The sequence below is a fragment of the Adiantum capillus-veneris genome, chromosome 2, assembly GCF_014529385.1.
Source record: "Adiantum capillus-veneris isolate H3 chromosome 2, ASM1452938v2, whole genome shotgun sequence".
NCBI lineage: Eukaryota > Viridiplantae > Streptophyta > Polypodiopsida > Polypodiales > Pteridaceae > Adiantum > Adiantum capillus-veneris.
In genome coordinates, this window is record NC_140932.1 from 53,107,025 (window position 1) to 53,179,113 (window position 72,089).

Sequence of the window (72,089 nt, forward strand, 5' to 3'; positions counted from 1 at the left end):
TCTCTCTCTCTCTCTCTCTCTCAGTGCAGCCGTTTTTTGACCTAGTAGACAGCAGTCCACTCTTTTGATCATAACTTCTTCATCCGAACTCCGATTTGGGTGATCTATAGCCTCAATCGAAGAGCACAAAGTCCTCTACGCATTGATGTAAAGACAGAAATTTATAGAGTTATGGAAGGCGTTTCTGTAGCAGCATTTCCGAAGTGAACAGGTTCAACAAAATTGATTCTCATCTCCTATTTTACATACAATGTCTTCCGGCACTCGCAAGGGTTCTTCTTCTTCAACAAGGTCCACAACCATTGTGGAAAATGATCCAAAATCTCCTAAGTGTGGAGATAGCAACACAACCACCCAACCAACGACATCGGAAACCATGATCATGGCGTACTTGGTATCATTGCAAGAGACCGTAAACAAACAAGGCAAAGACTTACGAGCACTTGCAATGGAGAATGGCACACTAAGGGTACTTGTGGTTGAGAATGAGAATCTCAAGAGGACACTTGAGATGCAAACAACACGTTTGATGCAACTTGAAGAGGAAGTCAAGGAATGTAAACGCTCTCTTGTGGACTTGAATGCTTTGAAGGAGCGGATGAGCAAAGTAGAGCATGACCATGTATTGAAAGAGGAGAAATTTGACACTATGAGCCGGGATGTATGCGACATGAAAAATGTATGCACAAACAAGTCTTGGGCTGATGTATGTGGTTGCAATGTGGTTTCTAATTCCTCACTCATGCAAGCTATGGTTCAAACAAAGAATGTTGAGAATGTAGATGTGGAGGAGTTGAAGGAACGGGAGCGACGTTCCAAGAACATTGTTATTCGTGGAATTCCCGAAGAGAAGTTAGAGACACCTCCTTCTCTTGCCATTGTTATTGAAGATTTCTTCAAAACCCACTTTGGCATGTCCGGAGTTATGGTCTATGGAGCGCATAGAGTGGGGAAGCAAGGAGCTCCTCGCTCGGGAGAACGGCCAATTGTATGCACCATGCCGGATGAGACCAAGTGAAAGATTATCCTTGATAATAGTTGGATCTATTTGAGGAATACAAAATGTTTTGTATGTGAAGATCGCACTATTAAGCAACAAAATATGCGTCGCAAGGCATATGAGGAAAAGAATAATAAAAACAAGGAAATCTCTCATGAAGAAAATGTGCCCAAGGAGGAGGCAAGTCTCTCAAGCAAATAGGGATGCGTGACCTATGAGACCGAGTTACAATTGAAAATATGCTTTTGGAATTGTAATGGATACCCATGGAATGCGGGGGTTGGCATTGATGAACTAACAAGCAAAGCCGATGTTGTACTTCTTGTTGAAACTTGGGAGCATGATACACAAAGGATTAACGGCTTGGAGGATTACAATGTACATTCATTGATGTGGTCAAAGAATCTCAAGCAACGAAGAGGACAAGGAGGGTTAGCATGTATGGTTAAGAAAGGATTGGAAGATTTTGTATCAATTGTGAAAGATGACAAGTACAAACGTTATGTATGGCTGAAAATTATGACACCAAAAAGAGCACCCATTTTTGTAGCCGGTTGCTACATTCCTCATCATGATTCTCTCTTTTATGCTTGCATGGATAGAGATCAACCATTTTCTGATTTGGAAGAGCACATTGCTTATTTCAAAGGTGAAGGTGATGTTATTGTATTTGGGGATATGAATGCTCGCACAAAAACATTGCAACATGATACTCAACAATTTGATATGCCATACATTTCAAGGGAGTTGGAGGAAGTTCACTTGTATGATCGTACTTCAATGGATGAGAAAGAGCCGGATCACTATGGAAAGTTACTTTTACACATGTGTAATAGCACGGGTATGCTCATTGCCAATGGTGTATCTTTGTGGAGTGGAACCAATGGATTTACATGTAGAAGACATAATGGGGATAGTGTGATTGACTATATGCTACTCTCTGAAGCCATCATGTATCGCATAAAGAGTTTTATGTTTGGTCAATGGACCCCGGAATCCGACCATCGCACCTTATGTATTGACCTTTCATGTGGAGAAGCAACTAAGCATGATAATCTCAGCCAAAGGAAAGAGAAGTTATCACTATGTATGGATTTCAAACGGGCACCAATGTACATTGAAATGGTTGAGCAAAAATTATGGATGACAAAGCTTCAATGTGATGCACCATTGGAAACTAAATGGGAAGCTTTCAAGAAAGCTATTTGTTCTTGTGCGGAAGAATGCTTTGCCATAAAGCATCTCCATGGTATCAACAAAGATAGATCACGCAAAAGGTGGTTTGATAAAGAATGTCAAGATGCTCGAAAGTCCTTGATAAAGCTTGATGCAACTATGGACAAAGACAACTATCAAAGTCATTTGCATACATACAAGGCATTGATTCAAAAGAAGATAAGAAGATGGGAAGTAAAGCAACAAGAATTTCAAGTCCAAGAAAAGGCACATGCATGTGGAAGATTTTGGAGAAACTTGAGAGGCAAGCGGGTTGAGAATTTTGGTAACTTGAGTCTAGTGGATATGTACACACATTCTAGGCAATTATATGAGCAAGAAAATACTGAAAAAATGCCATTTTATGGTTCACTCCCATGTATGCCGTCTTTTTTTACTATTGAGGATGTATGCGGTGGGCTTGAAAAGTTGGCCACTCGCAAAGCGGGAGATCTTCAAGGTATCAAGCCGGAGATGATCAAATGGACGGGAGATTTTACCCATGAGTGGATGTGTGATATGTTCAACCTTGCACTTCAACATGGTATGCCTTATGATTGGAGTACTAATTGGGTTAAGCCTTTGCATAAAGGAGGGGATGTAAAGAATGTAAGCAACTACCGGACTATAATGATTGGGTCTCTTATGGAAAAGTTATTTGGGTGCATAATGGAGATGAAATTGAGTGATTGGGCTGAAGAGAATGACAAGCGTACAAAGGGACAAGCGGGTTTTCGTCGATGCCATAGCACCATTGATCATCTTGTCACTCTTCGTGTTCTCATGGAGGAAAGTCGGTTGAAAGACAAGCGATTGTATTGTTGTTTTGTGGACTTTAAGAAAGCCTTTGATATGATTCCACGTAACAATTTGTGGAGAAGGATGGAAGAAGTCCAAGTGCCAAGTGAGTTTATGCTTGCGGTTTCTCGAATCTATGAGAAGGTGATTTGTCAATTGCGCATGGGAAGAGAAATTTCAGAAATTTTTGTAAGCACTATTGGGGTTAAACAAGGATGTCCATTGTCACCAACTCTCTTTGGTTTATGCATCGATCAATTGGAACAAATGGTACTTGACTTTATGCAAGAAGAAGGCATTGAAGAGGTCACTATTTGCAATGCGGTAATCATGCTTTTGTTGTATGCAGATGATGTAGTGCTTCTAGCACACACTTTAGAAGATGCACAAAAGCTTATGGTTGTCCTTGAGAAATTTTGCTTGCATAGTGGGCTGATTGTAAATGAATCCAAAACAAAGGTTATGCTTGTGAAAACCAACCATAAGGAGAAGCCATGCATTGTGTACAACAACGAGACACTTGAAGTTGTTGAGAGCTTTAAGTACCTTGGCCTTGAGGTTCCATCCAATCACAAGTGGCATGAATGTGCTATGCGTCGTTTGGAAGCGGGAAAGAGAGCATATTATGCATTTGAGAACATGTGTAATGCGGGAAACATCAAGTGTTGGGTTCTCAAGAAGTATCTTTTTGATGCATTGGTGACACCGGTTCTTCTTTATGGAGTTGAAGTGTGGGGTGGGAGCATCTCAAAGTCTACTTGGAAAGAGTTTGAGAATGTCCAAAAGCGTTTTCTTACAAACTTTCTCCAAGTTAAGACACAAACACCATATATGCTCCTACTTCTTGAGTCGGGATCTCTTCCAATTGAGGTTATGGGCATGGAAAGGGTTGTGGAGTACATGATAAAGATGCGTCAAAACCCCTCACATCGAATTCCTACAATTGCATGGGAAGCAAGCAAAAAAGTTCAAAAGACGCATAAAAGCAAGATCTTGAGCACGGGATGGATGCAAGACATAAAGAAGTGGTTTGGGAGATGGGATGCATTACACTTGCTACATGATGCTTCAATTGACTCTCAAGTGAATGAAGCTTTTCTACAACGCCAATGTATTACGGCTTGGGAGAAATCCGGTGGGTCACGCTTCATACATTACACCACCTATATTGCCCCCAACTACAAAACCATGTTCTTCGCTGAGAGAGGAAACCGTACTTACACTTACATGCTTGAGCCTATTCCCTTGTCCGCGATACGCACTATCGCAGCAATTCGGCTTAGCTCCCATTTCCTTCGATGCGAGATAGGGCGTTGGGGCAATGGAGAAGAGTCAAATCGACTGTGCACATTATGCTCACTGCAAGTTCGAGAGTCTGAGTACCACACACTACTAGAGTGCTCAGCTTTTGATCACATCCGAACTTGCTTCTCTCACATTTTCAGCCATAACTTAGACCTACACACTTTCCTCTCCCAGCCAAAGTGTGGGCTCTCCATTGCGACTCTCATCACTACAATTTTGGAGCATCGAGAGTCACTCATCAGCCGTACACTTACTACATCACATGTAACTTTGGTCCCATAGGTCATATTTGACCTCCGAGGACGATAATAAAATCTATCTCTCTCTCTCTCTCTCTCTCTCTCTCTCTCTCTCTCTCTCTCTCTCTCTCTCTCTCTCTCTCTCTCTCTTTCCCCCGGTGTAGGAACCCGCCATGCATAACAATATTTTCTCGCTCTCTATCTCTCTACAACCACACACACACACACCCTTACTCTCTCACCCACACACCCCTCACCCCTTCATCTCTCCCTGGCCCGCTGCTCATCTCCACCCCCCCATCCCGTTGACCTTCCCCCCCTTTCCCTCGCTCTTTGTCGGCCATGAGCTAGCCCTCTCTCTCTCTCTCTCTCTCTCTCTCTCTCTCTCTCTCTCTCTCTCTCTCTCTCTCTCTCTCTCTCTCTCTCTCTCTCTCTCTCTCTCTCTCTCTCTCTCTCTCTCTCTCTCTCTCTCTCTCTCTCTCTCTCTCTCTCTCTCTCTCTCTCTCTGGCTCCCGGTTCAAGCACACGCGGGCGCAGTTCGTAGGACCTCTTTTTTTCCCTCTTATTCACACCACACACACACACACCCCCTCACACACTCCCCTCCCCTCGCGAGCACCATCTCACTCTCTCTCTCTATCGCGCGCTCTCGGCCCATACATACACACCCACTACACACACACGACACACACTCACACACCCTCTCTCAGACCCTCGCCATTCCCCCTCACCCACACACTCACGCCATCTCCCATTCTCGTCCTCCCTCTCTCTGCGCGGCAAGAAACCAAAAAAAAGAAAATATATATATATATATATAAATAACTATATACTCCCTCGTTCCCACGCACACTCATTCACACTCACACACACCCGCTCCATACATACACACACAATCCCGAGCAATGCGCACACACACTCAGAGCGCTTTTCATAAAATTAAAAAAACACACACTCACTTAACCCCACATACATACACCCATACATATACGCAATCACAAGCACATACACATACATACCCAAGTACAGGGCACACGCACCCGCACATATTCAGAAAAAAACACAGCACGCATGTACGTACTCACCAAAAACTTAAAATAAACGAATAATCGACATCGACGCCAAAGAAAAGGATGGCCAAGTAGCACGCCGCCGACACCGAAACAGGAAAAGACGTCAAGGCATGCCCCACCAGCCAACCCCGAAAGTGACGAATGCGCTACAACGACGCACTAGTAGATAGGCCGCCGTTCACCGGCATCGCATCCACGACGTCCTCTTCAATAAAATCCGTAGGTTGTCATCATTTTTCCCAGTTTTAAACCAAATTTTGTAAATTCCCAATTTGTAAATTATCACCTCTCTCTAGGTGATGGCCACAAAGGCCCACCTAGGAGTTTTCCTTTATAATATTCCCCAAGACAAAGCAAGGGTCAACCATCCAAGACCCACCGCCTTGATTTGTCTCCCCTTATTAGATCCCCTAATCTAATCAGATTACCCTAATTTAAAGCAGCCAGCACCTATAAAAAGGCACTGAGAGGTCACTATCTAGGGGGATTGATTTGGGAGATTGACAAGAGATTGGGGGGGGTGGGGGGGGGAAATTTCATCATAGGTCAACACTTGGTAGTATTTTGGTGGGAGGGATTGGCAACATTTGCATCATGAGAGAGGGACGTAGTGCAGCGATTTTCTTTGGAAACTTGCCTTATGTAAAGAAGCTATGTCTACATCTCGACTCCAATGGTGGACACACACACACACTCATGCTAGCAAGGTCTCCGTGTCAGTGAGTCATCTCTAGAGAACGCACTAGTAGGCTCACTATCTCTCCCTCTATCTCTCTATCACCATGATTGCCACCTCGCAGGAAATAAGGTTGTTGTAAATATTGCAAGAAAATAGTTTTCCCTCACACCCCGAGGGTTTTCATCACCTGTCATATTCTCTCTCTGCTCTCTCTCTTCTCTCTCTCTCTCTCTCTCTCTCTCTCTCTCTCTCTCTCTCTCTCTCTCTCTCTCTATGTGTGTGTGTGTGTGTGTGTGTGTGTGTGTGTGTGTGTGTGTGTGTGTGTGTGTGTGTGTAGAGTCCGTGATATTTCCAATCATCGTTGTCTGCGTCCTAGTCGCTCAAAGCTAGGTGGTGCCCCCTGTTCGCTTCACCGTGGCCGGCTCATGGCGTGCATCGGCTCCTAGCATTTTCGAGGCCGTCGGAGTCCGTGTCGCACTTTGTGCTCTTCATTTGGTGCCCCCACTAAGGAGGGCTTCTCGGAAACCTCCAGTTTACAATGCTGAGAACAACGCGCATCATCAATCATGGACAAATGGCTGAAAGAATTCTCTAACTGGAGAACAGAGGAGGAGGAGACTAAAGAAGCACTGACCGCCTTCATTGAAGTGTTGCTCCCAAAATACACCGTCATAAACATCCAAGAGGTAAGCTCCCCATCTCGTGTTGCTCATTCTAACCACAAATTGAGCGCATCACGAGGGAAGTCTATGAAGTGCCATCACTGCTGTCAACAAAAGCACATTGTCAATGAGTGCCAGCAAAACGAAGGTAGCGAAGGGGCTGAAATCATCTACATCGACATTCACCGCAAAGAGGTCGTCCATATCAAGGGAGGAAAGAAAACGGTAAGGCCTCTCTTTCCTAAGGAAACTGCAAGCAAAGGTATAACCTCTACTCAAAAGTGGCCAAAAGGGGCTGCTTGAGCCAAAGGTAAGGAAGGGATAAACCGGTCTGGAAACACATGACCCCAAAGGAAGAAGCATCTGGCCACACGAGTGCTTCAAGTTCGAAAAGCTGGGTCATACCCAGTTTGCCAAAAAGAAGGTCATCCGAGGCTAAGCGGCGAAAGGTCGCCAATCGATTCGCACAGCGCATGCAAGTACTCCCAGTCCATTTCAACAATCCTGAAGCAGAAGTGGTAAGAAGGTTTCCATGACCTAAGGAGGAGTGGTTCGGCTACTGCTCTCGTTGTTTTGGAGGATGGGTAGAGGGTCTTCCTCCTCTCCCCTACAGCTCATCCTGAAGAAGCTCTCCACCACGGATGAAACCCATTGGGCTGGAGATGAGTTACAGCTGAATGGAGTGGAGTTCATGCAACGCGTCAACTACGCTAATTACCTATAGCTGCTACTAGCTAAAAGGCTAGGAGTAGTCAAACGCATCGCCATCACCCCGTACATGCTTAGCGACGAAGGAAAAGTGGAGCCTATGAAAGGAGATGACCTCCTGTGGATGTGCCGAATCATCAACACCGGCACCGTAAGAGTATAAGTAAGTGTTCCACCCTCTGTGCATGATGGAAAACGGGCCAACAGCGTTCCCGTTTAGATTTCTGCAGCACATGCATGTGAATATTTATGTAGATAGGAAAATCTTCTACCAACAGAAGATTGTGTATCTGTTTGGTGCTGCGGTGCTAGGAGAAATCCTTAGCTCCCCAAACCCTATCATTCTCCCCATATTGGATTACCACCACTCCTTCAATGTTTCCATCTTTATTATGTTTTAATCTATCCACCCAACTCTGTAAAAAAGCTGCTATGAGCCGCTAATGTCATTAATGTTATAAAAAAAACGTTTGTAATTTCCCCAGTAATCATGGCAAGTGTAGCATTTCCAACATTGAAAGGAAAGAAGGGGAGGATTTGGTAACAGATTTCCTAGATGACTTTGAAGTAGCATGTGTAGTAAGCAACAAAGATACAGATGAATTCTAGGTTAGAATCTTTAAGCATCTTATGAAGCTAGAAGCTAGGTCATGGTACAACGCACTTCCACAAGCAACTAAGGATGACTTGGACCCCTTAAAAACTGCTTTTAAGAGGCCCTTTGGGGGAGGTACCACTTCAGAGAAGCTATGGGACAAGTTGAGAGACTTGAAGTAGGAGGTCTTTTAGAATATTCCACCTATGAGTCCAAATTTGTGGATTTGTGGGAAGGTGGGTTGAGTCACTGGCAAGAGGGGAAGCTGAACCCGATTTCCTCAAAAAGGACCGGTTCACGCATGGCTTATGGCCGCTTCTCAAGGAGAAGGTGAAGGGTAGATTCCCGGCTACGTATGAGTTAGCCGTCGATATTTCTCACCTTAAGGACAAGAAGCTGCTGATGAAAGCCAAAGAAATCGAGTCAACAGAAGTAGGAACATTGCATCGACCAACAACCATGAAAACCACCATTCCTCCACCACCACCGGCTCCTAGGGTAACAAATGACCAACAAGACATGTTGGCCCATATTACTGACCAACTGCAGAATTTGTATGTCCACTTGATACAACAAGGAAGGAATCAAGAAAGAGGTCAAGACCCGGGAAGAACACGACGACAAAACAGGGAGTATCACTGCTACAACTGCGAAGAAGATGGTCACGGTATGTACTACTGTTCCAAACCGCAACAAAACTATAATAGAGGAGGTAGGAGGAACCAACTGTCACCCACTAGAGAGACCACCGCCGCCCAGACCACCAATCCGCCCATCAGTCGTGCAACCACATCTAGCCCCACCAGTTCAATTCCTACATCCACCGATGCAACCACTGCCACAATCACCACTTACACTCATCCTATGCCCACCACCAATTGGTACCCGCACACCAAGTGTCATTGGTCTTGCAAAAGAGGTCAAGATAAAGATAGCAGAAGAAGGATCAAGTGAGAAGTCTGTTCAAAGGACTGAAGCAGTGGAACAAGAGGTTAAAGAATCAAAAGATGTTATCCCAATGAGCGAGGTAAGTCAAGAAAATTGTGTTGCAAATGCTAGTACATCTCTAACCTTGGATGAAGTAGACACCAAAGCCATCAATCGCCAGCATTGGGCAATAAGGGTAAGAAGGTGTAAAGTGTTGATCAGGCCTCGTCAAAGTAAGAGGAATGCAAAGAGCATGGAAGACACAAGAGAAGAGGAAGACCAGCCTACTAGCAAGGCATTGCAGAAGATGGACAACGTATCAAGCAAAGGGGAGGGCTTTGAAAATAGAAGCATGTGCTCCATAATGGACCAAGAACAATGTAGCAAGCTGAAGCAATCTTGCATCAAGGAAGTTCACCAGGGGACTATGACGAAGAGGTAAGTATGAATGAAGGTTTGGAGCTGGATATTATTCCAGAGGCTTGGCAGTCGAGCAAGACTTAATTTTGTAGTGTCATAGACTTAGAGATGGGTAATGCCTCTAGTCTACTGAAAGGTGTTATAAACTTGGAGATGGATAATGCCTCCAGTTTATGTGAGGATGTTCAGAGTAAGTTTGATGATCAATATGCTGCCAACCTTTTAAGGGTGTTCCATAATCCTCCACAACACAGCATTGTGTTTGAATGGGATGCATCAGACTTATGGTTATGGTTAACCGCTAGAACATATAGAGGTAAGATCAGCATGGAGATAAGAGTTAAGGAGCCATGGATAGATAAAAGGCTGATAGAATGCAAGAATGAAGGACTCCTCCCCAATTTGGTGCAATTTTTTACAAATAGTGCATCCTCTCTTTGGAGAGAGGTAAGTGGATTACGCTTGTATTTAAGCCGCAAGGTATGTGGCTTACTATCAACATCAAAAAAGATAGCTGACATGTTTAAGTACACCCAAGGGGAGCATGATATGCTTGATGTTTTTTCCAGTTGTGGAAGTAAGCAAGAGTTTGAAGACAACTAGAGCTCACCACACCAACAAGGCGGCCATATATGGTGGATTCTTGGCACATTCTTTGGAATCATAATTTTTAGTTATGCCTTTACAAGAGTCAAGATGCTCATTTCTCCTCTCGCTATTGGTGGTTACAAATTTGGTCCTATTTGGCATGCAAATTTTATTGTTCGGACGCTGCAGATAATGATCCTATTCTTCACTTGGGATCCAGGAGGACACTGGCACAAAGTTCTGGAAGCCATGGGCTTCCCATTTAATCAATCGCTCGACACTATTCCAAGGAACAGGCTATCACCCGGACCTGTTGCAGATTCATGAATATCCCATAAATCTCACCAATGGCCAAATGGAATGGCTAGTTCAGAAGGCAACTCGATATCGGCTCCTACAGATCAGCTGAAGAAGAAATCAAAGTCAGGGCTAGAGACATGCCTCTAGCCAAAAGGGGAGGGCTAATGATAGCTGATTTTAAGAAATCAAGGAAAAAAAGAAAAAAATATTAAATTTTCTCTGTCCTAAGCCTTGGCGACACCGTCGGAGGGCTCGGCAATGCCCTGGTCAACCTCACGGCCCTAGCTTTTACTGGCATGGCCATGTCACATGGCCCCCTCACTTGGCCAGCCTTATCACCCTCATGGCCTCGCTCATCAACCCCATTCTGCAAAAACTCTCTCTCTCTCTCACTTACCCTGGTTCTGCATTTCCTGGCCCAATGGGCACGTAAAAAACACTGCCATTGTCTATATTCCACGAGCGGGCCGCCATGCATGGACAAGAGTTCTCTCTCTCTCTCTTGCATTATTTATACACACACACTTCCATATTTTTTTTAATCCTCTCTCTCTTACCTCCTCTTTCTTCCATTGGCGGGCCGCCATACCTCACCCCTCCCTCTTCCTTCTCGTCCACACTCCTTGGACCTCACTTTCCTCTACCTCTCTTGCCCTCTTGGTTTCTTCCCACCGGCGGGCCGCCGTTCTCTCTCTTTTCCTCACTATCTCTCTCTCTCAGTATCCCTTCCACCATTGATTTGCTCACTCTCTCTCCCTCCGAGTAAGCGGCCCCGCAGGCATGGAATAGAATAAAACTCTCCCTCTCTCTCTTAATTCACCCCCACATACCCTCTTTCTCTTTCCCCCCCTCCCACTCTCTCTCTCTCTCTCTCTCTCTCTCTCTCTCTCTCTCTCTCTCTCTCTCTCTCTCTCTCTCTCTCTCTCTCTCTCCCCCCCCCCGGTGTAGGAACCCACCATGCATAACAATATTTTCTCTCTCTCTCTCTCTCTACAACCACACACACACCCCCTTACTCTCTCACCCACACACCCCTCACCCCTTCAGTCTCTCCCTGGCCCGCTGCTCATCGCCACCCCCCCATCCCGTTGACCTTACCCCCCCCCCCTTCCCTCGCTCTCTGTCTGCCATGAGCTTGCCCAAGCTCTCTCTCTCTCTCTCTCTCTCTCTCTCTCTCTCTCTCTCTCTCTCTCTCTCTCTCTCTCTCTCTCTCTCTCTCTCTCTCTCTCTCTCTCTCTCTCTCTCTCTCTCTCTCTCTCTCTCTCTCTTGCTCGCTCCCGGTTCAAGCCCACGCAGGTGCAGTTCACAGGACCGCTTTTTCTCCCTCTTATTCTCACCACACACACACACACACACACGGGTCACACACTCTGTTGGACGGATACGCCGCGATGGACATCAGCACAGCGAGAACTCACCTAACAAGATTTGTCAGCTAAGGACGAAGCTCGACCCGCAGGCGCATGGAAGCAAGCATAGGGTGTCAACCTACACTCTACCGACTCCTAACTAATTCTTACAGAGGTCTCTACCCAATGTCTAAACTATAGCCTTCAAGAGTACATAGAAGGAAACTTCTTACAACGCTTTCTAGAGCCAAATTTAAAGAATGAGGATGCAAGAGAGCTACACAAGACAAGCACACACCACACAGAGATGGAAAGCTTCTTCTTCTTCTCACAGAAAAGAGAGTACAAAATGACTAAGTGCTAAAACTGAAAAGTAGCACATATGTACATGCGGTCACTAAGTGTGAACTCACTAGAAGCATACTAGGCTGGCACTATCAGGGCAGAGATCCTCCGTGTTGGTCACCTAACGCGCCAGTGAGTAAATGCCATAAGCGGCCAAGACCCGTAGTGGATGCCAACTCAAGATGTAGAGCTCGACATCTCAACACTCCCCCTCTAGCTCTGCATGTCGCAGAGTCCAAGCATAGTCCGAAAACGTCGAAGCTTCTCAGCTCCGAGGGCCTTGGTAAAGATATCCTCTATCTGCTCCTCTGTGCTGACGTAGACTAAGTCAATGTCGCCCGCCAACACTCGCTCTCGAACGTAGTGGTAATGGACCTCTATGTGCTTGGTCCTGGCATGGAACACTAGGTTCCTAGCCAACTGCATGCTGCTGAGGTTGTCACAATGGATGATAATCTGTTGGTCCACATGCACTCCCAAGTCCTCAAGTAATGTGCGTAGCCAAGCTAGCTCGCACGCCGCAACTGCTGCACCTCTGTACTCGGCCTCTGTGCTCAATAAAGCAACCGTAGGCTGCTTTTTGCTACTCCAAGTAACAGCAGCACTTCCAAAAGAGAACATGAAGCCACTCGTAGATCTCCTATCAACAATGCTACCTGCCCAATCTGCATCTGTATACCCATACAATGCTAATGGCGCATCTGCTGCATAGAACAATGCGTAGTCAAGAGTCCCTTGCACATACCGAAGTGTGCGTCGTACTCCATCCAAATGTGGTTTCCTTGGAAGCTGCATGAACTGACTCTCCAAGCCTACTGTGTAGCTCAAGTCTGGCCTGGTGATAGTCAAGTAGATTAGACTACCCACAATCTTCTTGTACATATTGACATCCTCAACAACATCACCCTTCTCTGCACTCAGCTTTGCATTCACATCCAAGGGAATAGAAATTGGCTTATAATCAGCCATACCATACTTTGACAACATGTCTAAAGCATATTGTCTCTGTGACAACCATACACCCTCTAGAGTCCTGATCACCTCAATGCCAAGAAAGTAGCGCAACTCGCCCAAATCTTTCATTTCAAACTCCTCTTTGAGAAGACCCTTCACATGGTCAATCTCCATAGCATTGTCACCCACAATAATAAGGTCATCTACGTATATGGTAATGACCACAATCCCCACATCACTCTCACGTACATAGACTGAATGATGAGCATGAGCTCTCCTAAAACCAATACTGACAAGATACTTGGCAATCCTGTCATACCATGCTCTAGAGCCCTGCTTCAAACCATACAAAGCTTTGAGAAGTCTGCATACATAATCTGGGTAACCTGGATCGACATAACCAGGTGGCTGATCCATATACACCTCCTCTTGCAACTCACCATTCAAGAAGGCATTCTTTACATCCATTTGATGCATAATCCATCCTCTAGATGCAGCCACTGCTATGACAGCTCTCACAGTCGTCATCTTTGCCACTGGAGCAAAGGTCTCCTCATAGTCTATGCCATACGTCTGTGCATAACCCTTTGCGACCAGCCTTGCCTTGTGACGCTCAATGTTACCATCAGCCTTATGCTTAGTTTTATACACCCATTTACAGCCAATAGCTTTCTTGCCACTTGGCAATGGCACCAACTCCCATGTGTCGTTTGCTTCCAATGCAGCCATCTCTTCATTCATTGCATCATCCCAATGCACATTTCCAACTGCATCCTCAAAACATGTGGGCTCCACATCCTGTATCACCTTAGCCATGTAGGCTTGGTGATGTGCTAGATACCCTTCATAAGTCAATTTCTGAGCTGGATTTCTGACTGTGTTAGATCTGCGCGGTCCTGCGTCACTCCTTTGCCCTCTAGCATCTTCTTGTACTTTCCTTACACCAGGTGTCCTGACAGCCGGAATTCCAAATTCCTCATCAAGACTTTGTTCAGAACCATCTGAATCCATGTCTACATGTGAAAACCCTGATGATGCATCAGCCATAAAGGGAGGTTCATCTACCTTTTCCTTTCCTTTTCGTGATACATTCCCTGTACCTGCTGGTGGAGTAACCTGAGTACGTAGTCTACCATTCCATGGATTCTCAACAGAGCCACGAGAAGAGGACTCTTGTGGTCGACTCAAAACCTGTGACTGTGGCCTCACATTTTGTACAACCATATCATCTTTTACATCAGCCCCAATAGTGCCATGTGCATTACTGTACCAGCTACTCATCTCATCAAAGACTACATCTCTGCTCACTCGTACTTCTCGTGTAGTAGGATTGTAGCACCTGTACCCCTTTTGTTCAAGGGAATATCCCACAAGAATACATTTCTCTGCTTTAGGATCCAATTTCCTACGCAACTCATCTAGTACATGCACGTAAGCTATGCAGCCAAACACTTTCAAGTGTGCCAAATCAAGCTTTGTACCTGTAAACTTTTCCTCAGGCGTTACATCATGCACCGCAGCTGTAGGTGTCCTATTCATAATGTACACAGCTATATTTACAGCTTCAGCCTAAAAATGATGAGGCATGTTCTTCTTATTCATCAATGCACGTGCAACCTCTGCAATGTGCCTGTTTTTCCTTTCTGCGACCCCATTCTGCTGTGGAGTATATCTGCATGTAAACTGCCTGCGTATACCATGCATTTATAGAAAATCTAAAAAATCGTTGGAGAAGTACTCTCCCCCTCCATCTGACCTCAATGTCTTGATTTGCATATCTGTCTCCTTCTCAATCATGACTTTGAAGTACTAAAAGTGACCAAACACTTCACTTTTGTTATGCATGAAGTAGACCCATACTTTCCTTGTATGGTCATCAATGAAAGAGACATAATACCTGCAACCATGTATACTTGCAGTATCGGTTGGACCCCAAACATCTATGTGCACCACCTCAAGTGGCTTTTTACATACATTGCGCTCATGTGGAAATGAGCCCTTTGACTGTTTTCCAAACTGGCATGCTGCACACACTTTATGCATACCATCGACCTTGAATTTGGGCAAACCTTTTACAATCTGTTTTGATTGCATGCTGCGCAATCTCTGCTCATTGACATGGCCAATGCGTTTGTGCCAAATGTCAACATCAGCCACAACACTTGTGCCCTGTGCAAATAATGCAGCTTTTACCTCAGGCATGTCTACATTCAACGTAAACATTTTGCCCACACATTTGCCCTCTGTGATCAGCTTACAGTCATTCTGGAAATCTTCTACAGAACAGCCATTTGGATTGAAGCGAACCTGCAAACCCTGCTCAACCATTTATCCAACAAAAACAAGATTCTTTGTAATGTTTGGGACATGAAGTACATCTGCTAAGTACTTTGATTTCCCACTCTTCGTATTTAGAGGTATGTCCCCTACATGAGCAATGGGGTGAGCTGTGTCATCTCCTGTCTGCACATAGCCTGACACATCTGGTTTGCGCATATCTTTAAACCACTCTCCACGAGACTTCATGTGATTAGAGGCACCTGAATCCACATACCAAACATCATCTTGGGTGGAATTCTCTGTAGTCATTGTATTCATTACATGTTGCATAACAAACATGCACTCGTTTTTGTTGTCATCTGCATCTCTGCTAGTAGATGCATAGTTTGCTATGTTCTCTCTTTCCACTTGCTTTTCCCTTTGGACAGTCACGTGACATGTGACCTCTTTCACCACAAGTCCAACATTCTCTGCTAGCTGCAGTATGTTGCTGCCTGCTTAATCCTGCACCACGACCTCTTTGACTCCCCCTGCCTTGAGATTGGTTTCCCCTATCACCTGTATTGTTTTGATTTGATTGACCTTCTTGAAATTGGCCCCTGCAACCACTTGGGCCTCGACCACGGCCTCTACCTCTACCTCTGTTGGAGTTAGAATAGAAGGCCTGTTCATACCTATTTCTGCCACGAGAAGAAGATGTGTCAAGACCAAGGTTCTTCTCCTCAAGAATAAGCATAGAAATCAAATCTTGCAACACGGGGATGTCGTCTCTTGTATTCATGGAAGACCTGAAATGTACATACTCATCTCCTAGGCCATCCAAGCATGCACGGACAATGTCATCGTCTTCCACTGAAACTTTAATAGATCCAAGAGCCTCAATGATACTCTTGATCTTCAAAGCATAATCATTGATGGAGAGGTTGTTCCTCTTAACCTGATTTAGCTCTGACTTTAGTTGAAGCTTCCTGGCCTTGGTGTTCACCTCGAACACTCTACCTAAGTTTTTCCATGCAATGGCGGGGGTTTCAGCATCCTGTAGATAGCCCATCATGCCATCTGTGATGCTCATAGAAAGCCAATACATCACTTTGCTCTGGCCTTGTTGCGAGTCCCTCAAAGCTTTCCTTTGTTCTGTTGTAGCATTTGCCTCGGGAATCTCTGGTTCCTTGTCATTGCTCCTTCTACATAGTCCCAATAACCTTTTCCTTTTAGGAAATTTGTTATTCTGAACTTCCATGCAGGGTAGTTATTTTTCTCAAGCTTCTCAGTGACAATCTGACTGGAACCATCAGACATCTTGAAGCACTAAGACAAAATAGCTGCAATCTGCAAAAACCTGCAAATCTGCTGAACCTGCTATCGTGGTACCTGTAACGCTTTCTACACTCAACGAGTGTCCACAATCAAGCGTACATACAACCACTGTACTTGTACAGTAAATCTCTGTGTACTGCTTTGGAGACCTGTTCAGAAACTTGTACGAAAAACCCCAAAAAAAAAATTCCGCTGTGCGGGGCGCCTTCGACATCTGGTCGTGGATTGCGAACGAAGGGATTGTGATGCTCTTGCTCTCTTAGCCTCTCTTGCCTGCACCAGGCTCTGATACCATGTAAAGAAAGAGGATGCAAGAGAGCTACACAAGACAAGCACACACCACACAGAGATGGAAAGCTTCTTCTTCTTCTCACAGAAAAGAGAGTACAAAATGACTAAGTGCTAAAACTGAAAAGTAGCACATATGTACATGCGGTCACTAAGTGTAAACTCACTAGAAGCATACTAGGCTGGCACTATAAGGGCAGAGATCCTCCGTGTTGATCACCTAACGCGCCAGTGAGTAAATGCCGTAAGCGGCCAAGACCCGTAGTGGATGCTAACTCAAGATGTAGACCTCGACATCTCAACACCGAATACCCATCAAACAATCTCAAAACGCCACAGAACTTGAAGGAGACCCTACTAACACCAATAGGTCGTTCTCCCTAAGGTCTATGAACCAAAACCCTAACCCAAAACACCTGGTGCAAAATCACGTAGGATGTCTAGGCAAAACTTACAGGTCACCATTTCCAAAAACTAAAGTACCTAATGTGTAGCTCTACTCAATGCGAACGCGTGGATATGCTCCAATGCAAAATCGAACAACGTATGCTCATCGAATCACCAGATGAAGCTCGTAGATGGAGCTCACAAAACCGGACCGTACGCTGTCAAGAAATTGGCGGTCTCGCCAGGAATGCAGCGGGCCTCTTGCTGTGAGAGTTTGTGAGGAAGCTCAAGGGTTATGAGAAGGAGCTAAGATGTAGATATCAAAGCTTCTAAATCTAAAGAAGAAATGTAGCCAAAGAAGCCGCCCTCTTTTGCTTACAAACACACACGTGATGGAGAGAACTCATGAAAGATAGTCAGAACAAAACAAAAATGAAAACATCAAGATTACGATCATATCGTATCATGGGTAGGATAAAAGGGTTAATGGATGAGTTAATTATATTTAATCTTTGTTGTCCAAATAAGCTACGGATTGCTCTTTGGAACTGTAGCTTTGTGCCTACTATAATGTATATGTTTTGTCTAGCGATTGGGATTAGTTGTGAGTACAAATCCTCTTGATTCATAATAAAATAACCACATTCACATCAAAAGAGAAGTCATAGCCAATAATAGGTAGTATGATGGGATCTAGTGAGAGAATTATTTCGTTGAGCCTTTCAGGACCAAATAGAAACACTATGCGTTGCTGAAAGTGAATCTTTTGACTACTCCAAATGTTGACCCTAATAGATTGCACTGAATGGAATTGAAAGAAATTACCTCTATGTGGATTATGGTTATTCAACAATGATATACTTAGTATGTTCAAAGATAAAGGTGTGAAAGAAGTAAAAGGAGAAGAAGAAGAGAGTTTCTCTCCCAAGCCCTATTGTTGCCCTTAGGCAATAACGATACTGCGGGGAGAGAAGTACATGTAGCAAGGAGATTCTAGAGTTTGTGGAAGAGAATGAGAACCTTAAGAGAGAGAGATATTTGTGGAAGATGAAGATATGGTTACTAAACTTGTGCACATAATTGTTTCCCGCAAGAAGGTTGTACCCATTACATTGACAAGGTTGCTGCTTGAATACATGAGAGCAATCGCCACCACCTTAATGGAGAGAGAAGATGAGGCAAGACTTTAGTCTTTCTTCAAGAGAAAGTGTGGCACTAAGATGAGTGTGTCACAATGGAATTGAGCTATTCTCGCTCACTCATAACTTGCCCCAATGAAGAGAAGGTTTCCCTTTTTATAGGTGAGGGAGCCATGTTTTACATAATCACTTGATTAGGCTAAAGAGTTAGCCCAAATCAAATGTTCTTTGGATATTTCTTAAAATGGGAAATATTAGGACTCAAAATATCATGAAATTCAGCATTTTTGGTCGTTGAGGCTCCATGTGGGTGCATGATGTATATGGGCCACACATAGGCATCTTCTGTGTGGCTCCAACAGGGGGTCCCAACTTGTGTGTCTTGTCCTTCAAGGCATCTTTGAGGTGTCACATTCACATGCTTGTGTCTTTTATCCTCCAAATATCTTATTGTATGGAAAAAGACCAAGATTACCTCTTTTCACTTGATTCACCTGTTTACCATCTCTTCTTGCAGTGTAGTTGTGAGAGGATTTTTCACTCTTTTCCCTGTAACTCGGATTGACATGCTTCAAAAGGAAAAATTGGCCTACTAAAAGAGCTTGACTTGGTTTTGGCCTTTTCTCCAAGCCCTTAGGTCAGGATTTTCAAATTGGGATGGTCCAAGAAGCTTTGGATCTTCCTTTTCATAAATTCTTGTAGTAGGCACTTCCCTCTTGTATATATCCAAGAAGGTATGCATTATTGACGGGTTATATTATTAAATAAATGCGAAAAGAATATAATAATTTATATATGGTAGGGTATAGCTGAGATATTAGAAGAAATATACAAATGCTTTTCATGTTGGGGTATAAAGCCCAATGTGGTCGCCCAGGTAAGTGGGCGGGCCGCCAGGTATGTACACATATTCTTTTGTAAAAACCTAATAAGAACTCACTATGCTCTACACATTACAATAGAGCGAGTTCACCATATCGTCGTGCTCTTCTTCTCGCACTCTCTCTCGCGTCTCACTTCCGCTCGTACTCCTTCAACTGGTATCAGAGCTCAGATCGAGGCTCGGGGCAGCACTACAGGAGGCTAGAGTCACCAGCTCATATTGGAGTGAAATTCGACAGGCGAAGACATGGCCCCAAATCCTGTGGAAGAGCCCGAAGGACTTGGTGTTCTCAGAATTTCATTCTGAGGTCATCTCGGCCACCGTTCGGCTTCGACAAAGGTCTGCGCAAATCATTTTCGACTACGTGGTCTCGGCGGGTGCAGATCCGACTCTGCAAATTTGGGGTTTTCGGCCTACGACTACAGGTTCTGAGGATATCGACACTCCCAGAGTGTTGATTTGTGGCTGTCTACACATCGAAGGACGGCTCACAATTCTTGGAGGCGTGTCACATACGACACGGGCGCATCTACACACAGACTGTAGGCGACATCCACTAGTTCATCAGGTAGCTTGTGTTTGCTGCTTGATATTCCAGATTTCATCCTGACATTGCAGGTACTTCCACATGGGATGTATTGTCAGAGATGATGTATGTCTGTTGAGGGTTTGCTGGCTGTGAGTCACGCAGCAAACAACAGCTGCAGCGGTTACAGCATAGAGTGGGAAATTTATGGATGTATGACTTTGTGGGAAGTCTATGTACTGTCAGATTTACTGCAGCCTTTGTTGAGGGTCGAGTGAGGTTTTATTGAGCTGGGGGATTCTCGAATGTTGAGATCCTTTCGGTGATACAGGTCTTGGAGCAATCCCTCGAGCACCCTTAGATAGGCAGCTAGGATGTATTAACTGTGAGTTAGACAGTTGGGATTGCATCTTTGCTTTACTGCCGTTGAGGCATTGTCGCAGTCTATGCTTACAGGACAGTGACAGGACAGTCAGAGACAGTACAGGTGCGGGACAGGTTTACTCGTAGCTTACAGTGTCAAAGAGACAGTGTTTTTGAGCTGTTTTTTGGTCTGTTTTTTAGTACACCAGAGCCATTTTACAAAGGAGACTCTGCCGAAATTTATGCAGAATCTGAAGCCTTTTTGGTTCATTTGACAGGTTGATATTGGTTCAGAGGTCAGTATACAGGGGAAACTCTGCCGAATTTTTCCCAGGAAAGAAAACCACTGTGAAGCGTAGCTATGGCTGGATCACAGGACACTGCTCTTTACAATATCAAGAAGCTGGATGGAACCAATTTCCCATTGTGGAAGAAGCAGATTTGGAACGTGTTGGTACAAAAGAAGCAGATAAAACCTATAAAGCTCAAAGGGATAAAACCAGAAGATATGGACGAAGATGAATGGAGCGAAATGGATGAATTGGCACTTTCTACCATTATGCTGACTTTGGCAGAAAGCGTTTACTTCAATGTAGCAGACGAGATGTCGGCTTATCAAGCATGGTTAAAGCTGAGTGATCTTTATGAGAAGCAGAGTGCAGCTTCACAGGTATACTCGCTTAAGAAGCTTGTTGACTTGAAGATGAAAGAAGGGACACCTATGTCCAATCATCTGAATGAATTCAACACAATCTATAGTCAGTTGTCAGCTCAAGGTGTCAAGTTTGATGAACCTGTTAGAGCTATGTTCCTGTTGATCACATTGTTGGAAAGTTGGGACACTTTTCGCACAGCTTTGAGTAATTCTACACCTCCAGATGGTTTGAACATAGCAGGTGTAGAAGGAAGTCTGCTTACTGAAGAAACCAATAGAAATACAATGGACAAAGGCAAAGGAACAGCCTTAGTTGTCAGGGGAAGGACCAAAGAAAAGTACAAAGGTGGAAAGAGGAATCAGTCTCGTAGCAAGTCCCGCAGTGCTAAAGGCAAGAGTGACATAGAATGCTACCATTGTGGCAAGAAGGGTCACATGAAAAGAGACTACAGAGAATGGAAAGCAGAAAAAGGCAAAGAAAAAGCTGAAGACCATGGTGAGAAGAACAAGTCCTCAGTGAAGATTCAAGAAATAAATGTGATAAACACTGTTGCAGAGGATGACAGTCTAGTGTCAGGAGACATCTACTTCTTGAAGAATACAATGGACTCAGCTCTTCTTACAGCATCTGATGGAAATGCACTGAGTGACTGGATTATAGACTCAGGGGCATCACTTCATGTGTCTCCAAACAAGGAGTGTTTTACTTCTTATTTGACCACTAAAGATCATGTTCGGCTAGGCAATGGGCAGACATGTGAGATCTTAGGTGTTGGAGATGTTCAATTGAAGTTTCAGAATGGCTCTTCTTTCACCCTGAAGAATGTGAGACATGTTCCCGCAATTACAAAGATCTTGATCAGCACAGGTTTACTTGATGATGCTGGCTACGTCACCACTCATGTGGAAGATACCCAAGGGTTCTATGACAGTAGCACATGGAGTAAAGTCTGGAGGACTTTACATGATTTATGTATCAAATGTCTCTAAAAATGTAATCAATGTAACCGAGCAGCCGAACGTTTCTTTGTGGCATAGCCGGTTAGGACATATGTCCAAGAAGGGAATGGAAATCTTGTCTCGTTCTGGTTATTTGCCTGGCTTTTCATTTAATGATTTTGAATTCTGTGAACATTGTCTGTATGGTAAGCAAACACAACAGCCACATAAGCATAGAAGCAGTAGAAGAGATACACAGTTGGCACTTGTTCATAGTGATTTGTGTGGACCTATGCCTAACCTATCTCTAGGGGGAGCTTCTTACTTTATGACATTTATAGATGATTACTCGAGGAATGTATGGGTTTACTTTCTCAAGCACAAGGGTGAAGCGTTTAGTATTTTCAAAACGTTTGTGACACTTGTGGAGAATCAGAGTGGCAAGAAGCTTAAATGCTTACGCACTGACAATGGTGGAGAGTATGTTTCAAAGGCCTTTCAGGACTTTTGTGAGTCAAAAGGTATAAAACGTGAACTTACTGCTCCTTACAATCCTCCTCAAAATGGTGTTGCTGAGAGGATGAATAGGACCATACAAGAGAAGGTCAGAAGTATGTTGTCTAATGCACAACTGCCAAATGGGTTTTGGGCTGAAGCTGTATCAACAGCTGTTCATCTTGTAAATAGATCTCCTAGCAAGGTTTTGAAGAAGGATTCAGTGCCAGAGATGGTATGGTCAGGCAAAATGCCCTCATACAAGCATCTCAGAGTCTTTGGCTGTGAGGCATATACTCACGTTCCAAAGGAATTTAGGAACAAACTTGAGCCAAAGAGTAGAAAGTGCATCTTTCTAGGCTATGGTAATTCTGGTGAGATGGAGTACAGACTTTGGGATCCCGAATCCAGAAAGGTTGTCCGCAGCAATGATGTTCACTTTAATGAATCCAAATATCATTCTAAACCAGAGAGGGTTGAGGAGATTCTAAGAGTTGTCTTCCAAGAAGATGGACCTGCACGTGCAAGACAAAATGTCAGGGCTCAAGAGGAGCAAGGACAGGATAGAGTGGAACCACAGGTTGTGGCTGAGCCTGAGCCACCTATTGTGCGTAGATCTGGACGTGTCACGCGACCTCGTGATAGGTTTGTTCCATCTATGAACTATGTCATGTTGACTGATTGCAATGAGCCTTCATGTTACAAGGAAGCAGTGCAAATGAAGGACTCCAGGAATTGGCAATTGGCCATGCAGTCAGAGATGACAGCTCTGCATAAAAACCAGACATGGAAGCTAGTTAAATTACCACGGGGCAAAAAGGCTCTACCTTGTAAATGGGTTTACAGGTATAAAATCACCGCTCATGATAGTCAGCCAAAGTACAAAGCAAGGCTTGTTGCCAAGGGCTTTAAGCAAGAACAAGGCATTGACTTTGATGAAGTCTTCTCTCCGGTGGTCAAGATGACTACATTGAGATGCTTTCTTGCATTGGTTGCCATATTAGATTTGGTGTTGCACCAAATGGATGTCAAGACAACGTTCTTGCATGGTGATTTAGATGTGGAAATTTACATGCAGCAGCCAGAAGGGTTTGTTGAGAAAGGCAAGGAAGATTGGGTATGCCAGTTGTTAAAGAGTCTTTATGGCTTAAAACAATCACCGAGGGCATGGTACCATAAATTCCACAAGTTTATGCTTTCTCAAGGCTACAAACGTAGTGAGCTCGATCACTGTCTATATACAAAGAAGGCTAAGGATGGCAGTTGGCTGATCCTTATTTTGTATGTGGATGACATGTTGATTGCTGGCAAGCACTTGGAAGAAATTTCAGCTTTGAAGTCAAAGATGGCAAAATCGTTTGACATGAAAGACATGGGTGAGGCAAGTCATATACTTGGTATGCGCATTGAGAGAGACAGATCAAAGAAGTTGATTTGGTTATCTCAAACATAGTATATTGACAAGGTTTTGCAACGTTTCAATATGGAGAAGGGAAAGGCATTGAGTGTTCCATTGCCACCATATGTGAAACTTAGCAAACAAGATTGTCCTGTGTCTGAGGAAGAACATGCTGAAATGGATAAGATTCCATATGCGTCTGCAGTGGGTAGTTTGATGTATGCAATGATTGCTACTCGCCCAGACATTGCATTTGCAGTGGGAGTAGTAAGTCGATACATGTCAAACCCAGGCAAGAAACATTGGGAGGCAGTGAAAGGAATATTGGGATACTTGAAAGCTACAAAGAGTATGCCTATATGCTATGGGAGTCAGGAGCTAAGTGTAAAGGGTTTTACAGACTCAGATTATGCAAGTGACTTAGACAACCGAAGGTCTACGTCAGGGTATGTCTTTACATTGGCTGGTGGAGCAGTATCATGGCGTTCTAGATTACAAGATTGTGTTACTCAGTCTACTACAGAGGATGAATATGTTGCAGCATCAGACGCATGCAAAGAATCAATTTGGCTTAATCGACTAGTAACAGATTTGGGAATCAAAGAAGAGATGCCTGTGTTATATTGTGATAGTCAAAGTGCTATACAATTGGCTCGCAATCCAGTTTATCACTCAAAGACAAAGCATGTGGATGTGAAGTATCATTTCATCAGGGGATAAGCAACTTCAGCTTGTCAAAGTTCACACCACAGAAAATCCTGTTGATCTACTTACAAAAGGACTTCCCTCAGAGAGCTTTGCGCATTTTCGCAAGCAGTTAGGTGTAGGGTAGTACATCACTTCTCTACATCTCTTGTATATTAGCTTGTATAGTAGCTTCTCTCACACTTAAAGTACCACATTGGACTTTAAGTGGGAGGTTGTTGGGGTATAAAGCCCAATGTGGTCGCCCAGGTAAGTGGGCGGGCCGCCAGGTATGTACACATATTCTTTTGTAAAAACCTAATAAGAACTCACTATGCTCTACATTACAGTAGAGCGAGTTCACCATATCGTCGTGCTCTTCTTCTCGCACTCTCTCTCTCGCGTCGCACTTCCGCTCATACTCCTTCATTTCCCCCAGACAAAAAGAGGCACAATCATTGATACTTCTCTTGCAGTATTTTCTAATAGTAATGTACATTTATATTACTTCAAAGGTAATACTAAGGTATGGTAGAAAGCTTTTATTTATGCATATGAGTATTATATGAAGTATACTTATGCATCAAAAAGTCACAAGATAAATCGTTTAATGCCCATTCCCACTATATACGTGCCAGAGCACGACAATGCGCACAATGTAGGTATTGCCGCGTAGCTCTCGTCGGGGGCAACACGTTGTACTTCTCCGCACTCGATTCCGACCACTAGTGCACGCGTAGCATCAAGATGAAGCTCTCACTCTCTCTAGTACACAGTACGCTCACTCACAGACTTCAAAACGTTTTTTCAAATGACAAAAGGTTTTTCATTAAGGTCAAAAAGTGGTATAAATACCTTACAATTCTCAAACCCTAATGTTCCATTTTAACCATCTACTCAATTTAAGTGTCAAAACTGGGATACAATCTGGAAACTTCTGTAAGCCCCAAATTTACAAAGGTGAAATATCAGTTTTTCTCAATAAATGAATAATTACAAAAAATAATAATCTGTCGAGCAGTCATTTTCTGTAGGGTGTGTCCAGCTTCTAACACTCCCCCCCTCCTTGCTCATGTCATCCCCGACATGGCTGTTGAGTTGCTTCTTCATCTTAGGCTTTCTCTCATCTTGAGCAATGACTCATATCTTGCATATTGAGCCAGTAGTGTCGGGCCGAATAGGTCAGTGTTGATTGTGAAGAAGCCGGTGTAGAAAGCTTCTTCAAAGTCCTAGAGGTGATAGGATGGCAAAAACATGATCCTTTGATACAATGCATGTATCACCTCCTTGGAAGGCTGACCAGACAGATAGTATGCACATATGTATGTATCTTGGAAGAAGAAGATACTGTCTGTCGCCTGGCCTGGTTTGAATGTCTCGAAGACTGCCAAAAGTGTTTTGCAAATCTTTCTCATCATAATGCAAGATAGGTCAGGCGAGCCAGTGAACAATTTGATGGCGCCCGTTAGGGTTTTCACCATGTATTGAACACTTATTCTCTCGCCTACCTTCAAGCCTGGCAAGTTCGGGTAAGTTAGCCAAGTAGGTTGGCTTCTTTGCAATAGCTCATGGGCCTTCCACGTTCACATCCTTGGTAGAGGGCAGAAACTTAGGTTATCCCTGATGAATTTAGGTGCCTCTACCAGATGGATTAGATATTGTGGATACTTTGTTAGCCATGCCTTTCTCCACCTGGGCTGAGAGTCGACTATCAACTTTATCCCTTCAGGCTTGGAGATGTATGTTGTGTACAGTGGCACTGTTGGATCTTCTCTGATTCGCTTGTTAATTGTAGCAGCTTCGTACTTTAGCAGAGGATATGGGAGAGAGGGTTGTAGCCATTCAAGCCGAAGGTTGTTGGCGTCTATCTTTTGAATAGTCATTGATTTAAAGACCCTCTGCTCCCATTCCAAGGCTTCTTTGGCCGTGTCTCTGATTTCTGCTTCTATGGCCTTTCGTAGCTTCTCTTCTTCTTCTTGTGTCAGATTTTGTGGCTCTTGAGAGGGTCCTACAAGGACTTCCTCTTGCATGGATGTGTCCACAGGATCTGCCACATTCTCTAAATCTATTCCTTCCATGGTTGCTGGCCCGGTGTTGAACTGCTCTTCTGTCTGCTGGCCTCTCAGTTCTTCTATTTTCTTTTGGAATGTCTTCTTTTCTGCTTCAGCTTGCTCTCCCATATTCACAAGGAGGTCGTTCAAATCGGCATTTATCTTCTCCACCTCCTCGAGCTTTCTCTTGATGGTTTCTAGCTCATTCTGCATTGCCTTGTGCTCTTCTTCCATACGGGTTTACATGACCACTGACCCCTCGTCCATTATCAGCCTCTGCTTTTTCTCTAAGGTTAACTCCTTTTGGAGCTCTTTCATTTGTTCTTCATAAAGCTGACTCTCTGAAGCGGTGTGAGTCGAGCTAGTCGCTCTGACTCTGGCAGGAGATGCCCGTAGCCATTGGATGGTTTGATCTTTAACTTTAATCTGGTCTTTGAGCTCGATGACCTCATCCTGGCTAGCCTCCTACTCTATCTCTGCCTTCTCTTTGGCATTCCGCATGGCTTCCACTTCCTTGGATTCTTCAGCAAGTTGTAGGGTTAGGTTGTCCCTTTCCCTTTCTGCATCTGTCAATGACTTGCTGAGTTTTCTTTATTCGTCTTTAGCTCCTTGTAGTCTTTGAGCTGCTGCCTGATTTTCTCTTTCCATCTCCTGGCATCTTTGCAATGCCTTTGCCAGATTGGCTTGCAGCTCTGCTTCTCTCTCTATATGCCCTTGGTTCTGTCTTTGTAGTGTGTCTACTTTGGATTTGATAAAAACTTCATTGGCTTTGAGATTAGCCATTTCACTTTCAGTGGCCATTGATTGTGCCCTGATCCCGGTTAGCTTGTTCATCACCACATCCCAATCATTGGTGGGTGGCTACAGGTCCACTGTATCAATGGCCATCTCTTTTAGCTCCACTAACTGCAGGCTCTACATCTGTTATTTGGGCCCTGTGCTTGCCAAGTCAAATGCGACTATGGCTGACTCTTCTCTTGAATATCCCGCAGCTAGTAGATCAAGAAACGTGTTAAACCTTGCTTCATCTGGCTCTGGCTGCTCATCTTTGGGCTTAGCTTCTTCTTTTTGCTCTTTCTCTTGGCTCTGTTCTTGCCTTGAATCTTCTTGATCTTCAGATTTGTCTAGCTCCTCCTTTTGTTGGGTTTGTGGAGGGCTACGAGGAGGTGGTGATGGCGGTGGGCTGGACTCCGAGCTTGACGGTGGAGTTGCCGGCTTTTTCTTGAAGTTCCTGTCCGCCTTTGTCTTCTCTCTCTCTCTTGGCCTTCCTGCTCTTCTAGCAGTTGCCGTCGTACTTCATCCACTTCTGCTTTTGTAAATGGTACATTTGGGATATTTTCTGCCGTAGCATCCAGGATCTCAAAATTTTTAATATAATCTTCAAACCTATCTCTATGCACCCTTCGAGATGATCTCGACATGGTTTCCAGTGATGGCTTCCATAGCTCACTCAAATCTCCCTTGAGGGATCTTTTGGCTCTAAAGCTTTCCATTAGCCACTCTAGCCGTGCCGCTTTCTGTGATTTTGTCTCTTTGACCGGCACTTGGACAGATTCCTTCTTTCCTTTCTTCAACTCTGGCTGCTCCTCTTGCACGGTCTCTAACCGGCGCTTCAAACGTGTTTCTACCCTGGGTGCTTTGGGCGGCTCATCCTCTTTATCTTCCTTGAGCCTTAGCCAGTCATTTTGTGATGGAGGGTCAGGCCATCTTCCCTTGGCGTGCAATGCCCCATTAACCACTCTCGTGATCAGCTCACGCGGCACAATGTAGGTGGGGTTCTTGTTGCCCATCTTCACCAAATTATCATGGATATAGGCAGCATAGTTGATCACCTTCGGCTTGCTCTTCTGCATTGCCCAGGTGAAGGTTATGGCAATTGCTCCAAGCGACATTCTGTACTTTTGTGGCTGCTTTGTACACATATGGAAGTACTGGTTATAAAGCTGGCTCATGATGGCCACTTTGGGGTTTGCAATGTCTTCAAAGGTGTAGTTACTCTTCTTTTCAGAGTACACCTTTACTTCATCCCTTCTTTTGGTTACACTATCCCCTTTGTTGGAGAGGTCTAGTGCGGCTGCCACTACTTTCTCTGTGATTACAATCACAGTGTTTGGCTTGCCCTGCAGATCCGTGACTCTGGCCACTCCATCTTCTTTGATTGTAGTCACAAACTCCCATACTCTTTTTATGTCAATTCCTACCGGCACAACTTCAAAATAGTTATGGAGATCTATTTTCTCCAGGTACTCTGCCATCTTGCTTCTGACAAACTCATTGAGCTCCCGCGGTGGCATGGGTAGCTCTATCACATTTCCTTCGGTATCTTTGAACACGCCTTGGTAGATTTTCAGATCATTTGACTCTAGCAAGTCCTCTTGAATCCACGTGCCGGTTGGCTTTAGAGTTCCTTCTGGGATGACAAACGACTCTACTTCTTCCAAGTAATCTTTTATGGTATTCCTCTTCTTCTTTGCCGGTGACTTTGCGACTGCCATAGATCCTGTTGCACTCAGTAGTTCGAAGTTAGCGTTTTTTCCATATCAGCTGAGAAACTGAGTTTTAACTATCCAAATGACTTGCAAATTGAAAACAAAACTTAAAAGGAACTTGGGAAACCCTGCATGTGCTCACAGTATAATTATGGCCAAAATTTATCATTTAGACATCCTACCCATAGAATGTCTTTTTCATCAGTTTTTGGTGATACTTGGCATGCTGGTGGTCCTTGGCCTGTGCAACATGGCTATATGATTGGAATTGGGTTTGGGCATCAAAAAGTGCATTTTTGGGCAGATTCAGCTTTAGGCTCACAAATTGGGTAGGATGTCCACAACAGGTGGCAAATGATATCCAAATGGGTTGAAAATTAATATATGGGCTCCTTGCACCATGGTAATGGCTCCCATGATGTCATTCTTTGCATAGAAGGTCAAAATTATGCTAGACATCCTATGCGTAGGATGTCTATTTCATCAAAATAGCTTGAGATTTGTTCTGTGGGTAGCTCTTGGCCTGTGGAATATGGCCATGCTCTTGGATTTTGATTTGGACTAGAATTGATGTTGGGAAGACCATGTGTAGTGTTTTCGAGCTCAAAAAAGTGTATCTTGAGGTGTTGGGGGTCAAAAATGATTAGAATGGCTTGAAACTTGATATATGAGCTCTTGAAGGTGATATGAATAGATCTGGAGTTGAAAAACATCATCTGTGGGCCAAAAATGTCATTTAGACATACTACACGTAGGATGTCTATTTCAACATTTTTTGCATGTGACCACACAGATAGCTTGGCAATGTGCTCATGAATGTATTGTGCAAGTTTCATGTGATTTGGACAAGTTTTGGTAGGTCTATGGTCCATTATTGCCTCTATGCCCTAACTTTGCGTTTTTTCATACATATGAGGTCAATTTTTGTCCAAATGTGATGAAACTTGGTGGCTAGCATGTAAAAGCTATTCAAAAAATGTGTGTGATGAGAAATGTTGGGTTTTGTGCCCAAAAATGGCCTTGAGACATCCTACGTGTAGGATGTCTCCTGATGAAATTTTTATGAAGGTGCTACTGGTGCCTACCCTTAGTCCCCCTGAGTCCCTTTTAAGCCTTATTTCAACAAAAAAGTCAAATAGATAGAAAAAAACTCCCTGTGTGGATTTCAGAGCCTCTGAGCCATTTTTTGACTTTTGGAGTGCTTTTCGGGGATGAAATTTCTTGGCGTTGGTCTCCATAGCTTCCCGATCCCTTGGGGATCCTTGCCTTATGGTTTTTGTCGACTTTGGCTTCACCGGAGCTCCGTTTGGCAATTTGTCACTCTAGAAGCACCCGTGGTTGCGTTTACATGTCTTCGATGACTTGTGGTGGTCTGGCACCATAGGACTTGGTTGTTGATGGTCTAGGAAATCCGCTCATGAAGTTTGGTGGCAAACGGACATGCGGTTTGGCCGCGAGAGCTATTTGACGCTTTGTGTGTCTGATGCCGTTTCTGAAGTTTAGTGCCGCTTCGGGTCACCTTTTGGTCATGTGGGCTACATAGACTTGTCGAGCATGTCGAGATGCTCTTACCCATGAATTTTGGTAGCATTTGGGTGTCTCTCCGCCGATTTCCCATTTGGTGGCCTCTTGCAGAGCTCTAGGAATTAGGGTTTTTCCCGATGGTTTTCTATTGCCTTTGTGCATCCAAGATTGGTCTCCTATGCTAGGGTAAGCTGCCGATGAAGTCTCATTGCTTTTGGGTTAGCCGTTAGGTGGCCACTTCTACTTGTAGATCTCTACTGCCCGCTTTCTGTGTGAACCCTATGCTAGTTTTCGCAACAAAACGACAAACATGCGCGAAAAGCTCAAGGTGGTGAGCCTACCTCTCATGTCTGAAGCCCCTCGGGTAGTCGTGCGCATCATAGAAGCTGCTGGAAGTTCCGTTCGCTCTAGGTGGCAGGAGCTCTCTCTCAAAGGTCAAGAGTGGAAATGAGCTTAAAATGAAGTGAAAATTTCTTATAATGGAGGTCCCTGAACCACTTTTCATGAAATTTAACATGTGCTCCCAACTTTTTGCGAGATGCGGTTTAGGCTCAAAAATTTCTTGATTTGGACTCCATTTGCCCAGTTTTCGAGAAATTTGGCATTTCGGTCAAAATCTGGCCAAATCACGCTTTCCACTCCGTTCACATAATTGCACCCCCATTGTACCATAGGTTTTCCTATAGTCACTGATCATCCCAATTTATTTATTTTTTCATTACGACCATTTTTCACCTGCTTTTTGTATTTTTGAAGTTTTTCTGCCGAAAATTAGTAAAATTAAAAGAAAAATAGCAAATTAAACCCAAAAATCATAATAAATCAAAAACATCACCGCAAAACATTATATACACTCAATGCAATTTTTATGGCCGGATTTCTCCGTTTTACCAATATTTTGCCCGAAAAAATTGCTATTTTTACTTATATACACACACCTAGGGACTTGATTTGGCTTTTGGCCCCATATACTTGTAAATTCATGTTGTATAAGGGCATAAGTACTTTGGTTAGTCCAGAAAATTTCACAATAAACAACAACCCTTAAAAATAGTCGAAAACATGTCCTTTTTTGCTCTTTCTGCCATTGGGTCCGCATTTGAGAATGCCTCCCCCCCCCTAGCCGGAGTCCTCCCGGACGACAAGGTATCGCCTCGGAGTATGTGCCATGCAAGGAGTTGAAAAAATTGTGCTAATTCTTGGTTGTGTAATGTGGCCCTATATAATGCATACTCGGTCAATGCATGGAAAAATTAATGTTGTGCAAGAGAAGGGTATAAGCAAGATGCTTATTGGCATTCGCCGTCGAGGTTTCCTATTTTCTTTGCAAGTAAAATCTATAACTCTACTGCTCTTTGTTTGATTGTCTTTCTTGCAAAAGTCGCTTGCTTTGCTGCTACTGTTGATATGGCCATAGTGGTCTCCTTAAAGAGAATTTTCGTGGCGGGATTGGCCGTAGACCTTGTCTCTGTCGCTTTCCATTTGTAGCTTTGTTTTGCCGGTTTTTGTAGGTTTATTGTTACTGCCTCGGTTGCCATTTTTTTGTTGCTGATTGGCACCCACATAAATCGGTTTGCCGATTTCATATGCAGTTGTCTCCCTTCCGATGTTGCTTGTACTGAAGGGAGTTCCTTTTGCTTCGGTTTCGGGATCCAGATGTGAGTCATATTTGAGTTGTTGCTGAGCATTTTCTTTGGGATCCATATCTTTTTTATTCCCTTGATTTTTTGTTGAACTATCTATTTCAGTTGAATTCTTCTGTTGTATTGTGGTTTGTCGTGAACAATGTTGGCAGTTACCTGTTTGTTTACCCTGGGTATCATGTTGCTCTTTAGTGGCATCCTCCCTTTTGGCTCTTTATCCAGTGATTGCATTGCTGGTAGCTGATTATTCCGGGGTTGCTGAAAAAAGGCTACCACCTATTGTTCTTGTGCATGCTGAATTTTGACTGCACATTGTACTCTTTTTGCCAAGGTTGTCCCAACAACATAGGGTGTTGTGTGCTTTCATCCTTGATCACATAAAACTTTTGTGGGTAAATATATTGATATACTTGTACATGCAATATAGTCCAGCCCAATGTTTTCAGTGAATGTGATGTACTACTTTCCAGCACTTGTGGAGAAGGATGAAGTTGACCTGTGGGCTTGCGCTATTTGTATAATCTGTAAGAGATCAAATTTTCTTGAGCTCCAGAATCAAGCAATGCCGTCGATACAACTTGATTGCTACCCACTTTGACTGCAATTATTGGCTTCACTGTGTCTTCGTAAAAATTCGTTAGACGAATGGCATTGATTCGCAACGGTGTTCCAGATTGTTGTTGTTGTCGTAGAAGCCTTCTTTTTGCAATGTGTTCTTTTGCTTCTGCTTGGGCTTATTCTCGTACCCTCTATTTCTCCTTCATTCGTTGTTTTTCTTGATGGATTTGTTGGCATATCTTGTGTTAGTGGTAAATGATATTTCTTTAATCGACACCCACTAAACCAATTTGGCATTTCTTCACCTGCTAATGTAGCAAGCTTGACAGCTCCGCTTTGTGATAAGTCACTAATCACAAAGGGTCCCATCCCTTGCTTTTTAAGTTTCTTGGCATGTTGCTTCAAGGTATAAACAAGTACATAATCACCTGTTTTGAACTCTTTCGTGCGGACATGCTTGTCAAAAAATTCCTTTTGTCTTCTCTTTTTAGCATAGATCGAAGCTACAACTCTCAAGCGAAGTTCATCTAGCTTTTCAAGATCATCTATTCTTAAAGATAGCTTATGCCCTGTTCATTCTAAGTGTTTCGCTACTCGCAGAGTTGGAATTAAAACTTCTATGGGTAATATAGCATTTAGGCCAAACACCATGTTGGACGGTGTCGTTCCTATCGATGTTTTGTAAGCTACCCTGTATGCCCTTAGTATTGAGTGTAGCTGTTGATCCCAGTTTTTTTTTTACTCTGATACAATTTTAGTGAGAACCGTGCATAGTGTTTTATTTGTGGCCTCAGCTTGTCCATTTACCTGTGGATGATATCGAGCAGATTTTCTATGCATGACCATGAATTCCTCTAGCAGATGTTCAATGACTTCATTAAGAAAATGTGTTCCGCGATCACTGACAATTTCTATTGGTAAATTGTATCGTACAAAAACATTCTCATACAAAAATTGTGCAGTGGTTCGTGCATCTACTTTTTGTGTTGCCTTGGCTTCCGCCCATTTCGTGAGATAGTCCGTAGCCACAATGATAGTCCGTAGCCACAATGATATATTGGGTATCAGTGGGATATGCAGGGGGTGAAATAGGTCCCACAAAATCAATGCCCCATTATGCAAATGCCCTTGATTCCATCATTGGCCGTAGTGCCATCTCATCTCTCTTTATCGGCACCTTGGTGCGCTGACATGCGTCACAACGCTTTACAAACTCGTCAGCATCCATATGCAATGTAGGCCACCATATTCCTGCGGTTAAGACAATTTTTGCCGTTTTATCGCCTGAATAATGGCCTCCACTTATTCCGCCATGTGCGTGTTCTAGAATCAGCAGGTATTCACTTTCACTTGCACAGATTCTAAGTTGATTGTCCTTTCCTCGCTCATAGAGTTGGTTCCCAATTAAATTATAGTCGCAAGCCTCCAGCTCTATAGCCCCTTTCCGTGCTCTTGTTATGTTTTCAGGAAACGTCCTTGTGGTTAAGAAATCAATGATATATTGCCTCCATGCAGGTGCAATGTTTACCTGAAACAATGTCGCGTGATCCATTGGTCGTTTGGCACTACATATAGTACAATTGTTAACATAAGCAAGTGTGTCCGCGTACATAGTTGGCCAATAAACCCCTAACTGTTTCAGTCTCTGGTGTGTTTTCACTGTTGAACAATGAAATGCACAATCCTGGACATGTGTTTCTTCAAGATAACACTCGAATTCCTCCACATTTATACATAATCGTAGAATCTGGTCTGATCCTAGATGACACAGCCGTCTTGCAATCAAATGAAAGTTTTTTGTTTGTCGAATTGTTTGTTGTTTTGTTTGGATCTGTCTTCCGTGTTATCAAGCCTACCTCCAAAGGAAAGAATGCTAACAATTTCCTGAGACCATTTGGGTATCATTTCAATATTGAAAAGATAAGCATCTGGTATGTCATCATCTACTCCTTCAGGAGCTTCCCCGTTGTGTAGCCTTGAAAGATGATCCGCCCGTAGATGAGTTTCACCCTTTTTGACTACCACTGTGAAATCAAACTCTAGCAATATAATAAACTAGCGTACAATTCTCCCGGTATTGCATGGTTTATTTACTAGATACAAAAGAGCTTGATGATCTGTGAAGAACACAAATTTGTTTGCAAGAAAATAATGCCGAAATTTCTTTACAGCATAAATCATTCCTAACCCCTCTCTTTTGGTGGTTGTGTAGTTCTTTTCCGCACTATTTAAATGTCGGCTTGCATAACAAACTGGAAAATCCATTGTTCCGTCTCCAAGTTGAGCCAGAATACTCCCGATTGCATATGCAGATGCATCAATGTGAACATGGAATATCTTTTCCCAATCCGGTGCTTTAAGTACAGGTGCTAATACAAGGTTTTCCTTCAGCTTTTGGAATGAAGTTTCACACTCCTTAGTCCAGTCGAAATTGACTAGCAAACGATACAGAGGTTGTGCGATGACTGCATACATATATATGAATCTTCGACAATACCCGCAGTGTCCCATGAAGGATTGCACTTGTTTCACATTAGTAGGCCTAGGCAGGTCTACTATGTCTTTGATTTTGTCTAGGTCGGTGGTTATGCCATTTCTTGAGACAATGTGTCCTAAGATGCGGCCTTGCCTAATCATAAAAATACACTTTTAAGGGTTAAGATAGATTCGATATGTTCTGCATTTTTCAAATACCTTTTGCAAATGGTCAATATGTTCCTCTCGTAGAAGAGAGTGTACACAAAGATCGTCCATGTATATTTCTACGAATATTCTCAGGTATTCTTTGAACGCATGCGTCATTAACCTTTGAAAGGTAGCTGGGGCATTAGTTAAGCCAAAAGGCATAACTTGATACGCATAAATTCCCCATTCTATGGCAAACGTTGTTTTGTGTTGATCCTCTATTGCAATTGCCAGTTGGTTATACCCTGAAAACCCATCTAGAAAGGAATAAGTCCGTTTCCCGGCCACCCTCTCAAGTACATGTTCTGTGATTGACAAGGGATAATTGTCCCTTATGGTGGCTGCATTTACCTTCTTGAGGTTTACACACACTCACAGTTTTCCGTTCTTTTTGGGGACAACCACAATGGGTGACACCCAATCTGTATGTTCGATTTCATAGATGAATTCAGCATCCATCATCTTGTCAATCTCCTCTTTGATTCATTTAGCAAACGTGTCATTATATGTATAAGGAAGTTGTTTGCTAGGTTTGGCATCTGATTTCAAAGGAATTGTATGTTGGCATATCGATGGATCAACTCTTTTGAGGTCTTTGTAGGACAATGCAAACACATCTTTATACTTCTTGAGAAGTTGTGTTAATCGTTCTTCTTCTTCAGGCTCTAAATCAGTTGCTATATAGACCGGCTGAGGCTTCTGTCCTGGTTCAACAAGGTCTATCCGTTTGGCATTTTCCGGCCTAGCATAAGATTCCTCGTTTGTTCTTTCCCTGACTGGTGGTGTCATTATGATTTTTCTGTCCTGGATGGTGAATTTTCAATAGTGGGATGGTACATTCATGTTTCCTTTTTCTGACTCCTCCTTAACATCACTTTCTCCCTCGGTAGTCCATACCTCTCGTAAAGACCGTTTTAGTTCTTGGTATTTCTGTTTACGCTCCAATTTGGTCCACTCTGGGTCTTTTGTTGTTTCTTTTTTTTATTTTGATATTTTTGTGATTTTGTTTCTGTTTTAGCTTTCCGTACTTGTCTTATTTCCTCTCGCATTCCTTCCTTTCTAACTTTTAAGAATCTTCCTGATATTTGATCTTTTACACAATCCTCTGCTTTGACAAGCATTAGATAGTGAGTTTTATCTTTTATCCTGGGCATCAGGTTCTCTCTCGCTTTGTTTGCTGCTCGTTTTTTTTCTATAGCGTTCCTGGCGTCTAGGGTGCTTATTGGCAAAATCATAGAGCTTGTTTTTTTTTTTTTTTTTTCCCCATGCTCACTTGAGTTGTCTGAACACTCATTATCTGCATCGTTATTTACCTCCAGATGCTCATAGGAGTTATAAAACTCTTCTTGTTCTGGTGGTTCTACAAACTCATCTTCTCCTGGTATAATGCTTACCATGTAATAGGGTAGCACATCATAACCATCCTTATCGCAAAATTTTATCGTTGGACTATCTGTAATGGTATAGACATCCAATGTTGCTAGTATATGTTCCCATTCCAGAGGTTCCAAGGCATCTTCAGGAAAAGGTTCTGAAATATTCTCCTTGTCCTTAATCGCTCTTTCTAAGACGCATTCCTCTCTTTTTAAGCTCCCACAATGTGAAGCTCCGCACATCCATAGCTCTTTTTGTTGCCCTAACCATGCTGGGAGTTCCGATCCTACCAATGTAGCTGAATCAAACTCTTCCACTAGTGTCTGGTTCACATCCTTGTAACTATGGTCTTTCAAGTGAATTTTGGTTGTTGTCTCACCATGTCTGAGGTATATGTGGTCGTAACCCCAATCGTGGACCATCTTTAATTGTTGCATGAATGGTCTTCCTAAGATGATCTCGTAATTGTTCTTTTTGTCGAAATCGACTATTGCAAATGTATGCTCATACTCGATTCCGCATGAGGTGACAATCACTTTTTCTAAGAGTCCTAGAGGCTTCTCCATGAACCCATCTACCAATTGCAATTTCATTCTGGTAGCTCTCAGAGCTGGTTTTCCCCATTTTTTTCAGATTTCCTTTTTGGCGATAGCGACTCCTGCTCCACTGTCAAGAATAGCTTTGGAAACTACTCCTTGGAATTCTACTGGTAGTGTGGTGTTTCTATCTTCTCTCTCGCAATACTCTCCAACCTTGTTTAAAGGTACTGGCCTAGTGTTTAGTTGAGGCTTGTCCAATTCTATGATCCCTTCCTGAAGATTCGAGGTGGGGTCTTTCACTCCAAATTTTTCTAGGCATTTGCCTACTATGGTCCACATGTTTGGTCGTAACCTTAAGAGTTCGGCTAATGTGATTGTGCATGCCACCGGGGTGGACAATAACTCAATCAACCCTTGTGAATCCATCAGTATGTTAGAATAAATTCTTTGAGATGGACCTCAGACTTAGCTTCATACTCTCCTAGGTACGAGGGTAGAGTTTTCAGCGAGTCTGGTTGGCTGTGCCCAGAACTAATTGATCCCTGGTCTCCCCCTTGTGAATGTATATCAAATTTCATTCGTGATCTTGCCTCAAATTCTTCGATGGGAGGTACGATCTCATTTTTCTCTTTTCTCGTGCTGTTCATGTGGTAACTCACCCTGTTATCTTCGTTGGCCTCACAGATTTGCTTCCACAGATCATCTAGATCGTTACAATTCTTACCCATTTCTACCAATGTTTTAGGCTGGAACCCGTCACTCGCCTCATTTGTTGTATTTGGCACTATGATAGACTCTCCCCTAGACTCATAAGCATTCGCGAGTCTTTCTTTTGTTTCTACTTGTTCCTCTAAAGTTGGTTTGATAGGGGTGGGAGCTGGTACTTCATGCCAATTTGCAGGTCTACCAAGCGGGTTTTCTATCAAAGATTGAGTTGTTTCAATCATCTTTCTACACATTTCCAACCTCTGTTTTTCTATTTCAGCATTTGAATAAGTCATCCATCTTTGCTCTTGGGTTTGGTTTTTTTTTAGTTTAGCTTCATAAGCTTTTAAAATTACATCTAACTGCTCATTTACCTTGTCTACCAGTACTGATCCTGCACTTTTGGGTTCTGCTATTCCCTTGGGTGATATGGTTGCCGTAGTGTGTGAGCTTAGGCTTGCTAGATCCTCTAACCATTCTAATCTATCCTTTGTGTGTTTTAACTCCTCGGATAGAGCCGTTTGCTCTCGTTCTTTCTTGGCTTTCATACTGGCCTTTCTAGCTTTCCAAGTGCTTCTCGGATTTTTCGTTTCTGAACTTGGGGCATCGGTTTTTGGCTCTTCAATTATGGGTTCGTTTGTCATTCTTTGAGCTTGGGCTCGTGTCACTGCCTGAATAGGTATGATTGTCTCATTTTCTGACCCTCCACTGGAAGACACTCCTTCCAGCATGTTCAAGGTAGTTTTTGTTGCTTTGCTCGGGTTCTTAGGGCAATCCGGAATCAAATGAGTAACTCCACACTCGGTGCAATATGCGTTGACTCTAATGATTTCATCATGAGGACATTCTCTTAGCCAATGGTCTCCGCCACACTTGTAGCAGGGTCCTTTAGGCTCTCGAGGTGCTCCTTGAGCTCCTCTTTGTTGGTATGCATGTCTCTGTCCGCCCATGCCTCCGTTGGCTATGAACAACAATGTTCGTTCATCCAAGAGATATCTTCCTTCTCCTGCTGCCTGTGCAGCAATTGGTGGTCCTGTATTTCCTATCATGCTCCACGGTTCTGGTGTTGAGGGTTCTTCGATGAATAATAGAGAGGATTTGCAGCATATCCATTGGGATCTTCATAATATGCATGCATAGGCACCAAAGCCTTCTCTTCTAATTTAGTTACGGTTGGTGTGTACCTTATGCCAATTGGTCGTAATCCTGGTAAGGGTGGTTGTTGCCCCAACACTGGTTGTGGTCTTTCTACACCTACAGGTCCTGGTAGGTTGCCTACTTGTTACCTAAGCATCGGTGGAATTTGAGGAGATGCTACCTGAGCTTGGGGAGCATAAGGTCTCTCTCTCACATATCCCTTGTTATAATAACATTCCTCCGTCCCATGGTTTGTCCATTTTGTTCAATAGCACACCACTTGGGCTGTTTAGCCTGGGGTTTGGCTTAGAAGTTAATCTTTTTTAGCACTTCCTCTACAAGCTGCTCCTGGTTTACAGCTACTTCTCCTTTCAGTGCTGTCTTAGAAGACTTGCTTCCACTTTGTTGTGAGGATGAATCGTCGTCAAGATCCTTGAACTCACCCTCTTTGTAGACCGCACAACTGTCCACAAGGTAAAGAGCCTCCTTAGTTAACTCATTTAATGTCGTGCTCCTCTTCATATGTAAGTCCTTCTGGAGATCTTCATTCCTTAGTCCTTGGATAAATATAAGCATAAGTCTGGACTGAGTTGGCAGTTCTTCCAGAGGGCAGAACTTAACATATCTTTTTAGTCGTAGGGTTGCCTTTCGCACAGATTCCCCGTCTTTCTATTTGAATTTATGGATTTGTGAGACTGTATTATGAGCTATCCCCCTTTGTGAGAATTCCTCGATAAACTCATCAAACACCTCCTCCATAGACTCAAAGTCTCTATGCTCCACAGAGTCAAACCAAGTAGCAGCGTCATCCTCTAGGGTTAGTCAAAACCCTGCAAATTGGCTAGGGAAGTCTAACACCTCTTCAGCTCTAATTACACGCACAAAGGCTGCTACATGATCTCTCGGATCTCTGTTTCCCGTGTATTTCTTGTTTACCCATTTTCACACTTGAGAGGTCTAATTCCACGATGGTCTACAAATCTCATCATTGGATCTCCTCGTCCTAATCTATATACCTCCTCTGGCCTTCAGTAGTGGCCGGGTTCCTCTCCCAGTGGTGCTCCTAAGCCATAATTTCTAACAGTTCTTGCAAGAGATGGTTCATCTCTTCGAACTCGTTCTATGGGTGGTCTTCCAGGCTCTATTGAACCTTGAGTTTTTGGCTTACTCTCTTCTTGATACCGTGAATAGAGTGGTGGTTCTTGTAAATCCCTTAGACCTCATGTGGCTTGATAACCATCTCGGTTTCGGTCTTGCTCTAATGTTGCACTCTGTCGAAGCCATGCCTGCAATGATGGCTGGGTTGCTGGTTGGTTTTGGTTGTTGAATGTCTGCGGTCGGGTAGAATGTGAGGTCGCGTCATACTCCTCTGAAAAGGGATTTGTCGACTTGCTAGGGGTGTAGGTGGCTCTTGGCACTTCATCAGGGGGCATATGTTGATGCTCCTGGAACTGTTGCCTTTTCTACCTCCTCCGGGAGAATACGTTGGTATTCTCGCCCGTACCTATCCACAAAAACGATATCCTTCCCCATAGCAATTTCATAAGAGAATAAGTAAAGAACCTTGTCTTTGCTTAACTCGGTTGGGTATGGTTCTTTGCAATGAAGTAAGAGAGTATTCTCTCGCTCTCATGTTTGTAAATTCCCACATTCTCATTATAAGTTGAAACCCTCGTTGTTTTCTTATCATACATAAAAATCGCTCTAGGTCAATCAATGTTTGGAGGCGGTTCTTGAGTTTCTGAAACCATTTTCCCTTTTGCCACGTTATCTCCATATCTGTTGTAATCCTCAGGGTTACTAACTATCAGATAGTGGTTTCCCTTTTCGTCTCGGAATCTATCTCCTTCATCATAGACTCGAATTATCTCCAGTCTCTGAGTCGGCCTTTCTTCAATACAAATACACTTGCGTCCTCAATAGTCAGAATAAACTAGGGCTCCTTTTGAGTTTGTTCCTTCTAAGAAGATCACAGTGAACTTGGAATCATTCAAAGGATTTAGGGAGGTGCTTCCTCCTGGCATTGGTCCGTCATAGGTGAAACCTCCTGGCCGTTGACTACCCATCATGAAGAAGGATTTGTCTGATGAAGTGTCAGTATCATTACCCTCCTCAATAATCGATGCTAGTGGATCTAGCCTTGCCTGAGTTACACTCTCCTCAGTGGACACTAAGCTAGCTTGGTCACCTGCCACCTTTTGGTCTCTAAAAATGTGTCTTCCTGATCTTAAATTCATCAAACTTAGTAATGCAATTTATTACAAATCCAACCACTCACTTGGCAAAGGATCAGTCTCCGCACAACTTCTTACTTTGCTGCTGAATATTCCTGTACACAAGAGTTTAATTTCGGCAATCGAATCAAAGCATTTAACCTCTAGAGGTTATCTTAGTAATGATTGGTATAACTGGAGAGTTAACCTCAACCACTATTGTATTTTATACACGACTGATGTTCTGGATTAGGTCTGCTAATTTAGAACTGTACTTTCCTCGGATGTTGGTCAATTTACCTGAAAAGTTTTAATTATGTCTTTGCTCCGTCAAAAGGTCAAACAAGGTCCAAATTTACTTCTGAAAGAAGTTCTGGAACCCTTAAATGGAACCTCATTGTATAAGCTCGGTCAAATTTTCTCTTCACTAAGCCCCAGTAGACATCCTACGCGTAGAATGTCTCCTGCTCTGTTTTGCCTGGATTTTTGCACTATGGATTCCCCTTGATGTTCTGAGTCCATAGTTGTTTTTACTTTTGATTTGGACACCTATAAGCTGGTCAATGGATCAGAAATTTGTAACGACAGCCTGCTGTTGGTCTGATCAGTCAAATCAATTCCAATTTGGACCAAAACTGACTAGGAGGCTTGCCTCAGGCTATACAACACCTTTCTATGCCTACAGTCAGTATATGGCTTCAATTTCTTGCTTTAGACATTCTACACATAGCATGTCTTTTTGCTCAATATGGCTTCAAATGCAAAGCACAAACTCTCCTTTAGGTGCTGAACACTTTGGTATGCTCAAAACTGAGTTTGGAGTGCAAAATCACACAGATGACATCCTACGCGTAGGATGTCTTTTTTGTCTGTTTGACCCCAGACTTGACCCACAGCTTCCCCTTGATGTCAGCAACCCAGTGGTATGCTTAGATTTTGGTTTGGATTTCAAAAGTCCCCAATTTTAGCTGTTCTAGCCTTTTTCAGTCAAAAGTGCTAAAGTCTGCTTAGAACCCAATTTTCTCACCCAAATGAGATGAAACCTCTCTCTGTCACTCAATATATCATGCAGATCATGCTCATGCAGTCATCCTATGATTTTGGTCTTAAAATACTGCCTTGGCACAATTCGGGTAGGATGTCTGGCAATTTCTGTCTATCCGGCCTTATCCTGTCAAGATATGGTCAAATTTCCACTTTCCATGTGAAAATAGGGTAAAACCTACCTTTTGGACACACTGGTCAACTCAAAATTCCAAAATTCCCACCAGATTAGCTTGTAGACATCCTACGCATAGGATGTCTCCTGGCTTAAAATTAATTTTTTTCCTGACAGAAATGCTCATGATCCTCTGCAGCTCTATCAAAAACACTCACAGCAACTTTTGGACTTCACTTCAGCTTTCAAATACACTTTTGCGTCTTTTACAACCTTGTGATGAATCTAACAAGCAAGTATACATGCATGAAGTGCTCTAGATCCTGAATCATGATGTCCTACTTACTCTACTCCTACTCCTCATGTGAAATGGTGATAATGGTGTTTTGGTTGCTTCCTGGCCTCTCCAGACTCTCAAGCTCTCCTCTCACCGCTTCTACCACTCCAACTCCTACTCATCAACTCAACTAATACCTAAAACTATCTCAATCTACCTAAATCTACCTAAGTCGAAGGATCCAGGCCAGACACACGCTCCCTAGACTCCCTCTAAGACCTAGAGAGTCCTCCACCCTCTGATCCTATCTAAATGTAAAACGATACTCTTGGAAAGCCAAAGAATCCCTATCCTCAAGGACTAGTCTTGGTCACCTACCTAGGGTTTTCGTCCTCGGCAGCGGTGCCAATGTTGGACGGATACGCCACAATGGACGGCAGCACAGCGAGAACTCGCCTAACAATATTTGTCAGCTAAGGATGAAGCTCGACCCGCAGGCGCGTGGAAGCAAGCATTGGGTGCCAACTTACACTCGACCGACTCCTAACTAATTCTTACAGAGGTCTCTACCCAATGTCTAAGTTACATCCTTCAAGAGTGCATAAGAGGAAACTTCCTACAACGCTTTCTAGAGCCGAATACCCATCAAACAATCTCGAAACGCCACAGAACTTGAAGGGGACCTTACTAACACCAATAGGTCGCTCCCCCTAAGGTCTATAAACCAAAAGCCCAACCCAAAACCCCTGGGGCAAAATCACGTAGGATGTCTGGCCGAAATCTGTAGGTCGTCGTTTTCGAAAACTAAAGTGCCTAATGCGTAGCTCCACTCAATGCGAACCCGTGGATATGCTGCAATGCAAAATCGGACAACGTATGCTCACCAAATCACCAGATGAAGCTCGTAGATGGAGCTCACAAAACCGGACCGTACGCGCACAATGTAGGTATTGGCGTGTAGCTCTCGTCGGGGGCAACACGTTGCACTTCTCCGCACTCGATTCCGACCACCGGTGCACGCGTAGCGTCAAGATGAAGCTCGCACTCTCTCTCGTACACAGTATCCTCACTCACAGACTTCAAAACTTTTTTGTAAATGACAAAAGATTTTTCATTGAGGTCAAAAAGTGGTATAAATACCTTACAATTCTCAAACCCTAATGTTCCATTTTAGCCATCTACTCAATCTAAGTGTCAAAACTGTGATACAATATGGAAACTTATGTAAGCCCCAATATTTACAAAGGTGAAATGTCAGGTTTTCTCAATAAATGAATAATTACAAAAAATAATAATCTGCCGAGTTGTCATTTTCCGTAGGGTGTGTCCAGCTTCTAACACACTCCCCTCCCCTCGCGAGCACCATCTCTCTCTCTCTCTCTCTCTCTCTCTCTCTCTCTCTCTCTCTCTCTCTCTCTCTCTCTCTCTCTCTCTGCCCAAAGGCGCGCAGCAGAACAGGAGCGCTCTCTCTCTCTCTCTCTCTAACTCTACATACACACCCACTACACACACACAACACACACACTCACACACCCTCTCTCAGACCCTCGCCATTCCCCCTCACCCACACACTCACGCCATCTCCCATTCTCGTCCTCCCTCTCTCTGTGCAGCAGGCAACCAAATATATATATATATATATACTCCCTCGTTCCCACGCACACTCATTCACACTCACACACACCCGCTCCATACATACACACACAATCCCGAGCAATGCGCACACGCACTCATAGCGTTTTTCATAAAATAAAAAAACACACACTCACTTAATGCCACATACATACACCCATACATATATGCAGTCACAAGCACATACACATACATACCCAAGTACACGGCACACGCACCCGCACATATTCGAAAAAAACACAGCACGCATGTACGTACACAGTACGCATGTACGTACTCACCAAAAATAAGAAAAACGAATAATCGACATCGGCGCCAAAGAAAAGGATGGCCAAGTCGCGTGTCGCCTACACTGAAACAAGAAAAGACGCACCAAAAATTTAAAAAACGAATAATCCACATCGACTCCAAAGAAAAGGATGGCCAAGTCGCGCGCCGCCGACACCGAAACAAGAAAAGACGCCGAAGGTATGCCCTGGCCGACCCTGAAAGTGAAGAATGCGCTACACCAATGCACCAGCTAGGCCGCCGTTCACCGGCATCGCATCCACGACGCCCTCTTCAATAAAATCCGTAGGTTGTCATCATTTTTCCCAGTTTTAAACCAAATCTTGTAAAATCCCAATTTGTAAATTATCACCTCTCTCTAGGTGATGGCCACAAAGGCCCACCTAGGAGTTTTCCTTTATAATATTTCCCAAGACAAAGCAAGGGTCAACCATCCAAGACCCACCGCCTTGCTTTGTCTCCCCTTATTAGAACCCCTAATCTAATCAGATTACCCTAATTTAAAGCAGCCAGCACCTATAAAAAGGCACTGAGAGGTCACTATCTAGGGGGATTGATTTGGGAGATTGACAAGAGATTGGGGGGGGTGGGGGGGGGAAATTTCATCAGAGGCCAGCACTTGGTAGTATTTTGGTGGGAGGGATTGGCAACATTTGCATCACGAGAGAGGGGACTTAGTGTAGCGATTTTCTTTGGGAACTTGCACTATGTAAAGAAGTTATGTCTACATCTCGACTCCAATGGTCGACACACACACACTCATGTTAGCAAGATCTCCGTGTCTGTGAGTCATCTCTAGAGAACGCACTAGTAGGCTCACTATCTCTCCCTCTATCTCTCTATCACCATGATTGCCACCTCGCCAGAAATAAGGTTGCTTTAAATATTGCAAGAAAATAGTTCTCCCTCACACCCCGTGGGTTTTCATCACCTGTCATATTCTCTCACTGTTTTCTCTCTCTCTCTCTCTCTCTCTCTCTCTCTCTCTCTCTCTCTCTCTCTCTCTCTCTCTCTCTCTCTCTCTCTCTCTCTCTCGGTGTGTAGACTCCGTGATATTTCCAATCACCGTTGTCTGCGTCCTAGCCGCTCAAAGCTAGGTGGTGCCCCCTGTTCGCTTCACCGTGGCCGATTTGCCGCGTGCATTGGCTCCTGGCGTTTTCGAGGCCGTCGGGATCCATGTCACGCTTTGCCCTCGTTACCATGTTCAATGTCATAGGTTTGCTATGATTTTATTTAACAACATTATCATCTATTCTATGTCAAAGGTTTGTTTTAGTTTGTGATGCTTGTCAGTTGTCATCATGTCAAAATTGTACGGGTTATAGACACTTCCACAAATAAAAGTGGTAAGACCGTCCTTTTTTGTTCGTTCGAGTTCTAGTATATCTCACACTGATGGTTGTTTGAGGGAAGTGCACACACACACCTATGTTATTGTTAAGGGGGGGCCTTGGTTTCAGGTGATTGGACTCAGTCATGGTCTGTATCAAGTCCATAGTCAGTGGTTTGGGCTTGAGGGGGGGTTGTTGGGTATGCAAGCCCAGTATGTCAAGTGTCAAACCCGTGGGAACAAGCCCTTAGGCATGCAGGTAAGATTTAGTTAGAGTTAAGTTTTGCATAGCAAGGAAAATCCTTTACATTGTAAGGTTTTTACACAAGAAAATAATATCAAGAATAGTGTCCCCTTTTTTTCCTTTGTTGTGTCGACTCTCTCGGTCTCTTTCTCAATAATGGATAAAATTATTTCCAAAAATATCATGAAACAATAAGAAGTTATAACTTAAACAAACAAGTTTTTTTTTTAATTGTCATCCACATGCATCATATTATAGTGTCCGATACCACGCGAATAAGCAGTATATGTCATATTGTGATGTATGAAGATACGAAAGCCTCATTTGACCAAATGAGTGTCATCCTTCTCATACCAAGTACGAGGAGATTGCATCAACCCATACAAAGCTTTGTTACATTTGCTCACTTTATCCTCTTGTCCTTTCTTGAAAAAACAACAAGGTATCGCTACATAAACTTCCTTAAATATGGCACCATTCAAGAAAGCAGTAACAATGTTTGATTAATGTACATCCCATCCAAAATGAGTTACCAATGCACATAGAAAATGCACAGTAGTCATACAACAAGTGGGAGAAAAAGTCTTTTCATAATCTATGCTTTTTTTATGTGCATAACCCTTTGCAACAAGTTGAGCCTTATAGTAATCAATCTCACCATCCGGATTGCATTTCAACTTGTAAACCCACTTCGTACCAATGGCCTTTTTTCCAGGAGGCAAATCACATAAAGTCCATGTGTCATTTTCTATAAGTGCATCATATTCTGATTGCATGGCAGCCATCCAATTTTTTGAATTATCTGCTTCATCAAAAGATAGAGGTTCCTCAACATCATGTGAGCTAGTCACAACCAAAGCATAACAATCTGATGCATAAGATGCATGGAAAGACCTTGAACGATTATGACTAGACAAAGGTTCATCCAATTTATTGTCACGCAATGTATGCACCAGACATTTTGGCATACCTCTAGCCTACTCATTTTCAGCCCTTTCCTCATCAAGGACATCATGTACATGTGCATTAGTAATTGGCTGATTCGTAACATTTTTAGAAACCCCCATAGGCTGTACATTTGTCTCATTGGAATTTACATTCGAGCTTCCACCACTAAAAAGAGGCAGCAAAGTGTCATAAATGTTCTGTGAGCTTACATTACTATCTCTAGTATATGATAGCAAGGGCTGAACAGAATCTTCCACAAACATAACATCGGTGCAACAATTTCATCACCAAAATTGAGATCATGTATTGTACATCTTTCATCCACAAATTTGACTACAAGACCAAGTCTAGCAAGTGCAGATACAGACAAAAGATTCTTCTTGATCCCAAGTACATAAAGTGCATCAACAAGTGTAAAAGAATTGTCATTTGCAAAAGTAAGCACAATCTTTCCAACTCCCTAAACCGGATAAGAGGCATTGTTGGCACGCGTAACTGAATTTGCATGAGGGACAGACTCAAGAGAGGTGAACAAATCACGATGTTAGGTAATGTTCTTTGTTGCACCACTGTCAAAATACCACACATGTGAATCTGCAACAATTGACATGCATGCATCATGGAAAGAAGGATTATAAGTGCACTCTGCACAAAAACCCCATTCTGAATCAACATCAACATCATAGTCTCCTTTCAAAGAAGATTCAACAATAGCTGCATTTGTAGTGAGACCGGCATTAGTAGTGGAGCCAGTCTCTTTCTTCTTAGCCTCTTTGGCCTTCAACTTAGGACACTGCTTGATCAAGTGATCATTAGATTTACAATAATGGCAACGCATCTTCTTTTTTCCCTTATCAACAGAATTTCCAGATGAATTGCTGCCAACAGAAGCATTAGGAACAGGTAATTTTCCACTCGTAAAAGAACCATGAGAAGTGGTTGCATTACTGTTACCACCTTCTCTTTGGGCAGCAATAAAGGCATGTTCAATTTCACACTGTCTAGTCTTTTTTTTTTTTGGAAAGCAACTCTTGCAACAACAATGTGCATAATGCATCAAACTTGACAACTTCAGGATTTCTTTGGGTTGTAAGGAGTCCAAGTACTAGCAAAAGTCTGGTAAGAATCTGGCAAGGCATCGATATCCTTGACACCAGCAAGGAACGTGTCCATCGATATCCTTGACACCAGCAAGGAACGTGTCCATATCATCTTCCTCGTGAATAATCTTTGACTCCAGCTCTTTACGCAGCAATGCAATTTTTGCCTCATTACGACTTGCATAAAAACCAGTCAGAATATCCCAAGCTTGTTTTACAGATTTTGTTGAATGAATGTGAGGTGTAATAATGCGCTTCACAGACAACACAACCAATGCATGAGCCTGTGCATCTTTGACATCCCAACAAGCTTGTTCTACCATAGGCAAAACAACTCTAATAGCAGTAATTCTTGCAGCAAGACCTGCAACATCCTCAACATCTCCTACATCCTCAAAAACAAGACGTACATCAATACCCTACACAATATTCTAGACACTCTTTGACACAAGAATATGTTGCACCATATAAGCCCACATAGGGTAATTGTCCCCATCCAATCTATCCTCAGCAGCAAACATCTTGAACACATTTGTGTTGTTATCAGCCATGGCAAATGCCTGCATGTGATGAGAAAACTTCTTGAAAAGAGGAGAATGAAGCGGGAATAGCATGTCCTATATAGCACAAATCGTAGAAGACTGTAAGGGACCGGTTGCACAAAAAACGGCACTGACAAAAATTGAGCCCAAAACAAAAATCTGACCAGACTCATCTCATTGAGCTTATCCAGAATGTGTGCCAAAGCTCACAAAAATTGGAGAAAGTGAGTAGGCGTGTGCTGAAGTTGTTGGCGACTAAGCTTGAGAGGATGCAACCTGCTCTGATACCAATTGTTGGAATTAGGGTTGTAGGAAAACACACATAGCTTGGAGAAGACAAAGAAAGCTCAAGGCACACAATATAGAGTGTATTACTTAGTGTGCAATGAAAAGATAAGTTAGCCCTAGAGTGATGGGTGTATATACAATGCATGGGGGGAAAAACCTCCTAATGAGGGAAAAAAATACCCCGACGGTCCTAAGTGTGTTCACACACATCACTACAACATGTATATAGTAACAAACATAGGCTTAGGTTGTTTTGCCTCCCTCCATGAACCCGAGCTCTGGAAGGATCCCAAATACCAACAGGTGGTAGGATACCAACACCAACAATACCAGCTTAGGCGCCACTCTCTTTGATGCCCAACATCGGGTATTTAGGCAAAGCCAAGGCAATATCCCTGATGTATTTTCCATGTAGGTCATTCAACCCCCGGCGCACTAACTATGTAGATGAGCCTAACAAAAAAAGAAGACATAGGCAAGATCCTCGATCCAGCAAAGCCCTAGGTTAAGGACCCTTTTATCTAAGGCTAACCGATTTAGGTGATCCTAGTCTTGTAGCAACAATTTCATGAGCAAAATAACACATGAGTCCAATCACAATAGCATTTTCCATATGCACAAACAATCTTTTCCAAGCAGTTAGATTGTAAAGCGTCTTTACCCTTATACATCTACCATAAACCATCAAAATCACTTCATGATCCGATCCAAATTCATAAACCATAATCCAATCATATCACATGGGTGGTCTCTCCACCCAACTCAGGGTGATGCACATCCATCCCTGTAGAAACCACTTTAGCACATAACATGGCTGCAAAAATTTCAGTAACATTTCGGCAACATAACCATATCCAAAAAAAGATCCAAGAGCCAGACTAGATTCCACAATCAAAACCACAACCATAATCCATGATGGATCTCATCCCTTGACCATAAACCACATTTCATACTAAACCAACTCCACACTTAGAATTTGGCATATCCTCTGCGATCAAATTGAGCCCATAGACAATAGCCCTTTGGACATGAACCTTCTATACATAAAATAAGTCCGACCAACACCTAAACATGATATCAAAATCGAATTTTGATAATATCCAATCATGCCTAAGTGATGCATTATGACTATGCCTCACTCCCATAGCACATAGTTTTTGACCTAAGAAGGATGGAAAGCAACATACACATGCACATGAGGCATCCACATCCATCCATGAGGTTCTATGCATCATATGACATCATTCCATCAACATAAGCATGATGTAAAATAGCTCCGACACTTAGGTCAACCATAAACCATAACTTCACTTATATGTAAAAAAGAATATTTTTCCATTTTCGAACACACAAATGAAAGTGTTAGACCTCGAATCAATGCATCGAGCTCAGTCCACAATAAAGACTAGCACCTTATCACATCACTTTGCTCATATAATACTCATGCAACAAACGATAACACAAAAAGAAAGCCACTTTATTCATATATGCCTATACGGTTCGGGTTGACTAATCATATACCCTCATATAATTTTATGGATATATAACACTTGAAATCAACTCACCAAAACATACCATAAATCATATATAAACAGCTCAGCCAACTCATGACGTCATATGATACTCCCCCTTGGTAGCACCCCTACATGCGAAGATAAACTCGATTATGGAATATTTAATAACTCGTATTCACAAAGTGATATTGGAGACCTAAATACATTTATCATCAAGTTTAATCAAGGCTTCCTACTCTCTATTGAGTGATCACTCTCTCTTACAATGGCGTAAACTCCCTTGCTAATCACACCCCTAAGTGCAACACATGCAAGCCCATAAGCTAATGATATTTCACTCAAGAGATCATTCTCTAGAGATTGAACTTGTCTTTGAAGCTACAACATGGTGCTCTTGCTTATGGCTTGTCTCTTTTTTTTGTGCTAGCTACACCCTCCTTTAAAGAAGGTGGTGGGGGTTAGAGAGATAAAAGTGAGAGTAGAGAAATGGAGGTGATAGGACCACATAGTAGGGTTAGTGTAAGTAGATTAGTAGAGTAGGGTACTTTTTATTGATTTACAAATGGATTTGGATATTTACAATGAGAGTATCCATGTAGGATACAAATAAGAAAGATAAAAGAGGGATTTCTTACAAAGTTGATGCTCCAAGAAGTTTGAGTAGGCCAATCTTTACACTTGTTGACAATCCACTAACTTTGATGGCACGGTTGCTCCCCATTCTTGATCTTTCTTGGGAGCCAAGGTGATGGAAGATGAGTAAGTCATCACCATGATGCTAAGAAGAGGCTGAATTTGTGGATTTTGTGATAGAAATTGATGATTTGGAGGAGAAAATTTGAGAATAAGAGGTCAATTTTGAAATAGAAGTGTGTAAGAGGCATGACTTCACCATGGTTTCTCTTATTCTTCAAAGTTGAGGAGAAGGTGAGTATGGTGCAGAGAGGAGAGGTGAGAGAGATTGGGATGATGAGTAGAGAAGTGTGTGTGAAAGAGGAAAATTATAAAGTGGAAGAGGGAGTGTGGCTGCATGGCATGGGCAAACAGGGATCCACCAATTAACCATATCTCACAGCTCATAGCCCCAAAAATTATGAAACAAGAAACAAAAGTTCAGCTCACAAACTACAATTCTTGTGTTTACCACTTTTCCAATTTTGGGAAGGAAGTGTATGCAACAAATTCTGCAAAACTGACTATCTTCTTCCACTGCATAAAGTCTTTATGGGGTCCCTCTTTGAATGATTCTTTTGAATGTCTCCAAGTGAGCCCTCCATAATGCATGCATGCATACCATGTATCCTTAACCATCTTTTGTGGATCTATAAGTGAAAATATTGTTGAGCTCATGATATAAGTGAATAGTACAACTTAGGAAATCAAATATTGAGTGATCTAAAAATATATACATGTGAAAATTAAATAATACGAGTAGAAAAAATATAAAGAGGTTAAGTTTAAAAATATCTCTCTCAATATGAGGCTACCATAAAAAGATGAATATTTTTTTGTTTTAATCTATGAGAGTGAAAAGAAGAATATTTGTAAAAAGAAAAAAATCACAATAAGTAAAGATATATTGACACAAATAAAACTAGTCTTTTGTGATTTGTGTTGAGGTGGAGTTCACCAAAATTTAGAGAGGCTTAGATAAAAAGGTCTATTTATAAAATAGAGAGAATACACAAAGGTAAGAAAATCACGGTAATGGTGAGTCAATGTATATAGCATCCTTAAGCAAATAACGCACACCTAGGTAAGAATATTTGAATAAATAACAAATCAATTATTAAAAATCCCTATATTCAGGCCCTATATACAATGAAATATTTACACACAAAAAAAAGTCATAATATACTTTTATTTTTATTTTTGGCTCAACTAGCCCAGTGACTAGCTTTAAGGAGATATGGGAAAAGTCCCCTAACTAACAAACGCCTATGTATAGTGAAAAGATGAGGATATCCATAGTTTCAAAAGTGATTTTTCTTGGGTGAGGTGGCTTACTACGAAAAACACAGAGAGCCAAAATACGGCTATCATTAGTCTCCCCCTCCCCCCCAGATGATGGTATATCCATGTATCGTCATAAAGCATCTTTTCCAAAGAGAGTGATTCTGGTCTTTTATAATATTTGATCCTTTGACAAGATTTACATTGTGGGTCCTTGTCAAACTCATGATTCATACATCAAAACTTACATGAGATAGTTTCTCTTTGACAGATCTTTGGTAGATCGTTTGGTAGAAGGTGACTCGAATAGGGGTTTAGTCCGATATTCGTTTACCTTCTTGGAGTGCTCTTTACCATTCAAATCCATGAGCTGGTAGTAACTTGAATTGAAAGCCTTCTTGACTATGTATGGTTCTTGCTATCTAGTTTCAAACTTGGCATCAAAACAATTATTGAGTAGATTGTCATACCTTAGCACAATATCTCCTTCCTTGATGCCTTTGTCCTTTAGTTTCTTGTCAAGCTTCTCCTTTGCTTGTGTCACTTTCATCTTGGATCACTTATAAGCCGCTTCTCTCTTCAATTCAAGCTCCACTTATGTAAGAAGTCGATCCATCCATGTCTCTTGATCATCTTGTGTGCCTTTGCTATGAAGCCGCATTTTTGGGATGTTGAGCTTGATAGGCTACAAGCCTCTTGACCATAGACCAAGTGAAATGGCGTGAACTATGTGGCCTCCATGTATGTGGTTTGATATTCCCACAATGCTCCATCTAAGAATTTATCCCATAACTTTGTCTTGTTTTTCACCATCTTTCTGATGATGCCTGCAATGACACCATTAGCTTTTTCTACCAAACCATTTGACTGTGGATAGTAGGGGGTATTGTGACAATGTAGAATGTGAATTTCTTCACAAAATTCTGTGAGCAAGCCCTTTCTAAACCCTGGACCATTATCAGGAACAAACTCCAAAGGTGTGCCAGATCTACAACAAATGTGAGTGTAGACAAATTTGTTCACTGTCCTCTCATTTTTACCTTTACTACACTTTGTGCTTCCACCTACCTAGTCGTATAGTCCACAGTCACTAGAATGTAGAGCTAACCATTTTTAGTTCTAATTAGTGGACTCATAGCATCAATGTACCACTTTTCAAAGGGTCCATTTGTGAGCATTATTTGCCTGAACCGTGCACCAATCTCCGATTTCCATTCACCTGACAAATGTGATAGCTTCTACACCAATGTTGAACAACAACATGAAAGCTTGGCCAAGCATATCCCGCAAGCAAAATCTTTCTCATAGTTAACTCTTCAGCAAAATGACCACAACATGCTTCCTCATGCAAACCTTCAAGAATGGCGGGAATTTCCTCAATTGTTGGTACTCGTCTACACATCTGATCCTTTCCTCTTTGATAGAGGGAGCCTTCTAGGAAGAGATAAGCGCTTTCCTTCTTTGTGAGCCTCCTCTTCTGAGCCTTTGTGAAGCCTTGTGGAAACTCACTCTCCAAAATGTAGCCAATAATGGGAGCCAATGACTCCATTCCATGGTACCTCGGCTGCTTGACTGCTGTTACTACCATGATGACATGCACTTCTTTCTCAACACATGCAACTGCCTATTGTGCAAGTAAATCATCATCCTCATTTTGTTTCCTAGGAATATGATACAGTTGCACCTCTTCAAATTGATTATACAACCTACGAATGGCATGAACTTTTTTCCTTAGGCTTTCATTTTTGCATGCCCAAATGCCTAATATCTACTTCACAATGAGAAGTGCATCCCCCTTTACCATGAGATGTTGTGCAGCACTGACCAAGGGGTTACAATGGTGCATTTCACAAGGAGTAAGGCGCCTTAATGTATTTGGGGATGCTCTACTTTTGGTAAGGTAAGTAAATGGAGTATGGACATGTAAGAATCCTAGCTTGAGGACTCACTTAAGTTGTATAAAAACTTTGTCAGGTAATTTTGAAGCAGTTTAACTACACCACATTCCAAGGGCTCAAAACCATGAAGCCGATGCCTTAGCAAGCGAAAGACTACTGGAAGTAGTGGTTGGGGCTATAAAGCTAAAGCTCCCTCTATTTCAAGGTAGTGACGCCTTACCTGACATCATGCATTTTTTGAAAATAGGGGAATGTCCACCAGACCTAACAAAAGGACAGAAGCAATGGCTTACCAGGAAGGCCACAAGGTATCGGCTTATCAATGACGGTTTGTATTGTAAGGGTAAGGACCAATTACTTAGGAAGGTCCCTCTCTCTAATGAAATTACGGGGGTAATTTCTAGTTGTCATGATGGTGTTTGTGGCGGTCACTTTGCCTTAGATTATAACAAGTAGGAAAATCTTGCAAGCTGGTTTTGTATGGCATAGCCTCAGTCGTGATATACACCACTGGTGTAAGACGTGTAAGTTGTGTCAAAAGGCCGGCACCAGGTCACTCATGCCTGAACCACAGACACCTATCCTTTTATATGGGCCATTTGAAAAATGGGTATAGATGCCATAGGACCATTGCCTAGGGCTAACTCAGGGAAGTTCTACATCATCATGGGAGTCGACTATACGACTAGATGGGCGGAAGCCACATCCACAACTAGGATCACAGTTGTGGAGGTAGCTAAGTTTTTCTACGAGCACATATGTTGCAGGTTTGGCACACCATTAGAAATAATCTTTGATAGAGGGCCAAGTTTCATAGCAGACTTGGTAGGGGAGTTAATGCAAAAACTAAGCATTACAAGGAAGCACTCTTCACCATACTACCCTCAATAAAATGGCCTAGTTGAAAAAGTGAATGGGATGATTTGTAAAAGTATCACCAAGCAGGTTAACAATCATCATGGGGATTGGGATAAGTATCTACTCCCAGCTTTGTGGGCCTACCGAACCTCATTCCACACATCTTTAGGGTTCACCCCATATCATTTGGTATTTGGCAAGGAGGCAATCTTACCTATTGAGGTGCAACTAGCAAGTCTCAGAGTGATAGCAAGCCAGTTTCAATGACCCAACATGCATTTGAGAGATCACATCCTTGACTTGGAACGAGTACAGCTGGACAGAGAAGAAGCAATCAACTATTATGCAGCACAGGCAGAACACAGACGGCTTAGTTTCAATTAACATCTTCAATGCAAAGATTTAAAGAAGGGCATGTTGGTGCTCCGCTATGACAATCGCTTCGACACACGCAAAGATAAGAAGCTCCTACTCCAATGGGAAGGCCCTTTCATCATCAAAAAAAAGTATGCCAATGGGAGTTACCAGCTTATGGAAGCTGATGGTAAGCTTCATAAGAATAGAGTCAATGGGCTGGCGGCTTAAACCTTATTTTCTACGATTTGATCAAACCCCACCTATCGACATTCTTGATGAGGATACACTATCAACCTCCACCTCCGATGACAATGATCAAACAAATGAGTTAGAGGCATAAAGGCCCTAACCTTAGGGGGACGGTTAATGATACCGGATTAGCCGCACCGCCCTCTAGCCCGGCCAAAGAAACTAAAGCTGGCCGATTTTCGAAACCAAGGCCGCAGGAATCAACCCCATTCAGGGAGTCGGAGGTAAAAACAACCAAAAAAAATATATATTATTATTGCTGCCACCAACTCGTGCGCGTGAAGTAGGCCGCCGTGCCTCCTTTTGGCACTACACACTCCCTCTCATCTTTTATTTTCCCTCTCTCTCTTCCACCAAGCCCATAGGGTGCATAAAATATTTTCATTCTCTCTCTCCCTCGGCCCACCATGCAAGGAACAAGAACCTCTTTCTCTCTCTCTTGCATTATTCACACACACACCCACACTCTTGCCACCTAACCAAGCCCCTCTCCTCCCCTCTTATCTCCCTCCCCCTCTGGCGAGCCGCCACCCTCCCAAGCTCTCCCCATCTCTCATTCTCTCTCTCTCCCTCCCTCTTTCTAACTCTCTTGCATTCTCTGTCGGCTAGGCAGCCCATGCGGGCGTAGCTAGTTTTTCCTCTCTCTCTCTCTCTCTCTCTCTCTCTCTCTCTCTCTCTCTCTCTCTCTCTCTCTCCCCTTCCCGTTACCTACACCCGGCCCACACACACACACACCCTTCACCCTCAACCTCACCCTCACCCCCGCACCCCCCCCCCCTCTTGGCCTGCTACCTCTCTCTCTATCCCACCCCGTTGACCATCCTCTCTTCCTCTCGTTCAAGCCCCGGCAGCCAACACAGCAGATAACAATCTCTCTCTCTCGCTATCCACACACACACACACACACACACACACACACACACACACATACCCCTCCAATCCCTCTCACACCCTCACACACTCCCTCTCTATCTCTCACTCACCATCACCGCTCTCTCTCTCTCCCTCGGTCGGGGCTCGAAGGCACAGCAACACAGTAGCTCTTTCTCTCTCTCATAATACACACACACTTACACACACTTGCACACATACAAGCACTCACACACACTCTCCCCTCCCTCTCTCCCCAGCACCCGCTCTCTCTCTCTCTCTCTCTCTCTCTCTCTCTCTCTCTCTCTCTCTCTCTCTCTCTCTCTCTCTCTCTCTCTCTCTCTCTCTCTCTCTCTCTCTCTCTCTCTCTCTCTCTCTCTATGTTTTCATGCGTAGTAAGCAGCTATATATATATATATATATATATGTCCCTTTTTTCCTCTCGTTCCCACACTCTCTCTGGACACACACACACACACACACGTACACACCCACAACCCATATACATAGGCACACACACTCACAAGTCATCTTGACACACACATTACACACACACACGCACGCACATACGCACTTACGAGCGAAAACAAATATAAACGCACACATACACTCACAAGCACGCATACGCGCATGCACACATTCGAACAAGCACATGCACGTCATACGCACAACAAGAAGTAAAAAAAACAAGGAAATTCGACATCGACGCCATCGACAAAGGAAGAAGAAACGCCAAAAGCACGAGGAAACGACATCAAATCAAGAAGTGACGTCAAAGGCACGCCCCGGCCGACACCAAAAGGAAGTGACATGTAGCATCTCGGCATCACGCAAAAAAATACCAATTTTGGCAGCATTAAACCTCACACCGGCCACTTGAACCCCCGGGGGATTCACTCTATATACGAAACGGGACGCCACGTGCGAGCGGACAACTTTGATAAAACCCCTATATACGACTCATATAGGGAATACAAACCCCCCTTTCTACACTTATACGACAATCAATGTAGAAAACTATCATACCCCTATCTTACATATAAAATTTAGGTCTCACATGATCTAACTGAGTAAAATTAGTCAAAGAGCGTGTAGCATAGAGATTGGCACTGTACTAAGGAACCACTACTATTGATAACTAGATGTACCATCAATGTGTCTTAGTTTGAGTTTCAAACTTTGTGTCTGTTCAGCCTGCACTCTAGCTACTCGTCCAATTTTGACCCATCTAAATTACTCAAAAAACATGGTTGTAAAGTTGTGTTAGGTTCTTCATGTAAATTTGCATCTATACAAACTCTTTACAACTTTCATCCCTCAACAAATGAACTGTAATCACAAAACAAGCATTTGATAGAAAGCAGTGTTAGTTCTTGCATGTATGTAGCTATTGACTCACAAGTTCAAGGGCAGACTCTTTTGGAAAGCCATAATTTTAAAACACAAAAACTTCCTCTCACTTTCACCCTTTTTCACTTCTCCCCCCCATAAATATGATACCCCCTCCCTTATTTTTAAGCTTGGGAGATAAATAATTGGGGGCCTGCCCCTAACTTTTACGCTTATGTAACTTGTAAAAAAATCCTCCTCCCCTACACTTACGTGGTGCGGTAAGTTTTCCATGGTGAATCCCCCAGGCTTGAACCATCAACAAAACCCCTTGTAAATGCCCCGAACTCCACTCTTCCCTAATAACCTAGCCATTGCCTAGTGGATTGTAAAAAAACTCTCCCCACCCCACTCTTGCCTCCTTTCTCTCTATCTCTACCTTCTCTCCCTCTCTATCTCTCTTACTAGAGAGGTATCTAGACTCTCTACAGCGACCAGTGGATATTTGCAAGGACCATTAGGTAAAGACCACCTCTCAAGCCTATATAAAGAGGCCTCCGCTAAGCAAAAGGGGACACAAGTGAAGGAAGAACACACTAGCTCCATGCACTCTACATTTCATGCACCACTAAGCACATAATGCACCTATCAAGCCTATATAAAGAGGCCTCCGCTAAGCAAAATGGGACACAAGTGAAGGAAGAACACACTAGCTCCATGCACTCTACATTTCATGCACCACTAAGCACATAATGCACCTCCCAAGCTAGGGAGCTCATGGCATCATGTTTTGTTGCAAGCATGGGCATTTTAGCATTGGCAACATCACCATCATCCCAATCTCCACCACAACATGGTTGAGTTACTAGTCATGACCACCCCATGCACATAAGGCATTCACTATTCCCCTGCAAGGCAACATGAACACGCTAGGATTGAATGGATTGACACCATGCTACCCCGAGCCACTCTCGATGCTAGTGATTGACGTCGTCGGTGGCCTCAACTAACCTCCCGCTGACGTGCTAACCCCGCTAACTTCAAAATTCTCCATGCACCATATGGCGCTCGCATTCCATCAGGCATCCCCAGTGCCAAGAGCAACGTTTGGAAACAGTCAAGACCTCCGTTTGTATCATCATCATCAATAAAAGTGTGCAATGCGGTCATGATCTTTGAGTCCATTCTCTCTTCTCCTTAGCTTTGTTTTCCCATGTCCATGGGGGGAGGGGGGGAGGGGAGGATGATTCATCTCTTGTATATCACTCTGCTTGTGCTTCATCATGTGTGCCATCGCCAGTCAGTCATGGTCCATTCCGACCTTATCACATACCTCTCTCGTACACACACTCCTGACTGTTGACTAGGCATTTTTATATCCGGACGTTTGCTACATCATCATTTCATGTTGGTTACCTAGATGGCATCTCACTTTTGCTACCCTAGGTCATCTATGACTACATCCTAGCCGCACTTATGCTAGGTGGTGCCCCTCTATAGTTATAGGATAACTCCTACCTTGAGATGATGCTTAGGGATGTTCAGGCTATGTGTGGTGTAGAGGCCACCCCATATGGCATGTCATTTCCAGCTATCAATGTCAATAGTTTCTTTATGGAATTCAGGTTTGGCTATGCCAGGCACCTCCCCCAAAGTAAACTCAACCTTGCTATTCAAAATCCTCTCCTCTAGAACTTTCTTTAAGTCTGTAGCAAGCTCAATGTCAGATTGTAGTTTGTAAGCTAGTCCTTTTGGCTTACCTTTTGTTGGCTCCTTTTTCTTCCCTGTAGTAGATTCCTCCATGGTCACTTCTGGTGAAGGTGCCTCTTGTGTTGGTGATGATTGCAAAGGTGCTGCATCATTCCTGCCTCCACTTCTTGGAGCTCTTTTTGAAGACCCTTCATCACCATTTTCACGCCTACGCTTGTCTTCTACAATGGCTTTATGGCTTTGGCGGTTTGTAATGTAGACATGGATAAACATTGAATCCATTGGATCACTCCACCCTGTTTCTAGTCGTATGTAATCACCTGCTTCATGTAGAATCTCTTTTGTAAGCTTTCCTTTTTTAGCTAATTCCATGGCATTTGGCCAAAGTCGACCACGATGATCACTCACCTCTTCATCACTAAGATGCTCAACTTTTACTCCATAAGTAGCTGCCTCAACTAAAGAGGTGGCATGGTTAGTTGTTATATCTTCAACTAAGGTTTGCATTCCCCCCTTCTCAAAGTTAGTTCTCAAGAGTAGACCTGTCTCTCTTAAGTGGATTTTACCATCCTTAAAAAAAACAACATCTTTTGTCAAAGCATCACTAAAACTATCACAATCCCTTCTTACATGTTCTATACTATCACACCAAATACATCTATTAACAAAACCTTTTTTGGGCTGTTGTCTTTGCCTAGGAAGTGGACCTGATGGTTGCCCTTTTCCTTCAAGCTTTGCAAGCTTCACCTTCACTACCATCTTTCCCCTTCTTCTTTGTCGTTTGGCAAGCAGTGGGACATCACCTTCAACCTCATTCCAGTCGGTCTTTACTCCTTGCTTAGCATCTTTATCTTCAAGAAGAAGCTCCAAATTTTCTTGAAACCCTTTACCTGTAGCTTGTAAGAAACGATATGTCTTCTCTGTATCTAGTGTGGCCTTTTCTGTTCATGTGAGCTGTGCATAGCACCGCTCAAATTCCCTAAGTAGCTGTATTATTGGCAGTTTTTGCTTTGGCTTGACTACCCACTCTAAGAATGTCCTTTTGGTCACTCTCTCAGAGTCCTCCATGAAATATTTCTCCTTTAAAGCTACTTTGAGTTCTTCCCAATTTCTCCCATGCCCATCTTTAATTCCCCTAACATGTTTCCTAATTTTTGGAGCAACAACTAGCTCAAAGCTCTGAATCATATCACCTTCTGACACACGATGCAGGTCCATCTCCTTCAATACTCGTGCAAGTACTTGGTTACATCTTTGCCATTAAACTGATCCATTTGGTTGACAACTGCTTGTATGGCTTTGGTTGCTGAAATCTCCCTTCTTTCAGTGGCATGTTGTTGTTGCCTAAACATTGCAAATGCTTGAAACATTTGCATTGTTGCTCGGTCAAAATGCATACCATGTTGCTCCACATGATCACCCATGGTTACCCACAAACTCTCACCCTGATAGGTTCGCATCGGGTTCACCAAAAATATGTCAAGAAAGTTTGCGATCTTGCCAGAAAATCACCGGCCTTTTGGTTGTGAGAGTTTATGAGAGAACTCCAAAAACTTTATGAAGGAGTTAAACCATAGATGCCATGAAGTCTAGGGTTTAGAAGGAAGTGCAATCAAAGAAGCCCCACTTTTTCTCTCTTGCACTCACACACACAAAGAAAAAACACAAAAGAGAATATCAAAATGACACAAAGATGAAAACATCAAGGCTATGGTCGTATCGTATCATCGATAATATGAAAGGATTAATAGATGAGTTAATGGCGTTCAATCTTTGCTTACCAAACACGCTACAAATTGTTCTTTGGTATTGTAATTTTGTGTTTACCATAATATATATGTTTTGTCTAGTGGTTGGAATTAATTGTGTGTACAAAATTCTCTTGGTTCATAGCAAGATAACTACACTTACGTCAAAAGAAAAGTTATAGTCTATAAGGGGTAGTATGATGGGACTCGGTGAAAGAAGTATTTCATTGAGCCTTTCTGGGCCAAAGAGAAACACCATACGTTGTTGAAAGTGTATTTTATAGCTAATCCATACGTTAGTTGTAATAGATCGAACAGAGTGGAAGCGATAGAAATTCACATCATGTGGATTATTCATCTAGGATAACTTTAGTATGTGAAAAATGTAGATAATGAGAGAAGTGAAGGAAAGAGAATTTCCCTCCCAAGCCCTATTCTTGCCCGTAGGCAATAAGGATACTGCGGGGAGAGATGTATCTGTAGCAAGGAGAACCTAGAATTTTGTAGAGAGAATATTCTATGAGTAAGAGAGATAGATTTGGTTGGAGAGGGAGATGAAATTAGAGATATATGTTGGATTAGAGATGTAAACGAGAACAACAAAAAGCCAACAAAATATCAAAGTAAAACACATCTTACTTGACAAACCCTTCATGATTTATTCAACATTTTGATGGAGAGAAAAGAATATGGAAGACTTCAAGCCTTGATTGATGCACCAAGTTCAAGTCCTTCTTTGATTAGTGATTATCTTCCAAGGATAGCTTACAAGATTTGCTAGTCTAAGTGTAGGCTTAGGCTTATGTTTATGGCTAGGTACAATGAGGCATTACTACTCTCACTCCCTCACGAATGGTTTTCAAGGAATAAGAGGTTCCCTTTTATAGGTGAAGATAACCCTCAATAGTTACACAAGAAAGAAAAGAGCCACTGTGAACAGGAACTGGCAAAGCTTGAAATGAGCTATCCCTGCATGATGTGGGCAGATTGAGGTCCACCAGTTTGATCATATCTCCTCAACCGTGGCTCCAAATAAAAAAGTAAAAATAGGAGCAAAAAAATCAGCTTATAAGCTACGACTCCCATTTTATATATTTTTTCCAATTTGGATTGGAACCTTGTGTTAAAAAATCATCAAAATAGAGTACAATTTTGGCAGCAAAAGTCTTCTTGTGGTCCCCTTAGCCTAAACTTTCATTTGATTCCAATGGACACCTCATGCAATATGAAAGCATGACATTGCTCTTTGACAAAGTTTTGTAATCATGCTTGCAATAATGCATTAAAATAGGTGTATCTTTGAGAATCAGGCAAGCTAGTGTCCCACTAGGATTTGATTTCTTCCTGGTAGCTATTAAAAAAATATTTTAAAAAATATAAAAAAATACATAGAATATATATATATATATATATTGTGAAAGTTACCATAGATATATGATCTATCTAGGGTGTGAGATAATAATGAGATAGTAGCAAGAAAGAACCAATGCTTTTTGCCCCAAGTTGAAGAAGCGGAGCTATTGACGCTTTTCCCATAGTACTTTTTGACGGTAAAGTAAGAATATGTTACCTTTGAGATAAATAATAGGATGGGATAGAAAGCTTATTATTATATGTAAATATGCACATGTACATTATAAGAAATATACTTATGTATCTAAAAATTTACAAGATAGATCTTGTACCATTCGTCCCCACTATGTATGTGTCACAGCACAACAACGTGCACTAGAATCTATGTAAATTCATTATTTAGGGTATGAGAATTGGACGGATGGCAAAATCTCATTGGACTATAATAAATATGATTTCTTATTAGAATCTATTATAGTGTGTTTCTTTTATCAAAATTTGATTACAAGATATATTTCTAGCCATCCAAATCACAACAATCTTCATGTTCAAGGTAGTTATTATGTATTTAGCTTATTACACCCACTAGTCGTGTCTCTATTCAATAGTTTATCTGCATGGACAAACTCAAACAATGTGAGGGCTATCATTAGGGAGTAAGGTATATGTACAAGTTTTGGACGACTGACCAAATCTCACGTGACTAGTTCCTCTTTAATTAATACTAATAAAATTGCTATGTTGTTTCTTTTTTACATACTCTCTCTTGTATTGCATGGTCTAGACATGGCCCTTTCTATAGGTGCAAGGGTGGAACTCATTGTTTTGAAGAAAGTGGTTGAATGAGGGTTTGTGATTTCTATTGACCCCAATGGATTGTGCAATGGAGTTACCATTGGTCAAGGAAATGTCACCGTTGCTATAGAGGATTGTGTTTGTCATGAAATCCCATTGCCCTTTCCAACCATGAGAAGTGGAGTCAAGAATGTGTACATGTCATTGACATGAACATTGAGCCAAGTAGAAATTCCATGAGTCCCATTGCTAATGTTGAATGTGAAAGTGAACCATACCTCCGATCATCTATGCAAGATACCATGTCTATCAGAGAATCATGGAAAGATAAGCAGGTTCAACTTTGGAATGAAGGTAGGACGAGGTGTATGGGTGAAGGGATTGTCCGTTGTGTCATTCCATTTGATGCAGTTAACTTTGAACTGCTTGGAGAAAATAATGTTGGTGTGGTGGTACAGGGGATGTGTGATTCTACAACAAATACCTCATTTAATGTTGACAGTATTAGCCTTGTTGCATGGCCAATCACACATGTCACTTTTTTGGATGGCACATCATTGAGTAATGATGGTGCAATGCAGCATGAGTCAGATGGGGACAATTGGGATGCTATGGATGATGAACCAAAACTTGTGACACCTTTGTCCAATAAGCAAAAATATAGTATGATCAATAGGAAACCAAAACATGTTATTAGAGAACAAACAACATCCGAAAATATGTCTATTGAGTCTGTGTAACAAGTGTCAACTATTGATTGTTGTGAAAAGGAATGTTGTCAGTTAGTAGACCGCGGGATGTTAATGTCTCTAAGAAGGGAATTTTGGGGCCAATGTCAACAAGCTCGCACTAACTATGTATACGATATCCTTGGGATAGCTCAACGTATTGATCCACATGGGAAGATGCAATAGACTTTCTCATTGAATGGAAATGAAACTTATTCCAAGGGATGGTATGAGATGCATGGAATTTTAAAGAAATCATTTTATAGGTATAAGAAACAGTTTGAAGCAGTAGCACGGTTATTCTTGCATGGGAGCACTGGCCATGTGGGAAGGTCAAGGGATCATGTTGAAATGGGAAAATCTATTATGCAAGATTTTGTCAAAAAAAAAGTGAGAATAGATACCTCATAACTTACCAGATTAGAACAATAGCAGATGTACCAGGGAGACCTTACTTGTAATACCAGAGATGTACAGATAGGTTTACATCCTTGGAGAGTTCAATGCCAAGATTGTATCCATAGGATATAAGAGCTTATCATCGTCTACATTCAATAGGATATGGAACAATGAGTTCAAGCATGTGTCATTGTCAGAGTCAAGTGAATTCTCCAAGTATAGCTTTGTGTAGTGGAATTAAATTGTGGTTGAGTGCCACAAAGTCTCAAGAAGAGTGTGACAAGATCATGGAGGAGCAGAAAAACACATGAAACAACAACGGAGTTGCAAAAACTTGTACTATGGGTGGCATAAGTACTCAGAGATGCCTCCCAATCAGTATGTATGCATCATCCATGACAAAATGGACCAAAAAAAACACCAATTCCTTGATTGAAGACTAAGCCAAAGGACGTGGACAACCCATGGCAGCTACAAGTGTCCTTGACTGGCATGATAACTCATGGGCATGGTCATGGCAAATATGGTCACTTTGCATTGACAGGTTTGTGGCCCTCTGATCCAAATGAAACAATTGGATCTCTTTGTCTTTGTTTATAAAACCTAGAAAGGAGAGGTAAACATGACTTGGGTGACTTGGGAGAAATGGTGGGATACACGCATGAAGACATAGATGCCATGTTTAGCAAGTTCTCAAAAAGCTTGAGGAATAACAGTGCCTTCATGTTTCCTCATTTGATGGAGAGATTTCATCAATGTGAGAAGTCATCACTAGCACCATTTTTACTAAGGCAGGTGCCTGACTTCAAGAGCTTTGTGGATGAATATCTATATGACGGTCCAGATGCTTTAATGGGGCACTCAAAACCATTGCATTTTAGATTTTCTATGCAAAGATGATGTACTTGTCATGCAATACAAGGTGCACCCAAAGATGCATGATTGGAAACGGATAGACGGAGGGATAGAGCTATGGAAGAGGGATGATTTAGGGAAATTCTTCTTCAAGGGTCACCAATGGTCTTGCAACTAGAAGATTTTGTTAAGGAAAATATCCAAGTGGCTCAAGGGATAAATGACCACATAAGATATTGGGAGAAATGGGTGGGAATCAAGGGTTCTGGTTCAAGTTATGAAAAGCACAGTAGCCCTGTGATTGAGTATTGGAAGAAAATGGTCATTGAATTGCAGAAACACTCTTTGCCAAATGCACATGTGTATGAAAGATTATGGTTGCTATCAGAAGGAACCCATTACATGATGCCTTTGGAGATGGAAAAGGATTTTGAGTTTGAGGTCTATGAGGAGTACAATGACCATTATTATGGTCCACCAAACCAAAGGCCCAAGGACTCATTTTCACCATTGATTGATCTCAAAAAAGGGGACTTCATATTGGTACAACCTTCTAATGTAATATGGCTAGGTGTTGCTGAATCATACATTTTTGATCCTAATTCAACTAACTTTAGGAAGGTCCTCATTCAATATTGGACACCGGTGTGCAAGAAGAAGGATGTGAGTGATGCTGATGTTCGTGTACCATATGAGATTAAGACTCTTGTTATGATGTTTGTGGTAATTAAGGTGTTTATCAACATCAGATACCAGATGAGATGTGGGCTCTCTTCTAAATCAAAAAGAAATTTTGTAAGTGATTGAAACACGTATTGAACAGTCATTTTCCCAAAGCAAGTGGGATTTTTTCCATTTTAAGTGGAATGGATCAAAGTTACAAATTCCCAATTTAGTAAGAATTTCCCATTTCATCTAATATGGTGTTCCCATGACTTTGATGGAAGACTCCTCTTAAGAATGCTGTCGTTAGTGTCTTCTTCTGAAGTGCTATTGGTCCAATATTCCTCCATCTCACTCTGAGATGAAGCCTCCACAAAAACATTTTCACAATTTCCTACATACCTAGCCTTGCTATGAATTTGATTTCACATGTCTCATGGATGTGCATACCTAGTCTTTGCATGAGTCCCTCTTTCATGATGCAAATTTGTGCACCCCTGTCCACTTGACCTTTCCTAACCAATCTTCCTTTGATATAACAATCTAGCACCGGTATAATGTCCTCATTCATTTCAACTTGTGCAATTTTTACAACAGGCACACTCTCTTTTATCTTTCTCCTAGGATTAATTGCCTTTGTTAATTCCCTCCTAACTTGTGGACAAAATGAAAGGAACCTGAGGCCATGAGATATGAGGACCCTTACCTCTCATGTCTTCCAATATGTTGTATGGAGCCATACCATGTCCAAGAGGAAAGTCTTGAAGGTTGATACGATGTCGATTCCTCTTGGCTTCCTTGGTCTCCTTCACCTTCTTACCTCATCCATGTTCACTTTGTGATGCGACTCCTTCTTTCTCCTTACCTTTTCCATGGCCACGCTTGATGCCATTTGATTCCATGTCTACCTCAATTGAATTCATCACCTCTACCACATGCATATTTGGATCTAGAAAAGGTGGAACTCCTTCCACTCCTCGTGGAGGTGGTCTTGCCCTATTTGGTCTTTGCAGAAGCATTGGTTGTTGACTAGTTCCTTCACCTGCATTCATCATTGGGTAATTCAAGTTAAGTCTCCTTGGCTCCCCATAGGGCTAAGGACAATTATACAGCTCATGCCCAAATTCCCTGCAATTTCAACATTGTAATACTCTCTTGGGTAGTGGCTCTAGTTTCTCATCTTTCTTTGCTTGTTCCTTGGGACCTATAGTTTGTGCAAGATGAATTAACAAGTTGCGCAAGGACTCATTCAGTTTCTTAATCACCTCGGCTATTACCTTGGGTATTTGTTTAGAAGTTTATGTGTGTGCTATCTCCTTAGTTATAGGACCCTCTATTAGAAGCTCTCCCTAAATGCACTTCAATTTCCTATACTTCACGATAGCCCTAGTTTCAGCGGCATCAAAGGTAGCAAGTGTATCCGCCTCAACTTTTACCTTGAGTGTGGAAAATAAACCTGCTATGAATCTCTCCTTCTTTAGAAATTCAGCAACATCCCTAGGGTTAGCAATGTTTCTTACCCATATAGCCTAAAGATGTAGAAACTCTTGCTTGTAGATGTAGTAGTAATCTAGGTTCTTTTGCTTGTCGCCAACAATGTCCTGCCATAGTTTTTAGGTGTTTTGGGGGTTTAAAAAAATATTGCTTGAAGTGGTTCAAAACCTCCCTATAGCTTCCTCTAACTTTCTCAGAAAGAGACAAAAACAAAGTACTATCATCTTTCCTTAAACTACTTCAAACATTTCTAAGCATTCATCATCTCCTATCACTCTCTTTATGCGGCAACAAGCCATTTTCAAATTTGCTAGAAATAACTCAGCATTCTCGTCAGGCTCTCCACAAAACATCAGAGATCTGGAAATTTGGTGTTGGCCTTCCATTATTATGAAATATTACAACACAAGTTACAACAAGGGATACAATAAGAGATTCAAAACCACTTGCCTGCAAATGAAGAAGTAAGAAAGTACCACACTAGGTTTTCTTCTTTAGCTATACAAGCTTCAATGAGGTCTCAACTTGTTTGATCAAAACAAGAAGATAGACTATTGATGAGCTCTAAGAAGGGCTGAAATTCTTCAAAGCTAAGGTGATGAATCAAAATCTCTAGAACTTCATTTTCTGGATCCAAAAAAGCAACCACATTCCAAGTGATGAATTTCACTTCCTCTATAATTCCCAACGCACAAGCGGTTTGTACAAAAACTAGATTTTTCATGCTCATTGAAGGTTGTGAGAAAGTACCAGTTGACTAGGAGCTCCTTTCCTTCGAGTTCCACATAGTCAGAGTGAGGAAACCTTCTCACAATTTCATAAAGAACATCCTCATCAAGTCCAATCAAGTTTGCAAGATTTAATGGCTCCACTTGTGCTACAAAATTCTTGGATAAAACTCCTTAGGATTATGGTTAAATCATTCATAAGCATAAAGAGATTTACAATGTCTCTATGAACAAAATGTCTGAGAAAGTGGATAAGGATAAGAAATTATACAACTTTGCAATCTTCTCTACAGTCTCTTAATTAAGACAACCTCTAAAGTAGCTCCCTATCTCCTTTGTTGAAAGTGAAAGAAAGACTATTGATATGACGCAGATGAGTGAAAAATTCCCCAAATGTGATTCTATGAAGTATGAACTCTGGCCGCAAGTTTCCTGTAGAGTCTTCTTCAGTGATGAAATGTACTTGCCAAATACCAAATTCCACTCTATTTGCCAATCTTAGGGCACACACTACTTGGATGAAAGCACGGTCTTCCTTATTACCAAAGCAGCAAGAGGAAATTGAAATCCACATGAAGAACCTTTCGTCTTAACTTCACCACCCTCTTGTTATGAGGGAGACACCTCACTACTACCTGCTCCTGCAACCCAATAGGGCTAGAACTCTAAGAATTGAGCTTTCATTGCACACACATTTCTTGTTAGAACAAATGATCATTTTTTTGTTTTGTAACAAACTTGGACAAAGAAACAACAAACACGCACACTATTTTGTTGGGTTGCACTTCATTTTAAAAGAAAATGAATACATGTACATCAAAAGAAGTGTAGTAGTTGATGAGAGCACTACAGGAGCTTGCTCAAATTTTGATGTCAAATTATCGACGTCAATGGCCTGCGCCGGTATATGTGTAGGTAAATCTGGAGGGAAATTAAGTTTTTAAAAATTTTAATTTTTGAATTTTCGGTGCTCATATCGGTGCCTATACCAGTGTTTAGATCGGCGCTTATACCGACACATGTACCGACGGACCTTGCAAAAATAGAACGGTGGGTCTTTCCCTACGCATTTTCCTCATTTTTTTGCCTCTCCTCTTGGCCTCCTCCTCCTCACTTGCTGCAAATCTGTTGTTCAACAACTTGTCAGAGGTGAGATTCTTGCTCTTCGACTAGTCCTCAGCATCAAGGTGAAATTCTTTTCAAGTTTGCTTGTCGGTTTGTGTAATTTAGTGTATATATGTGTAACATAGCGTTTGTGTGTGTATTTTTGCAGGTTTGAAGACGTTTTTAAGACTCTTTCTTGCTCAAATAGGCCACATGTGAGTGCTCTAAAGTTTTATGCAATTTTATTTTAAAATTATATTGTATTGACAAAATAAAACTTCATCCATGAAGCGTTCAATGCTTTAAATTTTTTTGCAATTTTATTTTGAAATTATGCTTTGGGGAACGTTCTCGCTACCATCTCATCATCATCATGCGATTGAGGTTTAGGTTATAGGTTTAAGTTAGGTTTACGTTTAGGTTGTAGGCTAGGTTAGTTTTAGGTTAAAGTTCAGGTTATAGGTTAGGTTAGGTTTAGGTTATAGGTTAGGTTAGGTTAGAGCTAGCGACATAGTAGAAAAATGAAAACAAACTTTGAAAATGACTCGTGTACTTCAAAAAATGCAAACAGACTTCGGTTAGGTTAGGTTATAGGTTAGGTTTAGGTTATAGGTTAGGTTATAGGTTATAGGTTAGCTTATAGGTTAGGTTTAGGTTATAGGTTAGGTTAGGTTAAAGGTTGGGTTAGAGCTAGCGGCAAATAGTAGAAAAAACGCAAACGAACTTCGAAAATGACTCGTGTACTTCAAAAAACATAAACGGACTTTGGTTTGGTTAGGTTATAGGTTAAGTTTAAGTTATAGGTTAAGTTACGCTAGATTATAGGTTATAGGTTAGGTTAGATTACCTTAGGTTTATGTTATAGGTTAGGTTAGGTTAAAGCTCGGGGGATTCACCATGGAAAATGTACTGCACCACGTAAGTGCAGGGGAGGGGGGTTTTTAACAAGTTACATAAGCGTATAAGCTAGGGGCAGGCCCCAATAATTTATCTCCCAAGCTTAAAAATAAGGGAGGGGGTATCATATTAATGTGGGGGGGGGGGGGAACTGACCCGGGTTGATTACTTGTATCGATTGGTCACTGGTGTGCACTAGACCTTGGATGAATTTTGAGGAAGTTTTTTATCATGCCACACATCAAAATTTGCATCAAGCCGATCATAGATAAGGGCTGATTTGGAGCGGGTCAAGGGTTGATTTACAGCAGCTTTGGATGGGTCAGAATTGGATGAGTAGCCAGAGTGCAGACTGATTGGGCATATAGTTTGAAATTCAAACTAAGATACATTAATGGTACATCTAATTATCAACACAAGTGGTTCCTTAGTGCTGGGGCATTCAATATGTGGCTCCATATGGTATCACGTGAGTGTAAGGAAGAGGGGTTTTTAATAGAGGTACCATAAGCATATACAATAGGGGTAAACCCCACATATTGTTGATCTCTATCATAGGTTGGGGGGGGGGCAATCTTGGCACCCCACGCATCAAAGAATTGCCTTATCCTTTTTGAGCCTATTATAAGATACATCATTAGAGAGTTCACTTTCAAGGTTCATCTTTAATAGCAACTTGTTCTTCTCTAGACTAAGAGAAAAAGGATATCCCTCGCCTCTCTTTGCCTCAAAGTACCCTTTTCACCCCACAGACGCTGGCTCAACTTAGCATGTTCCATCAATAAAAACTTCTTCAAATGGATATCCATTAATCTCAAACTTTCACATCTTCCCAAACTGGTAATTTGAACTCACCCAACCTAAGAAAAATCCTTTCCATGGACAACCTTTCTTTTTTCAACACCTTTTATACAGTGGTAACCAGGTATCCTCCTCGACTTCTCTTGGATGAGGTATTACCACACTTCCATGGACACCCTTTCTCCTTTACTTATTTTTTGTGATAAAAGTCCTAAAGGCTCTCCTTGTGTTGGAGTAGTCCTATCTTTTCTTTTTGTAGTTCCCCTTTACCCATGTTTTTCCTCCATCTTTATTGACGGGTACATCCTTGATTGTATCAAAATCCTCTCTTTAAGACACCACCAACCCCTAGATTGCATCAAAATCTTCCTCCCAACACTACAAGAGGTACTTCACATTAGCAACGCTCACAGTGCGATGCTCAAAAGTGAAAATCCACGGCGTCGCTATGGCGTTGCTATAGGCATCGCTATTTTCTTTGTTGCATAGCGACGCCCATAGCGACGTCGACAGGGGTAAAAAATAAACCAAGAGCGCTAGAAACTCAA